General features: G+C 44.5%; 3 protein-coding genes across 3 annotated transcripts; 2 read left to right on the forward strand and 1 right to left on the reverse strand.

Moving 5' to 3' along the window:
• Nucleotides 1–544: 544 nt before the first annotated feature.
• On the reverse strand, nt 545–1,483 carry OR13J1B (olfactory receptor family 13 subfamily J member 1B). Its single transcript, NM_001390385.1, has one exon. It carries the CDS (start codon nt 1,481–1,483, stop codon nt 545–547), a length of 939 nt encoding a protein of 312 aa, NP_001377314.1.
• Nucleotides 1,484–27,961: 26,478 nt separating this feature from the next.
• HRCT1 (histidine rich carboxyl terminus 1) lies at nt 27,962–34,301 on the forward strand. The gene is made up of 2 exons (XM_005210149.5): nt 27,962–29,027; nt 32,586–34,301. The coding sequence occupies exon 1, from the start codon at nt 28,046–28,048 to the stop codon at nt 28,388–28,390; it is 345 nt and encodes a 114-aa protein (XP_005210206.1). The 5' UTR covers nt 27,962–28,045; the 3' UTR covers nt 28,391–29,027; nt 32,586–34,301.
• On the forward strand, nt 31,982–34,301 carry SPAAR (small regulatory polypeptide of amino acid response). The gene is made up of 2 exons (XM_024996206.2): nt 31,982–32,125; nt 32,586–34,301. Exon 2 carries the CDS (start codon nt 32,926–32,928, stop codon nt 33,151–33,153), a length of 228 nt encoding a protein of 75 aa, XP_024851974.1. The 5' UTR covers nt 31,982–32,125; nt 32,586–32,925; the 3' UTR covers nt 33,154–34,301.
• Nucleotides 34,302–71,479: the final 37,178 nt, after the last annotated feature.

Below are 71,479 nucleotides of genomic sequence, written 5' to 3' on the forward strand. Positions count from 1 at the left end.
GCTGCCTTGTGGGAAGAACCAAGAACGGCACAGAGTCGGGCATTGCAGGCACACGAGGCTCCGGCGGGTTTGGTGTGTGCGGCTGACAAGAGGGAGTCTGTGCGACACAGGGCGGGGAGGGGATTGGTCATGAGCAGCAGGGCCAGGCTACAGGGGTCTGGAATGCACCCAGCGAAGCCCTTTCATTTCATCCTGAGAGCTCTGGGAGCCATTCAGGGGTTTCAGCCAAGACAGACACATGATCAAATAGACTTTTCCGAAATATCCCTCTGGATGACCCTTGGAGGATAGATTGGCTGGAACAAGACTGAAATCTTGAGGCCAGCAGGGAGGCTGGTGTGAAGATGCGGGGACTGATGGCCCAAAGCTCTGCCTGGGGAAGGAACAAAGGTGAATTGTGAGCTCGGATCTGTGGCAGGAATAGTGGGAGGTGGTGCTGCCTTTCTGGATTGAAGATTCCAGACCCCCAACTCTGCGCCCTACCCATCCTCTCTGTAGGCGAAGGCAGACCTGAGCTGCTAACCTGCAGGAGCCCTGGCCTCCCTCACCTGGAGGTCTGTATCCTGCCCCACACCTTCCTGGCAGCCTCCTTCACCTCCTTGTTCCTCAGGCTGTAGATGACGGGGTTCAGCATGGGTGTGACCACAGCATAGAGGACCGTGAAGACCTCATCAGAGATATGAGCCTCCTTGCTCTTGGGTTTCATGTACATGAAGATGACGGTGCCATAGAAAAGCATAACCACGGCCAGGTGTGCTGAGCAAGTAGAGAAGGCTTTGCGGCGCCCGGCGGCTGAGGGTACCCTCAGGGTGGTGGCCAGGATAAGTGTGTAGGACAGGCAGATGAAGGCCAGGGGCACGGGCAGCAGCAAGATGGCACCCACCAGCAGGAAGACCTCACTGATGGACGTGTCACCACAGGCCAGCTTCAGGACTGCCAGGATCTCGCAGATGAAGTGACTGACCACACGGTGGCCACAGAAGGGCAGCCTCATGGCGATGACTGTCTCAGTCACTGACTTGCAGAGACCGAGGACCCAGGCAGCTCCGGCCAGCAACCAGCAGAGCCGGTGGCTCATCAGCACGGGGTACCTAAGGGGCCGGCAGATGGCCAGGTAGCGATCATAGGCCATGATGGCGAGCAGCAGACACTCTGTGGAGCCTGTAGACAGACTCAGACACATCTGGAGTGCACAGCCAAGAAAGGAGATGGTCTTCTGGGCTGACAGGAGGTGGACAAGCATCAGGGGGACAAAAGTGGATGTGTAGCAGATGTCCAGGATGGAGAGGTTGCCCAGGAAGAAGTACATGGGTGTGTGCAGGCGGGCATCCAGCACGCTGACCACCACGATGCCTGTGTTCCCCAGCAGGGTCACCAGGTACATGGCTGAGCACAGAGGGAAGAACAGGTGCTCCAGGGCAGGGTAACCTGAAAATCCTTTCAGGAAGAACTCAGACACCTCTGTGCTGTTGACTGGCTCCATATCACAGAGCTCTGGAGGGATGCATGGCTGTGAGGCAGGGTAAGAGGGTGCAGGGTTTATGGGTGAAGCATATTGCTAGGGCCTTTTTGAGCCCTGACACACTTTCTCTCTGAGACTTTGGGTAGGCCCAATACTTCTTCCAGTTATCAATAGATCCACATGGAAAACGAGGAATGAGGTGGGTCAGAATTTCTCTAAGAGAGTGTTAATGGAAATGTGGGCAATCTGAAAAAGCATTTTGAAACAACGTTGGATTAATCAAAAGCAAAGAATTTACTGTGGAACTTCTCAGAGTCGTTAACACACCACTGTGATTGGTGACTTTCTGAAAGTGATGCAGAGAGTAGGTAGTTCCCAAACTTATTTGACCATAGATCCTCCTTTTACAGAGCACCCGTTAACCTCCTGCAAATAAGTATTCTAGCAGCACAGTTTTGGGAACAATGGGCTGGATGGAAGGTCCTCAAATCTTAGAAGCACCTGTAAAGATCACATGAGAATCACCTGGAAAGTTGGTGAAAACAGAGTTTCTATCTTATTCAGTCTGAGTGATGCTGTTCTGTTGGTCAGGGGACCACACTTTGAGAATCACTGGGCTAGATGGTCTCTGAGGGTCCTCCTGGCTTTCAGGAAGTCTTGAGTTATATCACACTTCCCACTGATGAAGATGCCTGTCTCATTTATCTCCCAGCCTGCAAAACTCTGACTTGCCTCTGCAGTCAGCTCTGGTCTCCATGCATGAAGCACACGTGCTTTGTATTGGAGGGGCTCCTGGCCTCTGAGCCTATTAGGGGCTCGTCCACCTGTGAGCCCATAGGTCCTGCTTCATCAGCTACTGTGGATTGACCTTCAGAATTGATCTTCACCATATTCATTGGAAGGACTGATGCTGAAACTGAAGCACCAATACTTTGACCACCTGATGCAAAGAGCTGACTAATTAGCAAAGACCCTGATTCTGGGAAAGATTGAAGGCGGGAGGAGAAGGGGAAGACAGACGATGAGATGGTTGGATGGCACCACTGACTCAAGAGACACGAGTTTGAGCAAGCACTGGGATTGATGATAGGGAACCCTAGCATGCTGCAGTTCATGGGGTCACAAAGATTTGGACACGTCTGAGCAACTGAACTGACTACTGATATGTTTTTGAGTGAAACTTTGATGGGCCTTCAGCCTGCCTCCTATTTTCTCTTAAACTTTGCCAGGGCTTCTTGGGCTTCATGAACTCCTAGGCATCAAATTGCAATAAGCTCTGAGAGATTAATCCACTGGAGCTCCCACTGTGCAGGTAGGGAAACTGAGGCTGCACAGCAGGTTCTTGGCAAGATGAGTCTAGAATCCTGTTCTCCTAACAGCATGACAGCTACACTGAGCTCACAGCAGATGTTTGCTTCTGTTAAACCCCAAATATTGGTTGTTCTTTCATCACCCTAGATGGACATCTTTTTCCTAAGTGTTTCTCCCTACTCCCAATCTTCTCACCAGCTAAGGAGCAGGACTTAAACTTTCCCTCGTGTTTCGGGCTCTTGGAACCCGTGGGACACACTGTCCAAGCCTGGTCTGGGCACCAGTCCTCTCAATGCCACCCTTGCGGGAGACAGTTTCCTTCTGTTAGTTCTACCATGTTTATTGCTTTCAGAATCGAGAAGGGATTGAGTTCCTCTCACACCCCAGACAGGGTGCTAGGCATTAGGGGAAGGAATGAGAACACATGTGCCTCCAGGCCAGGAAGCCTCAACCATTCCCTGATAAAAATCCTCTCCAGTTCCTAGCTGAGCCTCATCCTGCTTCTGTTGGCATGCCTCTAGTGACAGAAAGGTTACTCCCTTAGACACACTTTTCTTTTTGCTGTCAGGCCACTCGACGCGTCACAAAATCCTTCCTGATGTGGACTCTCTGTGGGTCTCCCTGGGCCTCCAGCACCCAGTCAGGCCCAGACTGGGGCCACTGTGGACTATACTCTCACATGCACAGACGCGGGGTCCTGACTTTGCGTGCTGCCTCGGGGGCGGAGGGGCCTTTCTGCAGCAAAGAAAGCACTGGCCTTGCCCTGGGATCTCAGATAGAAGGTCTTGCCTCGCTTTGACTGTGTCTAGAGACACACCTGCCTGCCTGTGTGCACAAACACTTGACTGGCAGCCAGGTGCACACCTTCACCTGTGAGTATACACACCACATCAGGCTCATGTCTGTGCATGTACAGTCCTTTGCTTGAGTGTATGTGCAGCAGGCACTCACTCTTGTTCTCTTTCACACACATACAAGCACACACACACACATACACACACACACAACCAGTAAAGCAGGCCCTTGAACCTGTGGCCAGAGCTTCAGAGGACCAGGCTGGACAGAGGAGGTGCATGGAGACCAGGCAGGGGCCCTGACGTATCACGGGAGAAGCAGCAGCCCTGCAGTTGGGGAGCAATCTCTGCCTGGGATGAACCATGAGCACAAAGAAAGCTCAGACCTGGGACATGGTGAGCAGACCTGCTCAGTGCTTAATCTGCCTTCCGGCCCGAGTGCTGAGAACCTGAGAATCTGAGCCGCTCAGCCTTCTCTCCTGTACTGGGGGCCAAGAAGAGCCAGGAGGAGGGATGTGGCTGCAGGCTATGGGACTCTGCTTCCCAGAGCTGGGCCAGGGAGCTTTGTTTGCAGAGCCCACAGTGTTGTCTTTCAGCGTATCTTCTGGCCAAACGCTATGTGAAAACCAGTCCAAGTGCCACTTCCCCTGGGGAGCCTCCCTTTATCCTCTCCTAGCCCACCTGAACCCTCTGTCCTGTATGCATCATGGCTGTGTGTGTGCACCTGGAGGATGGTGCTCAGCTTTCTCACTGGCTTCCAGCCTGTTGCTTAGCCCCACCAGCCCATAGGGAGGTCTCCCTCTCCCCTCCTCACTCAGATTCTGAAGGCCAAGCTGAAGCCCCCAGCCTGGCCACAGCCAACTTCTTCCTGTCCCATTGCCACTTCCTGAGGCTAAGACACATTGGGAGTGAGCAGCTGGCTGCTCAATCCGAGCGGTTCCTAGTCTGGATGACACCTGTCTGAACTAGGAGGGGGCTTGCAGATCAGCAAGACCACCCCTTGTTATGTATGGGAGAAATGAAACTCAAAGAAGGAAGGGGCTTGCCCAGTGCTGCACAGTGAGTTAGAGGGGAAACCAGGGCTGCAGGAGTTCCCTGGGGCTCCTGATCCCAGCCCTTTCCTCTGCCCCATGTCACCATTTTTTTACTTACCTTCAGCCTCTTCCAGATCCATGTGCCTTGTTTCCTGGAAGATGTTTCTGAGACCAGGAACCTTCACTGGCTGTAATCAGGAGAAAACAGGTCCAAGAAGCAGGTCTGAGCCTCCTCTAGCCAGGGAACCTCAGTGGACAGGACCCGGAGTTTCACATTACTGGAGCTTTCCAAACTAAGGAGACACACCTAGGCTGTCGTAGAGTTTAGTGAAGTGTTTGCAATATGATACAGTGAAGTGGAGCTCTTAGAATTTGGGAGAAGTAGACCAAGCACTTAGAATGCAGCGCATTCTCTGCAGTGTGTCAGGTTTGGTAGAACTAGGAGATTCTGGTGGGCTCAAGGCTGAGCAGGGTGCCCGGTGGTTCACTGTCAGCAGCCAGGGACTGCCCGCCCGATCAGCTCCCAGCCCCATGCTGGCTGACAGCCTCCTGGGGAGCAGGGACCTTTCAAAGCTCCCTGCACCAGGCGACCGCACCATCCCCAAGGCAATTTAGAGGCAGAAGGGGAAATTCACCCAGCTTAGAAACTTTGGGGTACTTCAGGGATGATGTCCCAAAGACCCAATTACACAGAGTCTACTTAGAGATCTTAATTGGTGTACAAAAGTTGGAGGAGGTGACTCAGGGCCAGGAATCCACCCTCACAGGTCAGTCCTCAGTGTGGGCCATGAACGTGTACAGGATCAATAAATGAATCGATGGATGGATGCAGAATTAAGTCAATGTATAGGCCACTCTTGGTGAATACATTTAAAGACATTGGAGTGACTGAATGAACAATTGATAGGCAGTTTCACCTTTAAGGGAAACTCTGTCCCCATTAACAGTCACACTGCATTTCCACTCAAGTTTCTTCTGGCCCTCAGTTCAGTTCAGTCACTCAGTCGTGTCTGACTCTGCGACCCCATGAATCACAGCACGCCAGGCCTCCCTGTCCATTACCAACCCCTGGAGTTCACTCAAACTCACGTCCATCGAGTTGGTGATGCCATCCAGCCATCTCATCCTCTGTCGTCCCCTTCTCCTGCCCTCAATCCCTCCCAGCATCAGAGTCTTTTCCAATGAATCAACTCTTCGCATGAGGTGGCCAAAGTACTGGAGTTTCAGCTTTAGCATCATTCCTTCCAGAGAACACCCAAGACTGATCTGCTTTTGAATGGACTGGTTGAATCTCCTTGTAGTCCAAGGGACTCTCAAGAGTCTTCTCCAACACCACAGTTCAAAAGCATCAATTCTTCGGTGCTCAGCTTGGCCCAGGCCACCACTAATCTACTTTCTCTATATATAATTCTATTCTGGTCATTTTATATCAATGAAATTATATGATATGTGTTCCTTTGTGACTAATTCTTTCATATATTAACAGCGTAATGCTTTTAAGTTTGAGCTATATTGTATAGCATGGATCAGTACTTAATTTGTCAATTAAATTCCATGGTGTTTATGTATCTTCCTCTATGTGGGCTGCTAGAACAGAATACCATAGATTGGGCAGCTTATAAGCAACAGAAATTTATTTTTCATAGTTGTGGAGGCTTGGCTATTGTAAATTATGCTGCAATGAACATTGGAATCTTTTCAAATTATATATAGTTTTGTCTAGATATGTGCCCCAGAGTGGGATTGTTGGATTATGTGGCAACTCTAGTTTTTTGAGGAACCCCCATACTGTTTTCCATAGTGACTGCATCAATTTACATTTCTGGGTCTATTTTATAGAAGCACTAATCCCATTCATGTTGCTTTTGAACTGTGGTGTTGGAGAAGACTCTTGAGGGTCCCTTGAACTGCAAGGAGACCCAACCAGTCTATCCTAAAAGAGATCAGTCCTGAGTGTTCATTGAAAGGACTGATGTTGAAGCTGAAACTCCAATACTTTGGCCACCTGATGCGAAGAGCTGACTCACTGGAAAAGACCCTGATGCTGGGAAAGATTGGGGGCAGGAGAAGAAGGGGATGACAGAGGATGAGATGGTTGGATGGCATCACCAACTCAGTGGACATGGGTTTGGGTGGACTCCAGGAGTTGGTGGTGGACAGGGAGGCCTGGTGTGCTGCAGTTCATGGGGTTGCAAAGAGTCGGACACGACTGAGTGACTGAGCTGAACTGAACTGAATCCCATTCATGAGGGCTTAACCCTTTTGACTTAATCATCTCCCAAAGGCCCCACCTCCTATGATCACATTAGGGTTAGGATCACAACATGTGAATATTTGGAGGATACAGTATTGTCTACGACAATGGCTGTTTTCATTCATGTATTCATCAGTTGAAGGACATTGAGTTCCCACTTTTTGACTGTTATGGATATTATCGCTATGAACATTCATATAATACAAGTTTTTGTATGGATATATGTTTTCATTTCCTTGGGTACATACCTAAGAGTGGGATTGCTGGGTCATATGATAACTCTCCTTAATCTTCTGAGGAATTATCAGACTGTTTTCCAAAATGACTGTACCATTTTACATCCCATCAGCAATCTATTGGGGTTCTAATTTCTCCAGAACCTCACGAACACTTGTTATTATCTGCCTTTTTAGTTATAACCATCCTAGTGGGTGTGATCTCATAGTGGTTTGCATTTCCTTTATGATAAGTGACGTAGAGCATTTCTCACATGCATATTGGCCATTTATATATCTTTTCTGGAGAAACAGTTATTCAGATCCTTTGCCCTTTTTAAAATTGGGTTATTTGTCTTTGCATTACTGTACACTGTTTCCTGGGGCATGTTTAGGATTAACTTCTACTCACTCTGTTTCAGATGGAGTCAGTTCCTTTGAAGGAGAGCTTTGGAATTTTCCCTTCTTATAGACTTCCTCTTCCCCTGGATGAAGTCTCTGAGCCACTGCTCTGGGTGCTGGGTGAAGAGTAGTAGGTAGTAGCCTCTTGTCATTTTAGCTTGTCTCTCCCAGCACCCTGAAAGCTGGGGTGAGTGAGATTGGGGCCCAAGTATCCTCTGCTGCTCCATCTGGTGTAGAGCCTCCACCCTACAAGAGGGGACTCTGGGGAGAAAGGGAACCCCTAACTTCTCAGCTGCACTGACCATAAATTTATCCTCTGCGACTCAGAGTTGGAGGGGATGAGAAATATTGGTGGCCTGCCCCGCCTCATGATAAATGTTTTCTATGCATTTTGAAAAAAAGTGTGTATCCTGCTGTTACTGGATAAAGTGTTTTATAAATATCAAGTTAGAGGAGAATGTTGTTCAAATCTTCTCTGTCCTTCCTCACTTTCTATTTTTTTTCAATTATTGAAGGAGAGGTCATGAAATCTACAGCTCCAGTGATAGATTTGTCTATTTCTCTGTCTGTTCTGTCAGTATTTGCTTCATTTACTATGAAGTTCTACCATTAGATCCATGAACTGTTAGGATTGTTATGTGTGCTTGATGAATTGATCCCTTTGTCATTTTCAAATGATTCTGTTTATCACTGTTGTTTAGTCACTAAGTTATGTCCAGCTCTTTTGTGATCCCATGGACTGTAGCTCGCCAGGCTCCTCTGTCCATGGGATTCTTGTCCATGGCAAGTATACTGGGGTTGGTTGCCATTTCCTTCTCCAGGGGATCTTCTCAACCCAGGAATCGAACGCAGGTGCCCTCCACTGGCAGGCAGGTTCTTTACCACTGAGCCACCAGGAAAGCCCTTTATCATTGTTAATATTCTTTAAAATCGACTTTATACACCATTAGGATAGATTTGGGTCTTTAAAAATTCAATCTGACAACCTCTGCTTTTTAATTGGGATGTTTAGGCCATTTATATTTTAAATGATTATGAATATGGTTGGGTTTAAATCTTCCATCTTGCTTTTTATTATCTATTGTCCCATCTGTTATTTTCTCCCTTTTAAATTGTATTCTGTATTCTTCTGGATTAACTGAGTATTCACTATGATTTCATTTTATCTCGTGTATTGGCAGGTGGTGTGTGTGTGTGTGCTTAGTCACTCAGTCGTGTCTGACTCTTTGCAATCCCATGGAATGTAACCCACAAGGCTTCTCTGTCAATGAAATTTCCCAGGCAAGAATACTGGAGCAGGTTGTCATTTCCTACTCCAGGGGATCTTCTCAACCCAAGCTTTGAGTCTGCATCTCTTTTATCTCCTGCATTGGCAGATGAGGTCTTTACCACTGTGCCACCTGGGAAGCCCCGTAGCAGCATACTAGTGATCATTTATTTTTAGTGGTTGCTTTAAGTATAACCTATCAGTTTAGCTTTAATTAATACTGTATCACTTCACCAATAGTGTATAAACCTTTTAACAATGCACTTTTATTTCCCCTCTCTTGGGCTTTGAGCTATTGTTGTCATATATTTTCATTTCACATATGTTACGTATCCTGCAGTATTGTACTACTTTTGCTTCAAATAGTCAACTAGTTTTAAAAGAAGTTTAAAAATTAGAGGAAAAAACTGCTATATGTATTTGTATATAATATTAAAATCTTTTATATGTATTTATATATAATATAAAAATCTTTTATATTATATGTATTTACACTTCCAGGTCTAATTGCTTTGTATAGATCTAGGTTTCCTTCTGGTATCACTTTTCTTTTACTTGAAGGAATTCTTTTAACATTCTTATGGATATGGTCTACTAATGATAAAGTATTTCAGCGTCTGTGTATCTGAAAATATTTTTATTTTGCCTTCATTTTTGAGAAGTAGTCTTGCTTGGTACATAATTCTGATGGTATTATCTCCCTAACCCCTCCACCCCCATATTTTAAAGATGTTTCACAACTGTCTGGCTTACATGGTTTCTAGAAGGAAGTCTACTGCCATCCTTATGTCTGTGCCTTTGCATAATGTGCCTTTTTCTCTGGCTGCTTTTAATATTTTTTTTATCATTGGTTGTAAGCAATTTGATTGTGATGTGCCTTGGTGTAGGTGTTTTCATGTTTCTTCTGCTTGAGGCTTGTTGAGATTTTTGGATCTGTGGGTTGGTAGTTTTCATCATATTTGGAAAAATGTCAACCGTTATTTTTTTACACTATTTATTCTGTCACCCTTTTCCCAGTTGTACTTATCTTAGGGCACTTGAGGTTGTCCCAAAGATCACTGATACTCTACTCTTTCTTTTCTTTTTCAGTTTTTTCCTCTCTATGTTTTATTTTAGATAGTTTATATTGCTATGTCATCAAGTTAACCAAATATTTTGTTCTGCAGGTTTTGGTCTGCCATTAATCCCACTCAATATATTTAAAAGAAACCTATAAAATGTTTTAGGTTGGCAGAAGAATTCCAGAACAGTACCTAGGTTTCCTATATACCCTTCACCAAGCTTTCTCTAATGTTAATACCTTATATAAACATAGTACATCTATCAAAACTAAGAAATTAACACTAATACAATACAATTAATCTACAGGCTTTACTCAAATTTCACCAATTTCCCACCAATGTCATTTTTATTTTCTGGAGCCAGTCAAGGGTACCATGTTGCACTGAGTCATCTAATATAATTTTTATCTCAGAAATAATATTTTTCATCTTTAAAATTCTATTTGGGTCTTTAAAAAAAATCCTGTCTTTCCTTAACATGCGAAGCTTGCTTTGTAACAAATCACAATATAGGCATTTACAATGTAGACATTTCCATATACTTACTTGTTTCTTGATAATATGGTGCTTAATAATTTATTGTATAAATATACTAAATCTTACTCGACCATTTCCTGTTTTTATCTCCAGCGTTTTTCTTTTTGCCATGCAAAACAATCTGCACAGAATGATTCTATGTGGCTCTTTAACACACACATCTGTTTCTCTAGGATAGATATCTTGGTAGGAAATTATTATGTCAAAAGTATAATTATTTAAATTTTTGAAAGATGCAACCAAATTGCCCTCAAAAATGCTGTCTTAATTTAGATCTCCAAGTGTGCAATAGTACTCATTTCTGCATACCCTGACAGATATTGTGTGTTATCAGCCTTTTATATTTTGCATTATGATGGATGTAAATGGATATCATTGTTTTACTTTGCATTTTTCTTATTACTAATCCTGTTAAACATAATTTTATACATCAGTTTTTGCTGTTAAATACTTTCCTTTTGTTAATTGTCTTCATATTTTATGCCCATTCTTCTAATTTTGAAGACTACTGATTTCTAAGAGTCCCTTATGTATTCTCTACGATATCCTTTGTTTATTATATGTGTGGTGAATATTTTCTGTCATTTGGCCTTTTTGTTTGTTTATGGTGCCTTTTGTTATATAGAAGTTTAATGATTTGGAGTAATTAAATTTCTTTCTCTTGCTTCATATCTCCAAACTTTTAAATACATTTCTGTTCTATATTTTATCCTAGTACTTTTAAAAAGTTTTGTTTTTCAATTTCACTCTTATTTTATCTGGGTTTATTTTCTAGTTATTTACTTGCAAGATAGGGTAAGTTTGTTTACTTGCCCCAACAGAATTTATTGTAAAGGCTATCCTTTTCTCAATATTTAAAAGTGCTATTTTTATCAATACTAATTTTTCATACATGTATGAGTCTCTTTCTAGACTCACTGTTTTGTTCTAAAGAAATATTATTGTTTTTGTTTTTGTTTTTTACTGTCCCCATACGCACTGTTCAGTTGCTATAGATTTGTAGGGTGTACTGATATCCTTTAGGGCAAATTTTCTCTTACTAGCCTATTCAATAATATATTGGCTAGCCTATTCAATAATATATTGGCTATCCTTGCAAATTTTCTTTTTCAGAAAAATTTTGCAATAAGCTTGTCAAATTTCATAAAAATCCTGAGATTTTGCCTTTCATTTATTGACTAACTTGGGGGCAAAAGTGACATTTTCGTGAAATCAAGCTTTCCCCTTTAGGAACACTGCTGCTCAGTCGCTTCAGTCGTGTCCCACTCTTTGTGACCCTAAGGGCTGTAGCTCACCAGGCTCCTCTGCCCTTGAGGATTCTCCAGACAAGAACGCTGGAGTGGGTTGCCATGCTTTCCTCCAGGGGATCTTCCCCACCCAGGAATCAACCCGCATCTCCTACATTGCAGCCGAATTCTTTATCACTGAGCCACTAGGGAAGCCCTTCAGAAACATTGTTTCTCCATTAATCCAGGTCTTTTACTGATCACACAGCTCTTTTGTAACCTGTTAATGAAGTGATTCCCATCCATATTGTTACCATATTGAACTCTCCTTGTATTTCTGAGATAAACCCATCTTCCTCATGATAATTCATTCTTGTCTGTTTAGGATTGCCTTGGGTTGAGCTGAAGGGCTCCAGCTCCTGGGCTCCACCTTGTGGACAACAGGCTATTCTTCTGGACTTCTGGGGCTGGGGAGTTGGAGTGGCTGTGAGACCTTGAATTACAGGGCTCAGGCCCAGGCAGATCTCTATGGCAGTAGAATGATGGATCTAAGAATCTGGTAGAAAGAAAATCTGTGTACCCCAGCTCTGTGGCTCTTTATCTGGCCACCGTGGGCTTTGCTAGTTTCTTACTGCTTGGAGACTCTGAGAGAAGAGAACAAATCTGTGTTAAAACAATCTATTCTCTTAGAATCCAGCCGTCTGTTCACTGACATGTTCTTTCTTTAAGCTTTATATTTATCTTTATGCCATTTTCAATGAGAATAATCCCTCAAATATAATTTCATTCTTATAAATCTGGATGGCTTTTCACATCAACAAATTCACAAATCAGAAAACTATGTCCCAACTTTGGTCCAGAAAGTAAGATCCTGAGTCTTTGGTACCAGCCTAGTGGTGACTTTGTCTGACTTTGGTATCAGGGTGATGTTAGCCTCATAACATGAGTCTCTAAGTGTTCCTGCTTCTTCTATCTTTTTCTTTTTGGAAGAGTTTTAGAAGGATTGGTTTTAATTCTTCTTCGAGTGTTTAGTAGTTATCACCTGTGAAGCCAACTAGTCCTGGGCTTTCTTGTTGGAATTTTTTGGTTACTGATTCAGTTTCCTTATTTGTTATTGGTCTATTCAGGCTTTCAAATTTCTTCTCAATTCAGTTTTGGTAGGTTTCTAGGAATGCATCCATTTCTTCTAGGTTATTAAATTTTTGTGTTCAATTGTTCATAATAATTGTTAATACTCCTTTTTATTTCTGTGTGATCACTTGCACTGTCTCCTCTTTCATTTCTGATTTGAGTCTTTTCACTACTTTTTCCTTAGTTCTATTAAGAAAAAAATTAACTTGGTTTTGTTGGCTTTTTCTATCATTTTTCTATTCACTGATTTATTTCTGCTCTACTCTCCATTATTTTCTTTCTTCTGCTAACTTTGGGCTTCTTTTTTCTCACTTTTAAAATCTCATTAAATTACAGACTTTCTTTTTTCTAATATAAATGCTCTTTTCTTTTCATGCCACAAGTTTTGATATACACTATTTTTGTTTTTGTCTGGTTCTAAATAATTTCCAACTTTTACTTATTATTTCTAGTTATTATTTTCTAGTTTCTTAATTTCCAAGCAAATGGAAGTTTTTAGGTAAATCTTTCTAATTTTTACAATTGATCTAAGCTTGATTTCTAATTTAATTTCATTATAAAAATTAATTTCATTATAGTCAGCAAATCTGTTTATTTAAAATCTGTTGTGATTTGTGTTATGACCTACTCTCTGAACGTTTTTCATAAATATTATCTGAGTGTTTGAAAATAATGTGTCTTCTCTGTGTTTCTATATATGTCCATTTTATCAAGTTTTATAATTCCTTTGTTCAAATCTAAATCCCTACTGATTGTTTTGTCAGCTTCATATCTCAGTTACTTACATATATACACTATAACCATGGTGGGCTACAGTCCACGGGTCGCAAAAAGTCAGACACGACTGAGTGACTTCACTTTCACTATATGCTATATCCATTTTCTTCGTTATGAATTTATCAATTCTGGTTACAGTTCTATAAATTTTTAATTTATATATTTTGAGACTATGTCATCAGGTACACACAAGACTGGAATTGGTATATCCTGCTGGTGAAAATAATTTTTTAACATTTATTTTTTTTTATTTGACTGTGTCGGGTCTTAATTGCAGCACTCAGGCTTAGTTGCCCATGGCATGTGGGATCTTAGTTCCTGGCCAAGGACTGAACCTGCATCCCCTGCACTGGAAGGCAGATTCTTAATCGCTGGACCACCAGGGAAGTCCCCAGAAAACAATCTTTTGTGTGTATGTAGAGATCCTTTTCAGGCTTCCCCTGTGGCTCAACAGTAAAGAATCTGCCTGCAATGCAGGAGATGCGGAGACCTGGGTTTGGAATATCCTCTGGAGGAAGAAATGGCAACCCGCTCCAGTAATTTTGGCCAGAAAACCCTGTGAACAGAGGAGCCTGGTGAGCTACAGTCTATGGTGTTGCAAAAGAGTGGGACATGACTGAGCAACCGAACAACAACAAGAAATCCTTTTAAGTAATCATTTTTGCTTGAAAATTTTATCTTGTCTGTTATTAATATTATACCATCTTTCTTTTGCTTAACATTTGATTAACATATCTTTTTCTATCCTTTTGCTTTTTTTAGACTTTTATAATACATAGCACATACCTTAAAATTAAAAAAAAAATGTGGGCAGGAAGCAAGAGGAAGCAAGCCCAAGGGGGAATCAGTTCAAGTATCTAGTTGACTGGACTCATGACATCAGACCCTGAGACCAGGACTCAATCTAAAAACATCCCACTTGATCCTATCCCTGGTCCTAATCCTTCTCTTTCTCAGGAACCTCATTTCATGAGTTACTCTTCTCCCCTAGTGACTCCTCTGAGAGCATAAAGCTTAACCTTGTTGTATCTTTAAAATAAAACCTGCTTTGACATATTGTTTTTTCCCTCCAGCTGCCACCTCATCTCTCTCTTCCCTTCACTAACAGGTTTCTTGAAGTTATTCCTGTCCGATTCACCACTCAGTAGGTCATTCCAGATACTTAAGAGATATACTTGACTCCTTAATTTTCCACATCAAAGAGTTAGAATGTCCGCTCAAAAATATACTTTACATCTGTCCATCTGTTCCTCTCCCTAATACTGCCTGAATGCAGGCACCCGTCATCTCTTGTCTGGACTTCTGCACCTTTTTCTAAGAAGGAATTTCTTTCTTTTTTACTTTTTTGGGCACAACATATGGCATGTGGGATCTTAGTTCCCCGACCAGGGGTCAAACCCATGCTCCCTGCAGTGAAAGTTAGGAGTCGTAACCCCTGGACCACCAGAAGTCCCTATAAAGGGATTTCTGAGCTTCTCAAACGCTGGCTGTGATTCTCCCTCTTCCTCTGAGTCCTTCCACATTTACCAGTTCCTCAACTAAGGCCCTCTGTGGTTTGTGGAATGTTGAGACTCCATGTCCTTCAACCTGAGTTATGTGGGACACCCCTTCACACTCCCCATCTCCCATAGGTCCAGCCCCTGAGATCAGACCAAAAAGATGACTCATTATCCCCGGGCACCACTCCAGAAATATTCTGTGCCTGTGGCATCTTAGGGCTGATGCTGGAGGTGGTGCCCTGACTCTGGAGATAGGCTCTCAGAAGGCTAATTAGGCTGGGATAATTGAACGCTGTCTATTGGCAGTCTTTATAATCAGACAGGTTTCCTGCTGGGAGCCAAGCCCTTGGGCTTCCCTGACTATCCCTGGGTGTTTTCCCTACCCTTAAGGAGACAGGAATTGGATTATGTGATTCAGGAGCCCAGGAAGTTCCTTGTTCTTGCCACCACAGAAATAATGGCGCTGCCCTCTGTGGTTTGGAGAACAGGCCTCAGAGTCCTTATCCAGAGGGCAGGAACAGATGTGTTACTCTTTCTTTACTTCTGGGTTTCTCAGCAGGTACCCTACTGGTGTTTTGGATAGAAAAATTCTTCCTGGACTATCTCTGTCACTGCGGTAATTACTATACTACACCCTACATGTGAGATGCTGACCACCACCCCGGTCAACCTGACAACTGCTCATACCCCAACATATTTCCAAATGTTCTCTTGGAAGATTCAAATGGACACCTACAAGCAGGGAAGTCACTGAGATTCCTAAGGTGCTGAAATTGTGAAATTATCTGATGTTTTCCAGTCTGTGTTGGCTTGTCCCCAGGACTACGACCTTCAGCTCTCTGTGACTGTTTGATTCAGCTCCCCTGGCACAAGGCTTGGTCCAGAGCAGGTGTGAGTAACAAAGGACCGGGACCGGCGGTGACTGGACGCTCTAGACGGCTCTGTCCATTAGAAATGTAACACGAGCTGCATATGTAATTTTTGTTGTGGGATTAAGTATGTAAAAATAAATAGGTGAAATTAATTCCAATAACATTTTATTTAACCCAATATATCAAAATGATCATTTCAACATATAAAAAAGATAAAAATTAATCATGAGCTAGTTTCCATTCTTTTCTGTATTAAGTTTTTGACGTTTAAATTACTTATATAGAAGCTCTCAACTCAGACTAGCCATAGTTTATGTTATGTGCTCATAGCCATGTGGCTAGTAGCTACCATATGGGACAGTGCTAGGAAAATCTATTCTCCTACTGCCCCCTCAACTATTGCTTAATTTCCCCTGCCTCCAACATTTGTGTGTGTGTGAAAATATTCAAACACATAGAATTGAAAAAATTGTAAACAGCCATATATTTAAAGTCTAGTCTCCACAGTTGTTAACCGTCTGCTAACATTTGCTCGATCCATCTATCCAACCATCTAATTTTTTTTTAATTGCCTACTTTTTTCTTCCATTTTTTGGCCATGGTACATGGCATGCAGGATCTTAGCTCCCTGACTAGGGATCGAACCTGTACTCCCTGCAGTGGAAGCATGGTATCTCAACCACTGGACCACCAGGCAAGTCCCTATTATTGTTTACTTATTTACTTATTATAGCTATCCTGGGTCTTCACTGCTCTGCATGGGCTTTCTGTAGTTGTGGCGAGTGGGGGCTGCTCTCTGTTGCAGGGTGCAGGCTTCTGTTTTGGTAGCTTTTCTTGTTGCAGAGCACAGGCTCTAGACTACAGTCTCAGTAGTTCTGGTGCACATGTTTAGTTGCTTTGTGGCATGTTTTTCAAATTTTTAGAGCAAAAGTCCTTGAAAGAGTCTTCCTTTTTCCTTTCTGTCACCCCCTCATTTCCTCCTTTTCCCTTTCTGTGGATCGTCAGAGGCACAATTTCTATTTCCAAGGGAGGCATCATGCCTTAATGGGTTCCATCTCTCAGTCTAGCACAGTGCCGCCAGGGATTCAATGTAGGCTTTGGGGTCAGGCAGGCCTGGACTTGATTCTGGCTCTGCCATTTCCTAGCTGTGTGACCCAGAGCAAGTGCGTTAATTCTGTAAGCCTGATATGTGACATGGGGATAATGGAATTGTGAGGATTAAGTGAGATAAGTTTAAATGTGTATTAAAATAGTGGGTTGGAGAGGAAAAGGAAAGGAGTTTATTGCTTATAAATGACCCTCTCCTTTGCACTTTCCTGGGGCCTTGAAAACACTCGGGTTCCAGAATTTACCTAGCATCTTGTAATCATTTGTATTTCTGTCTCCCATTCAAGGTAACAAGCTCCTAGAGGGCAAGGGCTGTGTCTGTCTTCTCCCTAGCCTCAGCACCAAACACAGGGCCTGGCTACATGAATGTTAATTAAATAAATGAATAGAATTCTAAGTCACAATTACACTATTATAATTACAGTATTAGAAGGTATACAGTATATACCTTATCTGTGTTGTTGCTTTCTATGGTTTCAGTTACATGTGATCAAATGAGGTCCAAAACTATTAGATGAAAAATTCCAGAAATAAACAATTCATGTTTTAAATTGAATGCTGCTCTCAGTAAGAGGATAAAATCTTGCCAGGGTCATAAGGCCCTTAGTAGCTATCTAGGTTATTCAGATTGACTGTCTGGGACAGCAGTACTTATGATCAAGTAACTCTTATTTTACTTAATAATGGCTCTGGAGCGCAATAGTAGTGATGTTGGCAATTCAGATGCACCAAAGAGAGGCCATAAATGCTTCCTTGAAGTGAAAAGATAAAAGTTATTCTTAGTAAAGAAAGAAAAAAATCGTATGCTGAGGTTGCAGAGATCTACAACACACAGAAGAATCTTCTATCTGTGAGATTGTGAGGAAAGAAACAGAAATCACCTGGAGCAGTCAGGTCATGGTAGCCTAACACCGTATCACAGTGCCTCCATCATTCCCCTCACTTCATCTCATCAAAGGCATTGTGTCATCTCCTGTCATCACAAGAAGACGGGTGAGTACAGAACGCTAAGACATATTGTGTGTGTGTGTGTGTGTGAGACAGAGAGAGAGAGGAGTACATTCACATAATTTTTTATATTTATATATTTAGTATATATTAGTATATTGTTGCTGCTGCTGCTGCTAAGTCACTTCAGTCGTGTCCGACTCTGTGTGACCCCATAGACGGCAGCCCACCAGGCTCCCCCTTCCCTGGGATTCTCCAGGCAAGAACACTGGAGTGGGTTGTAATTTCCTTCTCCAATGCATGAAAGTGAAAAGTGAAAGTGAAGTCGCTCAGTCGTATCCGACTCTCAGCGACCCCATGGACTGCAGCCTACCAGGCTCCTCCGTCCACGGGATTTTCCAGGCAAGAGTATTGGAGTGGGGTGCCACCGCTTTCTCCGAGTATATTGTTAGAATCATTCTATTTTATTATTCAGTTCAGTCGCTCAGTCGTGTCCGACTCTTTGCGACCCCATGAATCGCAGCACACCAGGCCTCCCTGTCCTTCACCAACTCCCGGAGTTCATTCATACTCACATCCATCGAGTCAGTGATGCCATCCAGCCATCTCATCCTCTGTCATCCCCTTCTCCTCCTGCCCCCAATCCCTCCCAGCATCAGAGTCTTTTCCAATGAGTCAACTCTTCGCATGAGGTGGCCAAAGTACTGGAGTTTCAGCTTTAGCATCATTCTTTCCAAAGAAATCCCAGGGCTAATCTCCTTTAGAATGGACTGGTTGGATATCCTTGTAGTCCAAGGGACTCTCAAGAGTCTTCTCCAACACCACAGTTCAAAAGCATCAATTCTTCAGTGCTCACTTTCTTCACGGTCCAACTCTCACATCCATACATGACCACTGGAAAAACCATAGCCTTGACTAGATGGACCTTTGTTGGCAAAGTAATGTCTCTGCTTTTGAATATGCTATCTAGGTTGGTCATAACTTTTCTTCCAAGGAGTAAGCGTCTTTTAATTTCATGGCTGCAATCACCATCTGCAGTGATTTTGGAGCCCCCCAAAATAAAGTCTGACACTGTTTCCACTGTTTCCCCATCTATTTCCCATGAAGTGATGGGACCAGATGCCATGATCTTAGTTTTCTGAATGTTGAGCTTTAAGCCAACTTTTTCACTCTCCACTTTCACTTTCACCAAGAGGATTTTTGGTTCCTCTTCACTTTCTGCCATAAGGGTGGTGTCATCTGCATATCTGAGGTTATAGATATTTCTCCCGGCAATCTTGATTCCAGCTTGTGCTTCTTCCAGCCCAGTGTAATGATAATAATATTTTATTATTAGCTATTGTTAATCTCTTACTGTGCCTAATTTATGAGTTAAACTTTATCATAGGTACAAATATACAGGAAAAGATATAGTGTATATAGAGTTCAGTACTATCCATAGTTTCAGGCATCTGCTGGAGGAGGGTATTTTAGAACCATATCCTCCTCCTGGATGTGGGGGCAGGAACTCCTGAAAGCCCGGATCTTATCAGTCAAATCCATTCCACCTGCCTTCAATAAGCAAGGTTATTTTAAGACTGGTAAACAGAAAGTAGCCCAAACAAGATGTTTGCTCGAGTTGTTTTCCAGGAACTTGAAGTCAGCTGTGTCTAGTTCAAGCTGAGCCAGTTAAGACTGGGGCGGACCATTGAGCCTCCAACTGGGTGTCTGCTTGGTAACCTCTTGATATCAGAGGGCCGAAAACTCCACCCTTAGATCATGCTAAGCCTCTCCATTTGTGAATGTTTAGAACCTGTAGCTTAGTTATACCTGCGAGGAATGATGGTGACCACAGCTTTTCCCAATCACCTTACCCCACACTCCCCACGCTCCCCAAGCCTCAGACCACCCTGTTGCTGTATTCTTTATCCCATAATTATCCCAAACCCCTTGCCTTTGGGAGGCACACCTGAGACTTGTTCTCCACACTTGGCTGCCTTGTAAATAAACCTCTTTGCTGCAAATCTCATCATTTTCTCATCTCAGCATTTTCACTGGGCTTCTGAGGTGGCTCTAGTAGTAAAGAACCTGCCTGCCAATGCCGGAGACTTAAGAGATGAGGGTTTGATCTCTGGGTTGGAAAAATCTCCTGGAGGAGGGCATGGCAATCCATTCCAGTATTCTGGCCTGGAGAATCCCCATGGACAGAGGAGCCTGGCAGGGCTCCAGTCCATAGGGTTGCAGAGTCGGACTCGACTGAAGCGACTTAACACACACGTTGGACAAAACATTGTGTATGTTTTTCTAAAGAATAGAAATGTATTCTCTCACGTTCAAAAGGCTACCGGTTCAAAATTAAAGTGACAGCAGGGCCGAGCTCCCTCTGAAACCTGTAGAGGAGAATCCATCTTCCCTCTCCGCAGCTTCTGGCGGCTGGTGGGGGACCCCAGCTCACAGTGCAGCACTCCAGTTGCTGCCTCCGTGGTCACAGGGCATAGTTGTCTGTATCTCGGTGTAAGGACACAACTCATATTGGATTAACAGCCCACCCTTCTCCAGGATAATCTAACCTTTGCTGATTATACCTGCCATGAAGCACTGCTTTTTTATTTTTTGGCAGAGCCATGTGGCTTATGGGATTTTAGTTCCCAGATAGGGGACTGAACCCTGGCCCTTGGCAGTGAGAGCACAATGTCCAAACCACTGGACCACCAGGGAATTCCTGACCCTATTTCCAAATAAGGTTACATTCTGAGGTTCTGGTTCAATGTATCATCCTTGGGGAAGCCAGTTCAAACCATAACACTTGGGGTTGTTTTCTAGTCCTCTGTCAGTTCCCTGAGCCCTGCCCCTAGCTCTTTAAAGTATCATTTCATGGAAACTTCTTTAATTACCCCCTTTGTATATGCTCTGAAGTCAATCCTTGCTCTGACCCTTATGAGCTGTGTGACCTTGGGCAAGATAGCTAACCTCTCTGAGCCATGGTCGCTTCACCTCTAAAGTGGAAATAATTGTCATACCCACTCTATGTACTTTTCCGTGTTGCTGAAAGTGCTTGATAAACCAAAAAGGCCCATAGCAATGACTGGGGTCACAATTATCCCGTGTGTGTTGCAAGGTACAGTTGGAAAAGGGCTGTGTCTATACTTCCCTCGTGGTCCAGTGGTTAACACTCTGACCTCACAATGCAAGTGGCCTGGGTTCGATCCCTGGTCAGGAAACTAGATCCCACATGCTGCAACTGAGTTCTCACACCGAAAGTAAAGAACCCTCCATAACTGAAAAAAAAAAAAAAGAGGAGGCAAGTCTTCCCCTGGCCCTGGGTAGCATGGCCTTCATCTTCCTTAGAGTTTCACACCTCTGCTACTTGGCTGTCATTTGTGGGACGGGGTGGTTTCTGCATTATCAGGGAACATCATGGGCTTGTCCTCAGCTTGTTTCTTCATTCAGTATATTGAAAGGGGGAGGAAAAAGGATTTAGATCCTCTCAGGAAAATGGCTTGACCTGAAAGACAAAGCCCTACTTTAAATGTCAGAGATTGCATGTTAACCCCTCTTTATATACTTTCTGTAATAATTAAAATCTCTCTCCAGATGGATGCCCTGATGAAGGAGGAAGAAGTTCACATGTTTGCTGCTGCTGCTGCTGCTGCTAAGTCGCGTCAGTCGTGTCCAACTCTTTGCAACCCCATAGACAGAAGCCCACCAGGCTCCTCTGTCCCTGAGATTCTCCAGGCAAGAACACTGGAGTGGGTTGCCATTTCCTTCTCCAATGTTTAGAAAGGCAAAATAAAGCAGCACATTAATATGTTGCAAAAAATCACCTTTATCACATGTAACAACTAATCCAACAGATGCCAGTGAATGTTGACCACATGACTGGTTTTCCCCCCGCTTAGCGTGGACTTATAACAGGGGTCATGCTTGTTAGACACATGTGTGTTGTTCCGGTTCCTCACGTTTTCCTTCACAGCCCTCAGGAATACGGTGTCTTTTTTTCCTGCCCATTAGTAAGTACTCTTGTTAATTTTATTGTAAGACATTTTTTAATTTTTGTTGCTGATTTATTTATTCTCTGAAATTTTGAATTAGTTATTCCTGTTATACAGGAAAGCACTGCTCTTTGTATTTTTATTTAAAACTTTTCTTCACTAAACTCTTGTTAGTGTGAATAGTTTTCCAGCATATTCTTTAAAATTTTCTACCTTTTATTTTATGCTCTTATTTAACTATACTAAGCTAAGTAAAAGTGGTGATAGGTAGCATGCTTGCTTGTTCCTGATTTTAATGGGAATGCCTGTTTATATACCATTAATCATGATATTGGCTATTGGTCTGAGATATTTTTCTTTTTAGTCACGTTAAGAAAGTATCCTATTTTTCTGTTCATTTGCAAAATTTATCAGGAATGCTTAGTGAACTTTATCAAATGTGTTTTTGCCATCTGTTGAGATGATTATATGGTTTTACTTTTTTCTTCTCTTTATTTAAGTAATTACAATAGATTTCTAAAATTATCAAACCACCTGACTTTCCTGGAACAAACTTTACCTGTTTATGGAGTATTAGTCTCTCAATATTCTGCTAGGCATATAAATATGTTATTTATTTTTTAGGATTTTGAGGTTTGTTTGCAGTGTTTTTGTACTGTGGTGAGGGTGTCTCAGGGTTATGCTAGTTGTATAAAGCAAATTATATACATTAAAAAAATTTTTTAAGATTTCTTTCTTTCTCTAATCTTTGACACAGTTTAAACAGTTCCTGCTGTTTCTAGAATTATTCCCTTAATTCTTTTTTTTTTTTTTTTAAATTGTGTTTGTTTATTTAAGGCTGTGCTGGGTAGTCACTGCTGCACGCTGACTTTCTCTTGCAGCGAGTGGGGCCACTCTCTAGTTGAGGCGCGTGGGTGACTCATGACTGGTTTCTGTTGTTCAGAGCGCAGGTCTTAGGTGCAGATCTTCAGTAGTTGTGGCACGTGGCCTCAGTAGTTGTGGTCCACAGGTTTAGTGGCTTCATGGCATGTAGGATCTTTCTGGGGCTGAACCCGTGTCCCCCGCATTGGCAGGTGGATTCTCAACCACTGGACCACCAGGGAAGTTTCCCCTTATTCTTTTTTAAAGTAGACTTTATTTTTTAGAGCAGCTTATATTCACAGCAAAATTGAATGGAAGGTAGAGAGAGTTTCCGTATACTTCCTGCCCCACATACAGATAGACTTCCCCACGATTAACATCTCTGTTTGTTACAATTGATGCACCGACACTGACAGAGCCCCAGAGTCCCTAGTTAACTTTAGGGTTCACTGTTGCTGCCGTACATTCTAACGGTTTACCAATGTATGATGACATATATCCACATTGTGATGACCTACAGAATAGTTTCTTTGACCTAAAAATCCTTTATGTTCTACTTATTCATCCTTTCCTCCTCACTCCCTCCTGGCAACCACTGATTCTTTGTCTCCATAGTTATGCCTTTTCCAGAATGTTATATAGTTGGAGTCACATAGTATGTAGCTTTTTCAGATTGTCTTCTTTCACTTAGTAATATATATTTAAGATTCCTCCGTGTCTATTCATGACTTGACAGCTCATTTTTCCTAGTGCTGAATAGTGTTCCATTGTTTGAATATACGTAGCTTTTCAATCCATTCACCTACTGAAGGGTATCTTGGTTGCTTTCAAGTTTTGGAAGTTATGAATAAAGCAGCTACAAACATCCATGTATAGGTGTTCGTGTGGACATACGTTTTACCTTTGGGTAAATACCAAGGAATGTGATTACTGGATCAGCTGATAGAGTGTGTTTAGTCTTGTAAGAAACTGCTAAACTCTTTCCAGAGTGGCCTACCGTTTTGCTTTGTTATATATTTTTTTCACATACACTTCTACTATTCAAATTTCACCTGGATATACCTTGCTGGTTTGGCTTGGCCTGGCCTCTTCAAATAGTTTGCCTAGTACTCAGGGCAACTTTTGATCAAAAGACAATGCTTCAGATAGGAAATTTTCTTTATTTCTTTAACAATTGTTTCTCCACAGGCTCTGTTCTCTACTTCTGGAATGTCTATTATACAAGAATGCAGTTGACCCTTAGACAACATGTATTTGAACTGCATGAATCCATTACACGTGTTTTTTTTTTTCAGTACTAAATACTACAATACTACACAATGCATGGTTGCTTGACTCACAGGTAGAGAACCCCAGATATGGAGGGCCACCTACAAAGTTGATTTTCAACTGCCTGGGGGTTGGTGCCCCTGTCCCCCCACTGTTGTTTAAGGGCCAGCTGTGTTTCATTTCCTAGGCATTTCTTGCTTTAGTCTTTTTCAGAGTTATAGGGAAGGTTCTCAAAGCAGTCTTTCTTGATTTGGTTTTTAATTTGAAAGTAAGATTTTGCATATTTTTCCAAACTTGTATATGAATTGACTTTTTGAATATTATTTAGAACATAAATTTGGAAATTTTACTAAGTCTCTGTTTTCAAGATTTTAGCAACTCTTGTAATAAGGATACAATACCTTATATCTTTTTTTCATGTGTCTAGTAATTTTTCTTTATTTGTTCACTTTACAGAGGGACCTACCTAGATCTATGTTTGGGATTGGAATTTGAAGTGGTTCTAGAAAAGATTATGCAGATTATTTTCAAGCATATTGGTTCCAGGCCCACTTTTTAATGGTTTAGTTTTCTAGGTGGGGGCATCCAGTTGGCCATGATTAATGCATGGGAGGGCTCTTGAGAGAAGTTTGCTGCTGTGTTGGGCAACTTTGCTTTCAGGATTTATGGAGGCAGCTCAAGTTTAGCTGGAGGAGTGTCTCCTTTCTCTAAGTGAGCGTACAGGTTAGGAATCTTCTGACCAGTGTGTCTGCTTTTATGTGCAAACCAAATGTTGGGCTAAGTCTTGGCCAACTTATTTGCAAGCAGACACTTGTGCAGTTCCCAGCATCACCAAAATTACTTCCTGCCTGTGCCAACCTCACCCTAATGCATAGCCCTGGCATCTATCATGGGGCTTAGAGTGGCTCTGCTGGGGCAGCACCCCCGTCGGGCTTCCCAGGGATGCCCTTCCATAGTCAATACATCCACTGATCTGCTTCCATCTGCACTGTGTATTGCAGAGATTCCTTACACATTCTTGACCAGAATTTGGAACAGAGGAGAGTTAAGTGGATGGTTTCAAATTATGATCTATAAGCAAAGATCAGGGAACTATAGTTTTTGACAAGTCTGAATACAAAACTGGCTTATTTACAGTGTCACCACTAGGTGGTGCCACCAATTGGTGAAAACAATGGTTACTGTTGTGGGCCGACCAAAATCCACTTGCAGCTGGTACCAGCACAAGTTTGTGAGCTTTTAGGGAGCTTGTGTGTACTTGTGCATAAGTATGTGTACACATAGTTCTTGGTGCATGAATTTGCTTCAGTGCAATGTTGGTTTACAAGTGTTCACACGCATGCAAGTATATGCAGAGATTAGGGTTAGGGTGCACCTTCATATCATATCAAGAAGCTAATGATGTGAACTCCAAAAGGCTGCCCCATCAGCCATATGTATTGTCTGGAACTCTGTTCCCTCAGCTTGAAAGGCTGCTAGTGGAGTGTGCAGAAGCCCCAACCTTAAGGGAGAAATACAGTGACAACGCCACAGGAAAGTTTTTTCGGGGCAGGGAACCCACAGTCACATATCCTCTAAGGTCATCTGTCCTGCAGCCCCTCCAAGAAAGTCTCAGTCACTTGTAATATCCTGGAGGACCATGGTCTCAATATCTCCCTGAGTACCCAAAGCTTCAAATCAAATGCCCACATTAGGACTGCATCTTCTGTCCAGATAGTGAGTGACTCTGCACTTGAGAAAATAAATGTGGGGGTGGGGGTGGGGAAGGCCCCAAATCCCTTCCCCACCAGAGTCATCCATATCAGCACATCCTTTCCCTGTTATCACTATGGGCAGTCCCCAGCTGATCTCAGACTCTCACTCAGGAGACTGGCCCCCACTCCAGGAATCTTGCTGCCTTGATTACATGCTGTACAGAATAGCCCATGAGGCTGGGAAACTTAGACAAGCCTCTTCCCTTCTCTGGCATCAATTTCTCTAGCTCTCAGTGAGGGCTGAAGCTGTATGATTCCAAGGGGCCCTTTGTGCTGATGGGAGTTCTGCCAGTTGCAGGGCCTTGCCCTCCTCCCATGGCTGGTATGCAGTGGGAGTCTCCTTGGAGAAGCTCCCAAGTAGAAGAAAGTTCTGCTTGCCTTCCTCCTCCTTCCAGCAGACTTCCCTCCTTAACAGGCCCCCAGGGGAGGCAGTTGGCCTCCCAGGCCTCCAGAAGATGCAGGAGGGAGTGCTCACTTGAGCATCATTAAAAGTTCAAGTGGCTTCCTCCCTCCACCCTGCACCCCATGGGGTGCATTAAACCCCAGGACTCATTAAACCCTCTGCCCCCAGAGCCCAATTTGGTTGAAGGGAATGTTTGATCTTTTCATCCAGAGGAGGTCTGAACTAAGGGTTTGGGGCCTCCCTGAGACAGCTCATTTTAGATCCAGGTCAGAGAGGGAGGGTCCCCAGAGGTCACCTCTTGCCCTGGCACTTTTCCAGAGGAGGAAACAGGCTGCAGGGAAGGGATGTGTCCAAGGTCACACAGGAGGCTTGCTGCTGGAAGCATTCCTCTGGGTGGCAGAGAGTTGAGCGGGGGCGGGGTGGGGGCTCTCTGTGGAGTGTCCCCAGGGAACTCATGGTCTCAGGATCGAGGTGCAGAGCTGTGGCTTTGGGAGAGACCCTGAAGCATGTGAGGAAGGCCTGTAAGAACAGCCTGACAAGCCCACAGTGGGAGGGGCTGCCTGGAAAGATAGCGAGCAACTGTCCCTGGCCCCCTGGCCATGTGGTGGGGTGGATAAGTGCTTATCTAGATGAACAGAGGGTTCTGGACTGGATGGGCAAAGGGATCTGCAACTGTTCAGGTCCTGCCTGCTCTGTGAATTTTCCCCCAGGCAGGAATGGTGTGTCTTGACTGTTGAGCGGGGAGGCTCGGATGGAGTGGAGAGCCTGCTGTGTATGGGCAGTTGAGCCTGTTGACTGGGAGCCAGGAAGCTGACCCTGGGGCCTGACCTCAGCGGCCACCTTCCTGCCTCCTGCAGCCCTACACTGACACCCGGCTCCCAGACCCAGCAGTACTGGGGATGCAGAGACAGTTGTTCAGCTTTCCTGCCTGCTGGGCTGGCCTGAGCTTCTGAAGTGTGAGGCAACTGCAGGACAGAACGTAACTCAGTCCCCGCGGCCTCTGTGGGCTGCAGGACAGGGAGCCGCAGTCTCTCAGATGACGCTCGGTCCCCCCAAGTCAGCCGGTCCAAACTCCACGGCCTTAATATCAGTGGCTTCCCTGGTGGCTCAGGTGGTAAAGAATCTGCCCGCAATGCAGGAGACCCAGGTTTGATCCCTGGGTTGGGAAGATCCCCTGGAGAAGGGAATGGAAACCCACTCCAGGATTCTTGCCTGGAAGATTCCATGAACAGAGGAGACTGGTGGGCCACAGTCCATGGGGTCGCAGCGTCCGATACGACTGAGTGACTTTCACTCACTGACTCAATATCAGTGGCAAACGTGTGTCAAGACCTGGTTTAAGTGCCTTATAAACACTAATTCCTTAAATCCTTAGAAAACCCTACTAGGAAATATACTCTAATGGGCCCTTTTACACATGAGGAAACTGAGGCAGAGGGTATAGGAAACTTGTGCACAATCACAAGCCTGGAGAGTCATGTGGTTCTAGAACCCACGATCTTAGCCGCTGTGCTGTACTGTCTCTAAGAGAGCAGGGCCCTGAGGCCCAGGGAGGGGACCGGGCTGGCCCAGTCACTTGGCTAGGTGGCAGGGATGCGGGCCCAGACTCTGATCTCTAGCCTCTGGGCTCTCCCCCTGCCCCGAGTCCCCTCCTTCCAGCTCCTCTCTCCCCACCTAGCCTCACTTGGGCCTCCCCAGAGTTAACAGTCGCTGGGCCTCCCCTCAGCTGGCAGCTCCAACCCAAAGAGGCTGCACCCACATTCCCTGGCTGCTCTCCAACCCACAGGAGCTGAGAAAACAAAGTCCAGTGACTGCGAGGGCCGAGCAGAGGCTGCTGAAGGGGAGGAAGCAGCGAGAAGCCACCAAGCGGAGGCCACTGTCAGCTCCCAGATGCTGGACCTCCTGGAGAGCACGACCCTCGTGGGCTTGATCATAGGCACTGCGGCGGCCTTTCTACTGCTGTTGCTGCTGCTGGCTGCCTGCTTGTACTCCAGACAGGAGGAGCCTGACGTGGAAAGGAACCGCCCCGCCGCAAGGAGAAACAGAATCAGGTGGGCCCAGCCTTGGATCTCCTCAGGCCGGGGCCATCTAGGACACTTGCACCATTTCCGTCATGCTGGCCATGTGTCTCACATGCCCCATGCGAACCTCCACCACCACCACCACCTCGCCCACCACCATGCCCACCATCATGCCGCCCACCACGCTGCTCGTGCCCACCGAGGCCACCATTGATGCCCGTGCAGGGCAACCACTGCCTTCCCTGCCATCACCAGACGAGTGGACCTGCCAATGCTCCCATGCAGAAGGGCACCTCCCTGCAGTGAACACCGGGTCCTGCTTGGGCTTCATCTACCTACTACGCCCAGTGTGCTGTGGAGGAGAACTGAGGAGCGCCAGGGCTGGCCCTGCACACACAGGAGGGTGCCAGGGCTGAGCACAGGGGGTGCTGGTGGTCCTTTGGGGGAAGACACCACCCTGTGACCTTAACTCCAAAGGGCACCAGAATGGACAGCCAGTCCGGTCGGTGCAGGTGTGCTGGTATGTGCAGATGTGCAGGTGTACCCTGCTCTCTCTCAATGACCAGGCCTCTGGCTGGCAAGGTAGCTGGGAGGGGCCCTGGCAATGCCCCTTTGTTTGAAGGAAGTCGTGAGGCTGCACAGTCAAGTCAGTGGTGCCTTAATCCAAGAAAATAAAAACCATTAAGAAGCTTTGTGAAGAGGCTCTTGATTGTAACTCAAGTGGGAGGGAGGGAATGGCCAGGACTATTTCTGCCTTTCCCTGGACCTTCCTCTCTGACGGGAAGTGAATGTCTGAGTGGGCCCTGCCGTGGGGGAGACTGGACGGCTGTGCTGGGCTCCATGGACAATAGGTGAGAAGGCCTGGGGCCTGAGCTCTGACGGTGGGGCATGGTTAGGGTTTGCAGGCAGCCCTACACAGACAGGGCTCTCTGTGTACCGGTGGGGCTCAGAGAGAAGGAGCGAGGCCATCCAGGCTCGCCCCCAGGGCTCTTTCCGGTCCACCTCTAGGGCAGACTATGCTCTGGGCCTGAAGAAGCCCCCTGCGTGGCTGTGCTGAATGAATGTTTCTTTGGTAAACTGGTCAGGGTTTCTGATCCAGATGTTGCGTCTCAGCCAGACTGACGCCACCAATGCGTGCGTGTGTGTGTGTGTGGCTGGCTGGAGTCTGTGTGTATGGCTGTGAGGTTAGGAGGGACGATGTGGTGCTGGGTGGCCCTGGGAGAGGGCTTGCCTCCTCGGAGTCTCAGTTTCCCCTTCCCTAAGATGAGATAGGTGACAGACACTTCTTGCCAAAGCCTGCTCCCAGCTACCCCAGAGCAGCTGATGGAATTCTGCAGCCAGGACGGAAATCTAGTTCTGAGGCCTTCAGTGAGGAAGGAAGTCCTGTGAACTGGGGTGGGGAGTGTGGGGGAGAGGCTTGAGGGCCAGGCGAGGTGGTGGGGAGGGGCCGGAGAACAGGCCATAAAGTCAGGGGCCTCCTGACTGACTCACTGGAACAGAATGTCCTGTTTCTTTTCTATTTCCCGGTGGATTCTCTATGAGGCCTGGGGTGGGAGGCAGGGAGAGGGAGGCAAATTCACTGATAGCAGGGCCAGATTTCAGGCTTGGGAAAGAGGATCCAGGGTCTATAGCACTCTTTGAATCTGCCTCCCCTCCCTTACCCCTATGGTTGCCCTTAGTTCATCCCTTATCTGGATTTCTGCCACAACCCCTCCAAGTCTGCGCGCCTCCAGCCCTGCCACTTTGCGAAGCCTCTGCACACTGCAGCCTCCTCATTGCCCTTGGGACCAAGTCTCTGCCTCTTGGCTGGCCACCCAAGGCCCCCGTTCTGATTCCTGCCTACTCCTGTTCCTTTTTTCCTGTCCACGCTGCTCCAGTCCTCAGGCTCAGAAAACACCTTGCACGTTCCCCTCTCTGTGTCTTTGCCCAAGAAGAATTTGTCATTCACTCCTATGGGTTTCTAATTTATTATTATTGTTGTTGTTGTTGTCATTTCTGCTGGTGCACTCAAATCTCTTTCCCTAGAGATTCAAAGGCCCCTGTCCTCCTAGATTAGAGAACTCTTGAGGGCCACCCCATGCCCAAGTGTGGAACCAGCCCACATGACAGATGCTCGAGAAAGGTTTCCAGAGCTTCATGCTCTCTGGAAAAGTAAATGTACTTGGAATCATCACTGCCCAAAACTTAGGGCTTGAGGGCTTCCAAGTATAGTAGTGGGGCATTGCAGGGATTAGTCCTTTAAGCTTCTAGGGCCTTGCTGAGAGAGCTCCTGCCTTAGTACCCCATCTGCTCAGTGTTGAGGTGTGTGGAGGTCAATAGCCTGCTGGCCTGGACCTCCCTCATCCCTCTGCAGAGCCCGATGTGAGCCTTGGATGGCCTGCCTTTCCTATGTGCGGCCTCGAGCATCCTCTGGGAGGACCAGGATGCTTGCCATCACCTTCCCCTTCTTAATGTAAATGGAATCTATGAAGGACTTCTCTGGTGGTTCAGAGGTTAAAACTCCGTGCTTCCACTGTAGAGGGTGATGGTTCGACCCCTAATGGGTAACTAATATCCCACATGCCATGTGATAAGGCCAATATCACATATATATATATGTAATATGAATATATATATTTATATGTGTGTGTGCATGTATATGTATATGGAATATGGAATGTATGGGCCACAGTCTTTTCTCTTACCAGTTGACAGTGATGGATGCTGGGAGGACAGATCTATGTTTAAGTGGTAGACATCTTTCGGAGCCCCATTGTGTCTGGGGCTCATGGATAGGGGCTGTTTGTCATAAGATTACAAAATCCACAAGAAAAGAAAATATCTGGAGAAACCCTTAGGACAAGAAGTCCCCCTGGTGCCCTCCACCTCCCAAACTGACTGACATTGATAATTCAATCTGAAACCATAGGCCCCACAGAGTGGTTCATCATTTTCCTGACCCCTGCTTCTGGTCACTCCAGTTAATACAAGTAATTCAAGATGTCCAGCTTTCTGTTGCAGCCCCAGCTGGCTCTGGGCTCCTCCTCTGTGTGGGTTGTCCAGTTATCTTAGAAAGGGGAAGAGAGAGAATTTGGCAGAGTATCGTTTACTCCAAATAATCACTCTCCCATTCTGGGCATAAGCAGTTTCCTAACGCTAGTACCAAAGAAAGTTCACTGGGCCCTGAAGAAACTGAAAAGGATCCAGGCTGTGTGGCCCTGGGCTAGCCCTTGGCCCTCTCTGGGTCTTCACACTCTGATCAGTAAATCTATAGAAGGAGACAATTGCCCTGTGGAGTGGTGGTACCTGGAGAGAGCTCTGAACTAGGAGAAAAAGAAGGGAAGCCCCTCCTTGGCTACTTGGTGCTCTAGTTATCACTGCTAATAGCAATAGGCCATGGGCTAGGACTATCCCTAAAATGGGGACAATGCTACTTCACAGTGTTGCTGGAACCATTATATAAGATAGTGCCTGGCTGTGTCTGATACCTGAAATTATTGTCTGTTATGACACCCTTTCTCAGGGTTTGGATGAAGTATGGTTAATAATTCAGCCTCCTTTCTGGAAGTGGTGGTGGTCTTAGGAGGTGCTGGCTGTGGAAAGGCTGAGATCAAGTGAGGATGGGAGACAGAGTGGCCCGGATCTGGCTCACCCCTGCTCCCCTGACCCAGTGAAGCAGAGAGCTGGCAGGGGGCAGGGCTGGAGTGGCAGGGGTGTACATGGGGGGTGGGGTGAGTGCAGTCACCAAGGGGGCCGGCAGCTGTGCAGGTCCTGGGCCCTCACTCACAATTGGAGGAAGGAATTCAGGAAGTGCTCACAGCTGCTCAGACATCTCAGAGCTTCGTCCCAGGCAGCACCAAGGCTGAGGCACCCAGGGATGAGCGTTCCATGGCCTGGGCCCTGGGGTAGCCATCAGGTCAGGAGACCCCGGCACTGCATACAGCCACAGCTGCCCCTCTGGAAGCCCGGGGTAAGTTTTCACAGCACCTGAGTGTGAGCAGCAGGCACGAGAAGGCAGCAAGTTGGGGGTGGGGGGGGCAGAGAATGGGACTAAGGAGCCCTCAGGAGTTACTGAAGGGCTCAGGTATCCCACCCGGAGAGTGACCTGCCCCATCTAAACAGCACTCTCCCAGTATGTGCAGAAAAGGAGGCCAATGAGACGGGCGCTCGTGGTGACCCTGTGTCTGGTTCAGAGCTGACATTGCCTCCTCCCCTCCTTCGGGGGAGAGGTTCGAGAGTCAGCAGTGGGGCTGATTCAAGGACTGATCTAAGGTTCCTCCAAGGGAGGAGCCTGGGCTCATCCCGGATCCACAGGAGGAGGAGTGTTGTGTCTTTCGTCCGAGTGTACAAACACTCCTGAAATCCGTAGGCGTCACCAGAGGGCTGAGCGGGGCTCCCTCTGAACAAAGACTTCTGCGCTCTCCTTCCAGCTTCCGCATCCAAGAAGTCTTGAGCTTACGTCTTTCAGGACAGCGCTTCTTCCAGAGCTGCCAGTGGAGTTGCCCACGGCTCTTGGAAGCCTGGCCCAAGGCTGAGAAAACAGTGACAGAGACCCAGTGAGGTCGAAATAGAGCCGTGTGGGGTGCCCAACAGCCCAGAGTGGGTACCAGCCAGGGCCTCAGACCAGTATCTCCTTAGAAGACCACAGGGAGAGCAGCCGGAGGAGCAAGGGTACCTGCCATCACCAGCAGCTCCTCGCTTCAGATGGGGAGCGAATGAGGTCCAAAACACACCCTGGGTTGCTCAGTGGGTTAGTGGCCATACGGGGCCATGGAAACAGCAGTGATTGGAGTGGTGGCTGTGCTATTCGTGGTCACCGTGGCCATCACCTGTGTCCTCTGCTGCTTCAGCTGTGACTCAAGGAGCCAGGATCCTCAGGGGGCCCCGAGCCCCAGCTTCACAGTAGCCACGTTTCGCAAGGAGGCTTCTCTCTTCACTGGGCCAGATCACAATGCTCAGCCAGTGGCAGGTGCCTGGGACTTCTGGACCTTCATGTGAAATATACCAGCCCCCCAGGATTTGCTCTTGTTGTTTAGTCGCTCAGTCGTGTCCAACTCTTTGTGACCCCATGGATTGTAGCCTGCCAGATTCTGCTGTCCGTGGAATTCTCCAGGCAAGAATACTGGACTGGGTAGCCATTCTCTTCTGCAGGGGATCTTCTTGACCCAGGGACTGAACCCAAGTCTCCTGTATTAGCAGGCGGATTCTTTACCATGAAGCCACCAGGAAAGCCCAAGATTTCCTCTGCTGCTGGTCAGACTCCTCTTCCCCCAGCAAGCCTTCTCTGGTGACCCACTCCTCCAGCCTGGCATTTCTGTCCCATCCAGCCTGTATCCAGCAGACTCCTGGCCCATCCTATCCTGGTTTGCCATGCCCTCCAGCCTGGGAGATCTATGGTGATGGGACCAGGTAGGAGTTAGCTCTGACCCCTGAGAGTTCAGCTGGACCCTACCCACAGGGTGGGGCTTATGAGAGGTTGAGAGTGAGTGACCAGGCAATATTGGATGGCATGGTGGGCCAGCTCTTCTGATCTACAAGGTGCAGTGAAATATCACTGGACTTTATTGTGAAAAGAGTGTTGATTATCTCAAGTTGTCCCTGTGAAACTGGTTCTATTGCCACCAGAGGAAGCAGCGCCCTCAAGTGGACAGTTTTAGAAACCACTTTTTATCTCTCAAGTGAGTCATTTTGCTATTTGCCTGCGCATGTACTGCAGAGCCCACTTCTGAGACCTGCCTCCTACCTGTTACCTGAAATCCACCCTGAAATTCTGAAACCAAAGGGCTGCTTCCTGGGAACTGGCGATTCATTTTATAATTGAAAATGCATATCCTTTTATGGGTCTCCCAAGAATAAGGGCTGGGAAACCACAAAAGGAAACAAAGAAAAAAAGTCACAGAAAGTACCAGATGTTTTATTAATAGGAAAGCCAGAAAGAAGACTTTGAAACATATTTGCATGAGACTTTGTTTCTATATTCTTATGGGTCACTTCTATTCTTAGAGACTGTGACTTGCATCACTCAAGAATGATGGAAAAATCACCAACTGAAAGGTAATTTCGAATAAGTTAAAATGTTATATTATATTGACAGTATGTAACAAAGCTCTTGTTTGCATCACAAATAAAGAGATGTTCTGCTTTTATTTATGGAAGAGCCGTTTTCTCTGTACCCATGAAATGCATGCCAGACCATATTTAGCAAATTGTTTGAAGGATGCAGAATTGAGTCTCCTGACTCATGTCTCCATCCAGCACTGAAGGAATGACTCTCCCAGGACCTGCCATTGAAGGGAGCAGGACTGACCTAGAGAGGAGGTCTGGTCCCTAAGGGTGCCTGGATGGGCCACCCTGGCCATGTGGCTGCCATAGAAGGACTCGCAGAGAGAGATGCTTGGGGCTGTGAAGGTGCAGAGGTGTAAGGAGCCAGGGAGAGAGTCAGGCTGGTGGAGAGGGGTGAGTATGGCAAGGGGAGAGGCACAACACAGGGAGGGCCCGGAGCGCCTAAGGACCCTGTATCGGTCTCTCTGGACCCTAGAGCCCGCAAGCAGAGCCTTCACAGATGCATGTGGAGCGCTACAGGGAGGACCCGGAGGGCCTCAGCGGAGTGGAGTGAACGGTTCGGTTCACGTTCTCTGAAAGCGAAGCCCAGACAGAGTTTGGGGTGTGAGATGTTTGTAGGGATCAACAGCTGTGAGGGGAAGGAGGGGGAAGCAGGATTAGATAGAGGAAGGAGTCAAAGATGATGCAGGCCCTTAATATCCCCCCATCTTTGCTCTTCTCTGGGTGCCCCCACCCCCTGAGGTTTGACCTCAGGCAAAGTGGCTCTGGAGCAGAAGCTGGCCCTGAAGTCCTTCCTTGGAGGGGTCCTGTGTGGCACGTCTCCACAGGAGCTCAGCAGTGGCCTGTTCTCAGAGTTGGGTGAGGGTGTCCAGGCAGAGAGAAACACCGGGCACAGGAGCTCCAGGTGGGCAGAGCTGGTGGTACAAGGCCTGGGAGGAGACAAGAGTGGGCCTCAGCCTCTCTCTGTCCTCAAGCAGAGTTAGCTCTACTGGAGGTCCAGCACCTTCCGCTGGACCCAAGTGTCAGGACCCTGGGTCCAGGGCTTTGCCTCTGTGTGGTGTGGTCACATTCTTCCCTGAGTCCATGGAGGAAGGGTCTGTAGGCTGGACTCAGCTCTGAGAACAAGCAATGGTGAGGGGACAGCCTCGCTCTGTGGGTGGGCAGTCTGTCAAGCCCCAGGTTCTCATGTGCTCACTCACTCATCCACCCACCTACCCACCCATCTGTCCATCTGTCCACTGACTCCACCTACTTGCTGAGCCTTACTTCCTTACCTACTCATGCATGCATTCATTCATTCCATCACTCATTCACTCCTCCATTTAATAAACACTGGCTGAGCACCGACTGTGCACCAGGCCCCACCCAGGGAATGTGAAAGTCACCAAGACCCAGTCCCAGCAATCGATGAACACCCAGTTTAGTCATCTGGACAAGGGTGCTCAGGGGAGAGAGAGCTGGGAGTCCCCGGGGAACCCGGGAGGAGGTGATCTTTGAGTTGGACTTGAAGAAAAGTAGGCACTTCAACAAGAAGAGTTTGGGGGAGGGCCCCCCAGAGGGACTGGCAGGATTGGAGATTCAGAGAATGTGTGCGGCAGGGCGTAGGGGGTCAGACTGAGTGGGGGCCAGGAGACGAAACACAGCCAGCTCCTGTGGGAACCCCTTATTGCCACACTTGTCCAGTATGTTTCTGGGCAAGCGAAGGCAACGAAGAGGCAGCCTGGCTTGTTAGTCTGGGCAGGAGAAGTCTTTCCCAGCACACACACAGGGGCACTGCAACCTGCCGTTGCTACAGGGGAGTGGTGGCTTCTGCAGTAAGAGCTGGAGGAAAGGTCCCGGGAGACTCAGAGGGTGGCCAGCACTGCGCGCAGGTGGAGCTGAGGGCTAGGGAGAGGATGTCCCAGGAAAGCAGGGCATTTGAGAAAGGCAGGCAGTCAGGCCAGCACCCTGGAGCTGGCTGACAAGAGGGAGAGGGGACCAGGAGGAGAAGCTAGAGAAGGGGCAGGAAGGTTGGGAGTAGGGTTCCAGATTTAGCAAATAAAAATACAGGGCATCTGGTTAATTTTAATTTCAGGTAGACAACAAATAATTTTTAGTATACACACGTCCCAGGCAGTACTGGGGATATACTTACACTAAAACATTACTCGTTGTCTATCTGAGGCTCAGATTGAACTGGGGTGTCCATATTTTGTCTGGCAATCCTACGAAGGAGGGAGTGGTTCTCAGAGAGGGGGATTAACTGGCTGAAGCTTCAGGGAGGTGAAGGTGAGCATCCGGAAGAGGCCTCAAATTTTGCAATGGACTGTCGACAATGACCTTGGTGAGAACAGCTTGAGTGGAGTGAAGGGAGCAGCCCTATGGGCAGTGTGCAAGTGTACACGTGTCTGCAGTGTGTGTGTGTGTTCAGGTGAGTGTGTGTGTTCACATGTGTGTGTGTGTGCTCAGGGGCAGTGGAGTCAGTGGGAGCTGAGTCAGCAGAGGATAAGGACTGAAGATAATCTGAAGGGAAGAAGGGCGATGTATTGTGGCCCGAGGGGCATGGCCTTGAAGGAGAGTTTATTATTGGTGTTTTTAAGCAGGGGAGGGAGGTTGAGCATGCGGAAGACCTGAAGGAGAAGGATTGCAGAGGGAGACAGTGACAATTTTCAGCAAGGAGGAGCCCCACGGAAGGGGTGGGGTGGGAGTCAAGGAGTCAGGCAAGTGGGGGCAAGGGAATGCTGCTGGAAAAGATGCTCAAGAGTACGGGTAAACGCTCATGTTGTGTGTGTGGTGGGGGAGGAGGGAGATGAGGGCATCATGCCAGATGGTTTGTTTACTCGGTGAAGCAGGAGCATCTGCTCAGAGATGGGTTTGGGGACCTGAGGTCAAGGAGAGCCTGGACTGATGACCCAGAGCAGAGAGGAGCAGCCGTCCTGCTGTTCTCACGTGAGGAGTATGTGTGTGGCATCTCTGTGTGTATGCTGTATGGTGTGAGTGTACATGTTGTGTGGTATGTATGTTGTGCATGTGTGCATGTTGTGTGGTGTGTATTTATGTTGTGGTGTGTGTTGGCCTGAAGTGCTCTGCCCTTTCACCCAGGGCAGCCCATCATGTAAAAAGGGGGTGGGGAACTCTGTAACAGGCCAGCATGAAGCACCTCTGGAGACGGAGGAGACGGCAATGTAAGGACAGAAGCTAAAGCTGGTACCAAGAGGCTGGCAAGACTGGGAGTGTTCACTTGGTGGCAGCAAGGGAAGGGGCTGCTCAAGGTCACCTGGAAACCTGGGCAGAGCTGCATTTGAACCCCCGTCTCTTAGTCTCCAAATGCAGCATTCTCTCTGTTCATTCAGTTACTTATTGTTGTTCAGTCGCTCAGTCGTGTCTGACATTTTGCAACCTCATGCACTGCAGCACTCCAGGCTTCCCTGTCCTTCACTATCTCCTGGCACTTGATCAAACTCACGTTCATTGAGTCGATGATGTCATCCAACCATCTCATCCTCTGTTGCCCCCTTCTCCTTTTGCCTTCAATCTTTCCCTGCATCAGGGTCTTTTCCAATGAGTTGGCTCTTTGTATCAGGTGCACTTCAGCATCAGTCCGTCCAGTGAACATTCAGGGTTGATTTCCTTTAGGATTGACTGGTTTGATCTCCTTGAAGTCCAAGGGACTCTCAAGAGTCTTCTCCAACACCACAATTCAAAAGCATCAGTTCTTCAGTGCTCAGCCTTCTTTATGGCCCAACTCTCACATCCATACATGATTAGTGGAAAAACCATAGCTTTGACTCTATGGGCTTTTGTCGGCAACGTGATGTCTCTACTTTTTTAATATGGTGTCTGGGTTTGTCTTAGCTTTCCTTCCAAGGAGCAAGTGTCTTTTAATTTCATGGCTGCAGTCACTGTCTACAGTGACTTTTTTCCTATTTATTGGACTCTTACTGGGTACCAGGCATTATGCTTTTTATCCAACCTCTCTTCGATGCTCACTGTGATCCTATCATAGTAAACGCTGTGATGAGCATCTTTTCCAGCAGCAGATCAGATCAGGTCAGATCAGTTGCTCAGTCATGTCCGACTCTTTGCGACCCCATGAATCGCAGCACGCCAGGCCTCCCTGTCCCTCACCAACTCCCGGAGTTCACTGAGACTCAACGTCCATCGAGTCAGTGATGCCATCCAGCCATCTCATCCTCTGTCGTCCCCTTCTCCTCTTGCCCCCAATCCCTCCCAGCATCAGAGTCTTTTCCAATGAGTCAACTCTTCGCATGAGGTAGCCAAAGTACTGGAGTTTCAGCTTTAGCATCATTCCTTCCAAAGAAATCCCAGGGCTGATCCCACCATTTCCATTTTATAGTTGAGAGACCTGAGTCCCCACTGCGGGGTGCTCTCGAACAGTGCCTCCCAGTGCTGCTGGAACCTGCAGGCACAAAGCTAACCCGCCCTCTCCGTAAACGGGGCTGGAACTCTCCCCCGACCCATTTCATATCTTTAGGATGAAGGGAAGGCAGGAACACCAGGGGTTGGATTTACCCTGGGTTTTCCTGGACAAAAGCCTTGCACGCACATGCCCCACCTGGATCTGTCTTTGAAGAGGATGCGGTCTTTGCCATATACACTTTAAAGGGGCAGCCCATGAAACCTCACCCCAGATAACTCTGCTGAAGGTTGCACTTCCGGGTTAACCGACCTGAGCCCCGGGCTGCCCCGCCACGGCCTCCCTGCTGTATGGACTATGTCTCTCCGTGCCCAGGTCTGCCCCAGGACAAAGGGCCAGAGAACCCTGCTCTGCTCCACCCAGCTCTGTCTCCCCTCTGCCCCCACCACTCGCTAGCTGGGCTCCAGCCAGGTGTAGAGGAGGTGAGAGTCTTATCCCCTTGTCTAGAGGTTGTACCAGAGAGGGAAGAGCCTGGAAACCCAGCTGTCAGGAGCCCCTGCCCCCACCCCCCGACCCGACCCCCCGCCCTTCCTCCACAGTCCTGGCCCGCCACCAGCCTGGTGTTTCTCTCTGGAACACACTGGATTCTGGAATCAGGAGTCCCTGAAATAACATGTTTTCCGGAAAAGTACCTTCCTTAAAGGAAACCACTTGTTCAAAGGAATTGAAAAGGGTCATTGTGCGCTGCCAATTCCTGCCCTCCTCAGGACATGACACTTGAAAAGACAGACACGGCTACACACACACACACACACAGACACTCTCTCAGATGCATTCATCCAGTGCGTTTGTAAGAGTGAAAGTTAGGAGTGGGCTCAAATACCAATCAGAGGAGGCTGGTGGGGCAAATCCTAGCAGAGACACATCAGACACTAGGCAGGTATAAAAACAATGAGGTAAATTGAAACCCATTACCATGAAAGGGTGTTTATCATACATCAGTAAGTAAAAAGTAGAGGGGATTAAAGAACTATAAATGTGCCCTGTGGCAAAATTCAATTTCTGTTAAAATACACTTGGATGCAAAGAAGAATGCATGGATAGTGACATGCCCAGGTGCTAACTAGTGATTGTCTCCAGTTGGTGGGGCTGCTTATGTGTTTCAGGTTTTTCCTTTTTGTCTATCTGTATTTCCTGTGAGCAGTGGTTTGCTTTTGAATAAGAAAAAGCAAGAAACCAACAAAGGAAAAGAACAAAATTAATTTTTCTAAGTTAAAAAGTGAACCAACTTCAATCTGAGAAGGAGATATAAAAACCCAATCAAACACAGACATATAATGGTGACAAATTCTCAGGACAGACAGACACACAGACACATTCTGCCTAATTCACATGGTTGAGGTAGATAAGGCAGAGGAGTAGGGAGATGGTTGCTAAGTTTCTAGAAAACTCTGGGATCTGGATGTGAGGGTGACTGCAGGAACTTCAGGGACTCAGAGGGGCGTTTAGGTGGGTTTGGGAGGGTAGAGGGAGCATCCTGGGACTCAGCCGAGCCTTGGCTACATACCTACCTACCTTCTGCCTCCTGAGATAGCACATGGATCCTGATCCCAGGTCTCCAGTTCAGGCAAGGCTGTGAACTTGCCAAGGCAGCTCCCCACCCCTGCCCCCTCCTGGGTCCTCCCCACCTTGCTGTATAGGGAGATAAGAGGGCCCACTGCTGGGAAGGGCTGCCCCAGTTGTTCAATTGCTCAGTCGAGTCTGACTCTTTGTGACCCCGTGGACTGTAGCACTCCAGGCTTCCCTGTCCTTCACCATCTCCTGGAGTTTGCTCAAACTCACGTCCATTGAGTCAACGATGCCATCCAGCCATCTCATCCTCTGTTGCCCCCTTCTCCTCCTGCCCTCAAGCTTTCCCAGCATCAGAGTCTTTCCCAAAGAGTTGGCTCTTTGCATCAGGTGGCCAAAGCATTGGAGCTTCAGCTTCAGCATCAGTCCTTCCAATGAATATTCAGGGTTGATATCCTTTAGGATTGACTGGTTTGATCTCCTTGCTCATATACCTGGAAAAGGGAATTACAGTTGCTGGTGGAATTACAGTTGCTAATTAGTTGCCCTTAAAATAAGATTATTCTGGGTTATCCACATGGGCCCAGTGAAATCAAAATGGTCCTTAACTGTGGAAGAGGGAAGTCTGAAAAGCAGGTCAGAGTGATGTGATATGAAAAAGACCCCAAGATGGAAGGGGGCCACCAGCTAAGGAATGAGGACAGCCTCTAGAAGTTGGAAAGGAAAAGACAAGGAAACAGACTCCCTCCTAGAGTCCCAAGTGTTTCAGGAATGAGAGTGGGGCGAGAGAAGATGGTCACATCCCAGGTCACGTCCGACCAAGTCCCTGGGATGGCTGTCAAATGTGGGTTCTTGGTTCACACAGGAAAGCATTCAAGAGCAAGCCATAGTAATGAGAAAGAAGATTTATTGAGGGAAGAAACACACTCCATAGACAGAGTGTGGGCCACCTAGGAAGGCAAGAGAGGCACCCGGGTATCGGGTTGTCATTTTTTATAGGGGTGGGTAATTATATAGGCTGGGCTTCCCAGGTGGCGCTACTGGTAAAGAACACGCTGGCCAAGGCAGGAGACATAAGAGACTCAGGTTTGATCCCTGGGTCAGGAAGATCCCCTGGAGAAAGGCATGGCAACCCACTCCAGTATTCTTGCCTAGAGAATCCTTTGGACATAAGAGCCTGGTGGGCTGCTGTCCATAGGGTCACACAGAGTTGGACAGGATTGAAGCGACTTAGCATGCATGCGTGCATTGGAAAAGGAAATGACAACCCACTCCAGTATTCTTGCCTTGAGAATCCCAGGGACAGAGGAGCCTGGTGGGCTGCTGTCTATGGGGTCACACAGAGTCGGACACGACTGAAGCAACTTAGCAGCAGCAGCGGCAGAAGCAACTGAGTATGCAGGCAATTGTATAGGCTAATGAGTGGGAGGAATATTCCAGCTATCTTGGGGAAGGGGTGGGGATTTCCAGGAATTGGGTCAGTGCCCACTTTCTGACCTTGTGTAGTCGTCCTTGGAACCATCATGGTGTCTGGGGTGTGCCGATATGCTACAGCGAGTGTACTGAGGCTCAAGCTCAGATCCACCATCTTGGAGCTAGTTGAGGTCATTCTTTTGCCCTGCTGCCTTCCTCCCTCACAGGTATTAGAGCTGAAGAAGGCTGTTGGGCTCCAGGCATAGATGGGATGGACTACTTTAGAGAAAAGGATGAGAAGACAGAAATCATACTTCTCAAATGAGCGGGGTGAGAGGGACAGCGTGGTGACTGCCAGGTTGTGCTAGGTATTATGTGATGTGCACCCCCAGGAATCCCACTCCTATCCTATGGAAACAGTGAAGCATGCTAACAAGGACAATCAACAGAGAAATATATGAATATAAGTGAGGGATTGAAAGTCACTCAGTCATGTCTGTCTCTTTGCAACCCTATGGATTGTAGCCCACCAGATTCCTCTGTCCAAGGAATTCTCCAGGCAAGAATAGTGGAGTGGGTTGCTATTCCCTTCTCCAGGGGATCTTCCCAACCCAGGGATTGAACCCGGGTCTCCTGCATTGCAGGCAGATTCTTTACCACCTGAGCCACCAGGTAAGCCTATATTAATATAAACAAAGCCACAAAATGGGATAAAGTCCTTGCAAAATGTACTGACTTGGAAACTGCCTATTATAAATAGAGAAACAAAAGTAAGTTATAGAAGGTTCTTATAAGAAGAAAAGGGGAGCAAATAAACAAATATCCTTTCTTCCTAAGGGAAAAAAACCAAAAAACTCCTAAATTACACATATATTTGTATGTTTGTATAAACACAGAGAAAAGTCTGGAAGGATATGATTACCACTGGGGATAGGCTTGGAGGGAGCAGGAAACAGTGTTTACTTTATAATATTCTGGGTTGTTTGAACTTGTTTTAACAAGCCTGTCTTGTTTTTCATTCCATGTAACATTATTTTTTTAAAAGATAGTACAAAGGTTAAGGAAAGCACACTTTACTCTGATTCTTATTATTTGCAAAAAAGAGCTCTCTGGGCAGAGGAATGGTGGGGCTCCACTTAGCAGGAACACTCTGGACATGCATGAACAAAATTGATTTCTTTTTCTATGTGAGCATAGCTGGGGAACAAGGCAGCACGAATCCTGTGAGTGGAAAAGTGAAGTCACCCGAGCCCTCCCGGCCTTTTAGAGACTTGTGATCTGAGGTTCTGTGAGGGAACTGACATTTCTCTACATTGCATGGCAATTCCAGGCTGAAATATTGAGTTGGACAAAAAGTCCATTCAGGTTTCCATCCCATGTTACAGAAAACCCTGGACAGATTTTTTGGCCAACCCCGTACAATATTCTGCCCCCATTTTGGTGAACTTAGAAATTCTTCAAAATTCAAACTCCCCTTTTTATAATTCATAGTTTTTATGTGAGGAATAAACACTTCTGTGTTTCGCTGCTTGATCCCACACTAAGGTCTGGTTTACATCTTGAAGTTGCAGTCCTTAAAAGGGAGGGACACCAGCAGAGACAGTCCTAGGAAAGCAGCCGAGGGGAGGCAGGGGTGGGGGGAGCGTATGGCATTTGGGGTCCTTGCTCTCCCCTTGGGCTCGCAACACAAGGACTGGATCAGTTGCGTGCAAGTCCTCTATCTGTCCAGCATCTGATGCTCTGCAAGGTGTCCCTGGATTGCAGAGCTCTTCTGCAGCACTGTCGCAACTGTCTCCAACAACATGCCCGGGGACCTAGTGGAGCAGTATCAACTGCAGTTTACAGATGAGGAAACAAAGACCTCGAGACACTAAAGCGATGAATCCCAAGTCTTTCAGCCATTTGGTTGTAGAGTTTAGGACAGAATCAGATCTCCTTATTCTTCCGTCTCTTTCAGCCAGTTTCATTTTTATCTCCTTTATACTTTTGGTTTCCAAGATAAATTTTGCTTGATTAAAAAAAAGCAAAAGTTCTGCTGCTTCAAAAAGTTTGAAAGTCAATGATCCAGGATAATGTTTCCAAATCCCCAGCTGACACTAATGCTCAACGGTCAGTGACAAACTGGAATTTTCAGGAATCCTTGAGAATTTCTGAAATCATGAGTTATTATGCATTATTCATAACAATTACTTACCTGCTTTTAAATAATGAGTGACCATGATAATAAATACTGAATAATTTTCTGTGATAGAATGATGCTGAAAGTTTCAGAAGTTTTCAGTAAATAACATGGTTTTATAGTTTCTTAAGATTATGAATCAATATATTATGACAAGATTATTTCAATAACATGGGAAAATGTTCTCTACCTAATACAGACACTGGCTATATAATGAAGAGGAACTAAAAAGCCTCTTGATGCAAGTGAAAGAGGAGAGTGAAAAAGTTGGCTTAAAGCTAATGTTAAAATGAACAGAAAAGGAAGATCATGGCATCCGGTCCCATCACTTCATGGGAAATAGATAGGGAAACAGTGGAAACAGTGTCAGACTTTATTTTTGGGGGCTCGAAAATCACTGCAGATGGTGACTGCAACCATTAAATTAAAAGACGCTTACTCCTTGGAAGAAAAGTTATGACCAACCTAGATAGCATATTGAAAAGCAGAGACATTACTTTGCTAACAAAGGTCCGTCTAGTCAAGGCTATGGTTTTTCCAGTGGTCATGTATGGATGTGAAAGTTGGACTGTGAAGAAAGCTGAGCGCTGAAGAATTGATGCTTTTGAACTGTGGTGTTGGAGAAGACTCTTGAGAGTCCCTTGGACTGCAAGGAGATCCAACCAGTCTGTTCTAAAGGAGATCAGCCCTGGGTGTTCTTTGGAAGGAATGATGCTAAAGCTGGAACTCCAGTACTTTGGCTACCTCATGCAAAGAGTTGACTCATTGGAAAAGACTCTGATGCTGGGAGGGATTGGGGGCAGGAGGAAAAGGGGACGACAGAGGATGAGATGGCTGGATGGCATCACTGACTCGATGGACGTGAGTCTGAGTGAACTCCGGGAGTTGGTGATGGACAGGGAGGCCTGGCGTGCTGCAGTTCGTGGGGTCGCAAAGAGTCAGACACGACTGAGAGACTGAACTGAACTGAAGAGGAAAGGAGTGTTAACCCCCAATAAAGGCCAAATAAAGTCACTTGAAATTGAAATAGAATACTGTAAATATTTGATATTTAAAAGTTATCATTTGAAAAATGAACTATAGGGTCTTTCCTGGTGGTCCAGTGGATAAGACTCCAAATTTCCAATGCAGGGTTGGTTACTGGGTTCCATCTCGAGTTGGGGAAGTAAGGATTCCCATGACACAATTAAAAGATCCTGCATGCCATAACTAAGACCTGGCACAGCCAAATAAATAAATATTTTAAAAAGGAAGAAAATAGAATGTAGAAAAAAATGAATCAATTGTTTCAACTTAAAAAAAAAAGAGTTAAAGATAGTCTTGACCATTGCTTTGTGACAAATATTCCAGATGTAGGAAACTTTCATTTTGCATTGATGTTGGCTGAATTAAGAAGATGTCCCAAACATCTTCCCTTCTACACTAGTGACCATAGCTCAGACAGTAAAGCATCTGCGTGCAATGCAGAAGACCTGGGTCAGGAAGATTCCCTGGAGAAGGAAATGGCAACCCACTCCAGCATTCTGGCCTGGAGAATTTCATGGACAGAGGAGCCTGATGGGCTATAGTCCATGAAGTTGCAAAGAGTCAGACACGACTGAGCGACTAACACTCACTGAGCATGCAAACATCTTCAAGGTGGGTGTCCCAGAGGGTACATGTTGCTTCACAGAAGCTCATTTCCTTTATATATAAATGGACTATATATATATATTGGTTTGCTTGCCCTAGTCTTGATTTTGCCATTGAATTCAATATTTCTCTTGCTGGTGGCTGCTATCTGGGCCTGATTGGAGATCCCCTGTCTGGTTGTCCTTACTTTACTGAAAGTAAAACGCATACTGAGCAAATAAATCCAGTCCTTAGTTTTCCAAAAAAAATATCGCTCTTGCCAATTCAGATTTTGGAGCAGTTTCTGATTTCGTGTTTGTGTGTCCTATAGCAACAATCACATCTTTTTCTTTTTGCAGCTCATCTGTTAAGTATTTACAAGGAACTGTAGCCTATGGTGAATACTGCAATATTTGGAAAAGACAGCAGTCGTTACTGGAAAGTTTTCAAATGGCATGAGTGTTCAGAACTGCTAGCAACTTTAATAGAACCACACAGAATCACTTGTTGAAACTGCCAATATGAGGCAAATGCCAACAAACTGCTTCCAAAGTTTGTTGTTTTTCCTGACACCACTCATAGGATTTGTTTAAGTATCCTATGTGTATGAACTTACCAGTATTTATTTTATTTATAGAAATGACTTACTGTTAGAAACAGACCAGGCTACAAACATACACTTGTAACCAGTGTGTGCTGGTAAGTCGACCCTCTGCAGGGCAGGGAGGGACGTCCTGATATGTAGCTTTTGCCAGTTTCTGAGGAGGGGAGGTATAAATATTCCCACCAGGGTCAATTTTGAGCTATTGATGTGACGCCGCTAAAAGTCAGAAAAAGATGCTCTTAACTGGCTGCCACACTCTCTCTCTCCTTTGTGCGCCTGCTCCTCAACATCACTGCTTCTAAGGTGGCAGCAGCTACAGGCCAGGCCGATTAGACTGTGACCACTTCCCTCCTTCCTGCTCCCCTTCTGTTCAGGAGCTGTCAACCTGACTTTTCCAATCCATGTTTCAGTGTTTTCTACTCTTGCTTATGATATGTTATCAGTGGATTCCTTTGAACTAGTGACAGCTCTATGTTGATCATTAAGTTTTAATTCTCACAGGGGAATAGTTTCCCAGGCTTCTAGATTTCTTAACTTATTTTTATTAGGGTTTTCAGGCTCTGGAAACACATTACATGTCTGAGAAATGCTGGGAAGGAATTCCTGCAGAGAAGCACTAAACCAGTAGGTCTGAGTTAAAACAGTCCATTTGCTTGAATGATCATGATTCTCCTGGATGTATTTTCATTGGTCCCAATTTTGCCCACTGGTCACTGTCAGCCATCTTATTTTAGGGGATTTTAGGTGTGGAGTCCTATACAATGTGATGTTAAGTATAGTGATTTTACAGAATGGCTGACCACTAGGATTGATTTGTGATCATTTGACCTCTGTCTGGTCTTGCACATGTGGCACAAGCTAGCTGTCAACATAGCTGGTTGTCTCCAACCTCCGTTTTCCCCTTCATTCTTATTATTAGAACAACAGCAACAACAACACAGCCTCCCTCAGAGCTAGAAATGGCCAACAGAAGTGGGGTGCAATGTCTGGAAAATGTCCTTAAATAGGCAGGGCGTACTAGTCTTCTCTTTGATCACTCATAGCTAGAACAAATTAAACGGCAGACTAACCCATCTGTTCCTAGTGAAAGCACAGACCACTGGCAAGAAGCTTAGGAAGGTCAGTAATGGCGTGTGATCCATGAAAGAACTCAGCATTATTCAGTGATTCAGAAGGTGTGGGGGAGGAGAGTTGACCTCCACCTACAAATGATACACTTTGTAATATAAGATACTGTAGCCCCAGGTGCCTACTGCCTGTCTGCCAAGAAGGTTGGTGAATAAGTAGACTTCTCTACAGCTCTGAATTGGTTAGCCTTCTGATTTCTAATTTCCCGGGATCTTTTCTGGAATGTCTGTAATCTTCACTTTGTAGGAACCATACTCCTAGAAGGCTTAGAATGTACTTTATTGCTCTGCCAGCTTAGGGTGTAAATACTGGCTGAGGGAACAAGGGGATTCAGCCTAGGAACGAGATCATGGGAGGTGAACACTGGGGATCAGAGAGCCACTTTCACACATCAAAATAAAAAACGGTTTAGGCTTTTTCATGGAGACTGCCCGGGACCAAAATCAGGACCTATGTGTTAAGGCTGCCAATTTAACTCTTACCTAAAGAGAAATCTCCTACCTACTAGGGCTGGAAGGAGGTAGTGGAGGGGGCACGTCTCCAGTGCTGGGAATACTGAAGCAGAGGATGTTGAAGAAAGAATTTATCAACTGAGCAGCAGTTCCCAATTACCAAGCTGTACATTGGTACCTGTCCATAAAGTTTTCCAGGTCTCATTTTCCTATTAAGAAAGAAAAGACAATGTGGTACATTTTAAATTTGCAATTTGAAGTACATTTCATTTATTCTGAGACTATGTTTGATCTATCTTCTTGTTGTTAAATAGTAGATAATAGTTGTTATTGTTGTTGTTTAACATCATAACTCAACAAAAAATAGAAAACCTCAACAACTCCATGTAAGTCGCCATTAAAAATAAATAAAATTTCTGTGAAATCTGGAAATCTGGTAACCCGCAAGATGGATGAAATGACTCTCAAACTTTCTCCGACTTGACCTTTCAAGGAGCTGTAGTTCATCCTAGTGGCCACTAGATGGCACTCTTGTGTATTTACAGCAGCTACAACCGCTGCTGCTAAGTCGCATCAATGGTGTCCGACTCTTCGCGACCCCACGGACTGCAGCCCACCAGGCTCCTCCTTCCATGGGATTCCCCAGGCAAGAGTACTGGAGTGAGTTGCCATTGCCCTCTCCGGTACTTACAGCAGATAAATAATTTCCGTGCAAATAGAGAATCCAGAAATGGGATCTACTTTCTTTCAGTTCTGTGCAGTCTCTCAGTCGTGTCTGACTCTTTTGCGACCCCATGGACTGCAGCACGCCAGGCCTCCCTGTCCATCGCCAAATCCTGGAGTTTACTCAAATTCATATCCACTGAGTCGGTAATGCCATCCAACCATCTCATCCTCTGTCGTCCCCTTCTCCTCCTGCCTTCAATCTTTCCCAGCATCAGGGTCTTTTCAAATGAGTTAGTTCTTCACATCAGGTGGCCAAAGTATTGCAATTTCAGCTTCAGCATCAGTCCCTCCAATGAATATTCAGGACTGATTTCCTTTAGGATGGACTGGTTTGATCTCCTTGCAGTCCAAGGGACTTTCAAGAGTCTTCTCCAACACCACAGTTCAAAAGCATCAATTCTTCGGCGCTAAGCTTTCTTTATAGGCCAACTCTCACATCCATACATGACTACTGGAAAAACCATAGCTTTACCTAGCTTTGTTGGCAAACTAATGTCTCTGCTTTTTAATATGCGGTCTAGATTTTTTCTTTTTTTAACTTTTCTTCCAAGGAGCAAGCATCTTTTAATTTCATGGCTGCAGTCACCATCTGCAATGATTTTGGAGCCCCCCCCAAAATAAAGTCTCTCACTGTTTCCACTGTTTCTCCATCTATTTGCCATGAAGTGATGGGACTGGATGCCATGATCTTAGTTTTCTGAATGTTGAGCTTTAAGTCAGCTTTTTCACTCTCCTCTTTCACTTTTATCAAGAGGCTCTTTAGTTCTTCACTTTCTGCCATAAGGGTGGTGTTATCTGCATATCTGAAGTTATTGATATTTCTCCTGGCAATCTTGATTCCAACTTGTGCTTCCTCCAGCCCAGCATTTCTCATGATGTACTCTGCATAGAAGTTAAATAAGCAGGGTGACAGTATACAGCCTTGACATACTCCTTTCCTATTTGGAACCAGTCTGTTGTTCTATGTCCAGTTCTAACTGTTGCTTCCTGACCTGCATACAGATTTCTCAAGAGGAAGGTCAGGTGGTCTGGTATTCCCAGCTCTTTAAGAATTTTCCACAGTTTGTTGTGATCCACACAGTCAAAGGCTTTGGTATAGTCAATAAAGCAGAAGTAGATGTTTTTCTGGAACTCTCTTGCTTTTTCCATGATCCAGCAGACGTTGGCAATTTGATCTCTGGTTCCTCTGCCTTTTCTAAATCCAGCTTGAACATCTGGAAGTTCGTGGTTCATGTACTGTTGAAGCCTGGCTTGGAGAATTTTGAGCATTACTTTACTAGCATGTGAGATGTGTGCAGTTGTGCGGTAGTTTGAGCATTCTTTGGCATTGGAATGAAAACTGACCTTCTACAGTCCTGTGGCCACTGCTAAGTCGGTACATTAAACTTTACTGGGGCTTCCCTGTTGGCTCAAACGGAGAAGAATCTGCCTGCAATGCAGGAGACCCATGTTCAATCCCTGGGTTGCCCCTGGAAAAGAGAATGGTTACCCACCCCAGTATTCTTGCCTGGAGAATTCCATGGATGGAGAAGCCTGGCAGACTACAGTCCAGGGGGTCACAAAGAGTCGGACACAACTGAGCAACTCTACTGACAAAGTACTCATTTTTTCCATGTAAAGCAACGTTTTAATAAATACTAATTTTTATTATTGTTTGAAAACAACATTAACTTTCAAAGTTCTAAAAACAGAAATGGTTACTACCTTAAATGCATTCTCTAAATAAAGGTCTCCAGTATCCTCATAAGTTTAGTGTACCTGCAATAAAGTGTTCCTCTTGGTCAAGAGCTTTCCGTGAGCATCTCAGCTGGCTGATGACTTTATTCACATGAGCAGGGACTACGTCCTGCCCATTTTACAGAGCACACAGCATCTAGCACGACGTCACATTAGTGATCATAATCTGCATTTGTTTGGTGGTTTACACTTTACGGAGTCCTTATAGTTCATTCCCTCTCAATGGTAGTTCAAGTTGCAGAGAATGACCTTTCCTTTGTCCTTCTCTGTAATAAGTCAAAGTGAATGTAAAACAGGTTCTTCACACTGAAAGCTTTCTACCTCATTCATTCATTCAACAAACATTTATTGAGCCCTACTATGTATTAAGTGCTCTACTGTGCCCTGTGTTAGTAATAAACACTTTCATCTGTGGGAGCAATAAATCACGTTCTGTGTCTTCCAGGAGCCTGGTTGCTACAAAGTTAAGATTACAGACATTCCTAAAAAGATCCTGTGAAGCTGTCATATAAAACCAACATGTTTCAAGACATACAAAGCATATTTTGAAAAGCTAAAAATTACGCTTTTCTGCTGAATTTTACTTATTTAGAAGTTACTTCGCTTCTGAATGACAGTTGTATTGACTGGAGAGGGCTTTCCTTCAGCACTTCCTGCTGGTGACAGCATCAGATATCAGATGATAGCTGCTGAACCAGCAGTCCCCTTCTAGAACTCAGTCCTAAGGAAATCATTTAAAAAAGTGGATCAGGGGACTTTCCGGGTGGTCCAGGGATTAAAACTCTGTGCTGCCAATAGAGGGGATGTGGATTTGCTCCCTGGTCAGGAGCTAGATCCTACATGCCCTGCAGTGCGGCCAAAAAAATTATTTTAAAAAAAGTGGATCAAGTTTCCTCAACAAAGATTTTCATCTTAGAGTTATTTACAAGAGAAACATTGTTAGCAAAGTCATTATCTACTAATAAATGGCATCCTCAATAACTGTGGTATATTCATGGAAACAGAAAGTGGACAATTACTCATATTTAAGCATGTCAACAAAGCATTTGCGGTAACATAGTAGAGACGGTTTTGATATAAAATTCAGTGAATTGTAAGATATAAATGTGTACATACAATATAATCTCAATCATAAAAATATTTATGTGTAAGAATGACTGAACAGAAGGAAATTATTTCAAACTTTTTAGAACAGTTAACTATAAGGAGATCAAATTCCTTCTTATACTGCTTTGATTTCAGCTAAACTTGCTAAAAAGGCCACGTGTCATTTTGTGCTCTGGAAAAAAAAAAAAAAACCATCTTTGGATTGAAAATAATGAAAAAGAAATAGGATAAATGAAAAGAACTAACTTTGGCCTGAGGATCAGAGCTAAGGATTTGGGTCACTTCTGAGCTCACCTTTTTTTTTTTTTTTAATTAATTTTATTCTATTCTCAAACTTTACATAATTGTATTAGTTCTGCCAAACATCAAAATGAATCCACCACGGGTATACATGTGTTCCCCATCCTGAACCCCCCTCCCACCTCCCTCCCCACACCATCCCTCTGGGTCGTCCCAGTGCACCAGCCCCAAGCATCCAGTATCGTGCATTGAACCTGGACTGGCATCTCGTTTCATACATGATATTTTACATGTTTCAATGCCATTCTCCCAAATCTTCCCACCCTCTCCCTCTCCCACAGAGTCCATAAGACTGTTCTATACGTCAGTGTCTCTTTTGCTGTCTCGTATACAGGGTTATCGTTACCATCTTTCTAAATTCCATATATATGCGTTAGTATACTGTATTGGTGTTTTTCCTTCTGGCTTACTTCACTCTGTATAATAGGCTCCAGTTTCATCCACCTCATTAGAACTGATTCAAATGTATTCTTTTTAATGGCTGAGTAATACTCCATTGTGTATATGTACCATAGCTTTCTTATCCATTCATCTGCTGATGGACATCTAGGTTGCTTCCATGTCCTGGCTATTATAAACAGTGCTGCGATGAACATTGAGGTACACGTGTCTCTTTCCCTTCTGGTTTCCTCAGTGTGTATGCCCAGCAGTGGGATTGCTGGATCATAAGGCAGTTCTATTTCCAGTTTTTGAAGGAATCTCCACACTGTTCTCCATAGTGGCTGTACTAGTTTGCATTCCCACCAACAGTGTAAGAGGGTTCCCTTTTCTCCACACCCTCTCCAGCATTTATTATTTGTAGACTTTTGGATCGCAGCCATTCTGACTGGTGTGAAATGGTACCTCATAGTGGTTCTGAGCTCACCTTTTAAGCAGGAAGGCTTCTTCCTCTGAGCCTCAGGTTTCTTACCTTCAGAATGTGGGTAAGAATTCAGCCTGTCTCCCTCTTGGAGTGAATGTGAAGATATAACTATTATGCCAGCAAAGGGGCTGATTCCAGAGGCAATTCAAAGACTGGAATGTGAGATGGGAACCCCAAGGCTCTAGGGAAGATGTCCTGCCTTCCCACGAGTGCAGAGTTAGTGGGAGAAGGTAACTGAAGAGGGACGGGTTTCATGAGTACAGCATCTCCTCTGGGTACCCTGTTTTGTGCCCCAAGGAAGTGGGCTCAGTCGTCCGCCGGGTGTGGGCCCAATCCTGACTCATTCATGCCTTAGTGCTTTGGTAGTTAGATGGGAGAGATCTCAGCACATATCTGATACTAATACTTATTGTATAGTTGTAGTTATTGAAAATTCACAATTCCTCAGGCACTGAGCTTGGTGCCTTTTTACTAATTTTGTTCATCAGTTCCACCCAACAAATATTTATTGTGCACCTTCTATCTGTCCTACCTGTGCAGTTGGCATTAACTCCATTTTTATGTGGCAGGATTTCCCCTCTCCTTACTCCTTTAGTAGGGCTCATCACACACCAAGTCTCCCTTTTGGCATGAGTTAGACTCACCATACCAAGCTGGGATAACAGGAGTTCGCCTTTTGCAACACAAGTTGAAGCACAGAAAGAGACAGAGACTTTGTGGCATAATAATACATACATGATATACTAAGGGAATATCAGCTACATGGTAGTGAAGCAACTTGCATTCATTTCTGCAGTTAAGTGATAGAGCTGAAGACGGAACCCAGGACTGTTTGTCTCTATAGCCTGTGCTCTTTATGACAATGTTACTTCACCTGTTTCCAGCCCATCCAGGGTTGGGGCCATTCTCCACAGCATCTTCCACTCAAGCTCTGCTGTCTACATACCTCCCAAGTCAGGGCATCCCATTGGAAGGTTCTTTTCCAGGAGGAGCTATAACTTCGATTCCTTCATCCTGTCTCTTGCTAGAGGAGTCTTCCCTGTCCACTATCACCCCAGGCTAGGTTAGGCAGCCTGTCCTGGATTACCGTCCTTCATGGCACTCACCATACTTACACTGGCTCCTTCAGTGTTCATCTTCTCCTCTTGGCCCTAGCCCCACGGAGGCAGGGTCTTCCTTGCTACATTCACTGCAGTGTTGCTTGTCACTCAGGCTGTTTGCTTGATGTGGAGGAGGTGACCAGATCACTAAATAAGGATGAGTTCCCTGGAGGGCTGGCATCCTGGAAGACCCCAGTCAGAGGACCCATAAAGTCCTCAGCTCGAAGCCCGTGGTGCTTTCTTTGGATTAGAGACACATGTGGTGGGATTGGTACCTAGGGAACCCTGCAAGAATTAGATTATTTCCATGGGGGCTGACATTTTAGAGGTAATTGAGTATTGGCAGTTATCTTTAAAGGCAATAGAATATGAAAACCAGTGAAGGCAAGGAGGAGATGTTTAATCTTATGAACAAAATTGCAACCTCCATCCTAGATCATAATGGGATATTCTTAGAGTTGCTAATGAATTGCTGCTTTATCATTTTATCTGCTTTTTTTTCAACGTTGAAAAGCTCCTGAGATTTGGCCAAAGGGATTGGAATTCTAGGTAATGAGCACTAGGATGGAAGATGACTGTAGAAGAGCAATTGGAGTGTGGGTGGAGGGTGCCCAGCACAGGGATTTCAGCCATATGGAATGGCTCTCACCTGATGTTTATGGTCTGGTTCTTAGGGAAGGTGATGACATAGGGGCTTATGGAACTTGTCCTACTTAACTGTTTGGGTAAAAGCTATCTCATGGCAAGGCTTGTTTTCTATGATAATTTTTATTGATTTGTTATTTTTATTTTGTAAATCTAAAGATAAAAGGAAATCTAAATTTGCTATCTGAGGAGACTAAAAGGATAGATTTTTTTCTTCCATCTTGAAAAGAATGTGTGTTTATTCTTCAAGAATAAAAGTTAGTTTCTAATTCCCTTATTTATATTTTAATGTTATTTTCCATTTTTATTTGCATTACCTATTATGAAAGTCTCAATTTTCACTTATGAAACTACACTGATATTTTTTACCATGGTAAAATATACACAACATAATTTTTATGATTTCAAAGTGTACAGTTCAGTAGCATTAAGTACCTTCCCATTGTCCTGAAACCATGATTACTATCCACCCCTAGAACTGTTTGCATTTTCCCACACTGTAACTCTGTACCAGTTAACCACTACGTTCCCATCCCCATCCCCCAGTCCCTGGCAACCACCACTGTATTTGCTGTCTCTATGAACTTCAATACTCTAAGTACCTCATATAAGTGGAATCATACACTATTTGTCTTTTGGTGACTGGCTTATTTCACTTAGAATGTCTTCAGGGGTCATCAGTGTTGCAGCATGCATCAGGATTTTTTTCCTTTTTAAGAATAATATTCTGTTGGATGGATAATTTTTATTTTAAAAATTCTACTATGGCAAATTTCAAACATATATAAAAGCACAGAGAATAGTATATTGTGCTCCCAGTTACCCATTATCCAGCTTCAATAAGCTTGTTTATTCCATTTATATTTCCAGTCCACATCCTACCTTTGGAAGCTAATTCCAGAAATATCACTTAATCTGCAAACATTCAAGGATATATATAAAGGATAAGAACTTTTACTAAAAATGTAACCACAACACCATTATCATATCCTGAAACATTGAACAATGATTCCTTAAATCATCAAATATCAAGTCAGTATCCAAATTTCTGTGTAATTGAAAATGTTTCAGTTGATTATATTCTCTTATATTTGTAACTGGTCATTTTAGTCCTCTAAAGATCTGGATGGTAGTAGAGGGGATTTAGTTCTAAATCAAGACAAGTGGGATTTGAACTAATCAGGTTCCAGGTAAACCTCATGTACAGGTACTTTAAAGAATCTTTGCCTGGCCTGTCTGTTCCAGGATGTTTGCTTTCTTCTAATAGCACAAAGAGTAGTGAAACAACTGTGTCTTTGCAGTTGAGCACCCACCCCCCCAAATTTAACCTTTCCTTTATTTGTGCTCTCCAATTTGCATTTGGCCTCTTATATCCTTCCCTAGGGCAATTTAGTAGTTTCTAGTTTTGAAGCAGGTAAGAGGATGGACTCTGGAATGTACCTGGTTCTGTTAACTGCAACTCGAAACTGAAAAGACTTATGAATTAAAAAGAAAAAAAAGAGAAATGAATGGCTGCTATTGGAGGCTATTTGTAAGACAGACTCAAGGATAAGGGTAAAATAAAGGGACTAGCTGAGCAACTCCTATGATAAACGGTTGGCAGGGATAGTCCCTGGAGGAAGGGACAACATAAAAGAGGAGACTGAAGGCAGGGTTTTTAACCACAATCCAAGGTAAATCTTTCCTTTCTTCTCAGGGTTTTATATTAAATTTGGGCTGCTAGATAAAACATAGGTTGCTGGGAAAATTGCAATTTCAGATAAACAGAGAATGCTTTCCAAAGTTTAAGTATGTCCCAAAGATCCTTTTTCGTGAAGCAGTTCTGCTGTAGATATCTTTGCTGCAAGCATTTTCACTGCGATATTTTTGCCACATAACTAATTGGCTCTAAAGCAATTTTGCATGAAAGAGGAAATAATGGGTTGACAGTTTTTGGTTTAACTGGTTGAAATGTGTTAGCATTGCAGTCAGTGACATTATTGATGGCTTTGTGGAGCTGACAGATAAGGATGATCTGCGGCCATAGTCGGCTTCCTGTTTTGAAACATACTGGGATGGCAGGGAAAGAGGCCTGGGACAGCCTTAAAGGCATAGAGTTGAACCCACATTTCCCACAGAACTTTGGAAGGTCTATCAACAGATGTGACGATGTGCCAAGAACAAACAACAATGGAGAGGCTTTCATAATGCAATACAAAGCTTGTTTACAAATATGCCTCATAGTATTTGCAAACTGATACCTCTCTTAAATTTATTCTTATTGAAGTATAGTTGATTTACAATGTTATGTTAGCTTCCAGTGTACAGTGAAGTGATTCAGATACATGTATAGATAGATATTCCTAATCTTTTCCACTATGGTTTATTAAAAGATATTGAAATATAGTTCTCTGGGCTATACGAAGGACCTTATTGTTCATTTATTGTATATATAATAGTTTGCATCTGCTAATCCCAAATTTCCAATCCAACCCTCCCTATACCCTTGACAACCACAAGTCTGTTTTTTATCCGTGAGTCTGTTTCTGGGAACTGACCTTCTCTTAACAAAAGAAGAAATCTTAGCAAAAAATTAAAAGCATGATGTTGAACAAGAAGAGGAATCAACAAGCAAAACAAAGGGAGACGGGGGCAGCGGCGGCGGCGGCCAGTGGGCAGGGGTGGGGGGGGTGCCATAAAATACTATGAACGAAAGATTCTGAGGACAAGGGCTTAGGTATGATGTGCAAATAAAATCAGTTATTTGAGCATTATTGCCATGAAATCTACACACATTTTAAGTATATTCAAATATTTTGTAATAAAGTCCTTTTAATTTTGCTATTCATTCCTCATGTTTCATTATGTCCTTTTAAATGTTCGTTCCCCTTTTATTTTTCGTTATTTTATCCTTTACTGCCAAACTGCCTTACGGCCAATGCGGGAGGTGGGGGTAACGCTTGCGGCAAAGGTGATTCTAGTGGACAAACCAGACGCAGTCCAGGGTATGTTGATATCTGTACACTAAAAAATGTGTTCATTGTTTATCTGAAATTCAAATTCAATTGACCATTCTGTACCTTTGGGCTTCCCTGATAGCTCAGTTGGTAAAGAATCTGCCTACAATGCAGGAGACCCAGGTTGGATTCCTGGGTCTGTAAGACCCCCTGGAGAAGGGATAGGCTACCCACTCCAGTACTCTTGGGTTTCCCTTGTGGCTTAGCTGGTAAGGAATCTGCCTGCAATGCAGGAGACCTGGGTTTGATCCTTGGGTTGGGAAGATCCCCTGGAGAAGGGAAAGACTACCCACTCCAGTATTCTGGCCTGGAGAATTCCATGGATTGTATAGTCCATGGGGTCACAAAGAGTCTGACACAACTGAGTGACTTTGACTTTCATTCTGTACTTTTATTTGCTAAATCTGGTAACTCGCATCAATAGGTAAGCACTCCACCAGTCAAACAGGGTGTTTGACCTTTAGGCCTCTCAAGGTTTTCTTCCTTGGAGGATGGTTGGATTTTCGTTTCTTTATTCTTTCTTCTTGTTCTCCTGTCTACTTAATACTATAGCTTTATATAAAAAATTGATCTAATTTACATTAGCACCAATAGAATATGAGTATTTATTTTGCTCTATCCACATCAATATCTAAAGCTATTATTAGTCTTAATTTCTGCTAACCTTCCAGACAAAATGTTGGAGAATTGCTGGTTTAGAGCACTTCTTAAATGAGACGAACTTTTCTTTTGTGATGCCTAGCATCAAGATTTTGCTTAAAAATAAGTTTAAATTTTCTTCTATATTGTGAACAATTTTACAATGAGAGATAATGACTTACAACACATTAGCTGGTTTAAATTCCAACACTGGATTTCCCAGCAACTACCACCAAAACTGATATTTTCTGTGCGTACTCAAGGCAACGCTCAAGAATTTCAAATTAGTTTTCACAAAAGCAAATATTTATATTTAAAAAAGAAAACATTTGAACTCAGAACTCGTTAAGATAAAGTTAAAAAGCTGAAGATGTCTTGTGAGTTAATACCCCTAATGGCAAAGTCAGGGTCAGATAAATTGTAGTGACTTAAAACAGCATTCCTGCTGGCTTTGTGTAACCATATTTGTAAATGTTGCAATAAGGGATTTAAAAAGTCCCCTAGTCTCTCTACATTTCCACAAAAAGCTATTGAAAGAACAAATTTCTGCTCAGTTGTTTTTTCCTTTGCTTAAAAAAAAAAGGTACCAGGAATCCCACCCCACCTTGCTGCTGGGTAACAGTAAATCATTTATTATTCCTGGATCAAACACAGGCATTCATGTCTAGGAAAACATTTTGCAATGAATGGGATCTTGGTCTCTACTAAAAACAAAAAATGGCTAAAAAGAGACTTCAATTTATTTTCAAATTCTATGGCTAAATTCCTATAATTCCTAACTGGTGAAAATATTCGCAAGCTACTAGATTTTTACTTAGAGTCAGATTTACTTCTTTGGTGTCTGCCCAGAGGAGCTATTGAGAGCTATTTGTAGCTAGCTTTTAAGAGACCAAATGGACCTCAGATGGAATGAGTGTTGACACGAATGTCCAGTGCACAAGGAAAAGCAGGAGAGAGAATTGAATACTTTTATTTTTTGAATAAGTATAACCAATTTTCACTTTAGAGTTTTAAAATTTGGCAAACCAAAAAGATTACTTCTCACAATGACCAAATATAACTTTGCATTTTGGTATTAAACTGGGAGTTATATATCTTATCAAAATTCTTATCTAATCAACTAATTTAGTCTCACCAAATACAGTCACTGTCAATCCAGACATACTCAACAGTCTTCTTTTCCTCAAGCCTAATTAGGCCTAAAGCTAATAACTTCCCCTAAAGTAACCAATTCCCCTCAAAGTGATCAAATTCCTTCCCCTAGCATTCCCAGTCCGGAGAAGGTGATGGCACCCCACTCCAGTGTTCTTGCCTGGAAAATCCCATGGACAGAGGAGCCTGATAGGCTGCAGTCCATGGGGTTGCTAGAGTCGGACACGACTGAGCGACTTCACTTTCACTTTTCACTTTTATGCATTGGAGAAGGAAGTGGCAACCCACTCCAGTGTTCTTGCCTGGAGAATCCCAGGGATGGGGGAGCCTGGTGGGCTGCTGTCTACGGGGTCGCACAGAGTCGGACATGACTGAAGTGACTTAGTAGCTTATCAGCAGCTTTCCCAGTCATCTAGTCAACCACTAGTCATGCTCTTGCAGTCATTAAATAAATGTCATTGCAGCAGAGACCAATAATCTTTCAATATACATTTTTCATTTCCCCTTTCAATAAATAGAAACTCCTAAATTTTAACTAAGCTCTGACTTCCTGGCTGGACACTCTATTTCCTACCATTCTTTGTATCTGGGTGGCCACGTGGGATTGAGTGGAAATGTTTTCAAGTTCCAGGTCAAGTCCTTGAGAAAGAAACTGTCCATGCCCTCTCTGTCCCCGTTTATTTTGGCTGGAACGTTTGAATTGAAGAGATAAACCAGCTTTGATCAGTTGGGTGACGATAACAACATGGGGAGAGTGGAGCAAAAAGAAAGAAGTGGGTTCCTGGATCACCTGGTGGAGCAACATGACAGAAATACCGGTGAAGTCTCGTGGGCATCCTTTCCAGATGCATGTAGGCCAAGGGCCATTTCTTTACACCTACAGTCAAAATACAGCATCTTCCTATCTGACAGGTCAGATCCCAGTGTGGGCAACCTCAGCCAGGTTTTGAAGGGCTTGGTACTTTCCAAGTCCATGTTACTCAGATGCTGAAGCCTGTGATTAACCAACAGGATCAGAAGTTGGCCCCCAAGTACTCCCCGCTTGTAGTCTAGGAAGATGAAGTCACCTAAGACTTCTGATGAGAACTTTATGTTCCCTTAGAGGTGAGCATTTGTGAGAAACTAGTGAGATCCTTTAGAGTTATAGGCTAAACTAAATCTGGACTGTAAATCTGCGTAGAGTAGGAGCCTTTAGCAAGATCTATAGGTCGTAACTATAGGCATTTAACACCTGTGGATGGGTCAAAATGTTATCAGTTCTCAGTATTTTCAAATGGATGGTGAACCAGCCTCAGACACCTCTCTGTAGTCCCTGCAGCCTCCTTGTATGCCCTTGAGTTTGGTGAAATTGGTTTGATTATATCATTAGGCCCAGATATCTCTTGCGACTGGGGATTTTCTGCCAGAACATTCAGTTGTGCACTTTGAGGACTGTTTGCAAGAGTCTGTGAAGTAGAACAGTGAAGTGTTTCATTAGTGGGAGAATCAATTCTGTTCTAAAGTGGTCTTTATGCTCTTACACAGGAAAATTATTAGAGAATCAGAGTGTATGCAGAGACATTTAGTTAGAGTGCAGTATAGGGAGAAGGGAAACTTTGCATAGATTGTCTCCTTGGACAGAGATGAAGGTGAGGTTTATAAAAACAAAACCTGCAGATGATCTTTGTTTGGGGGTAAACTGAATGGCTCCAAGGAAGGAAATTTGTCCTTGAAAAGGGCTGACAGAGTTATGAGGAAAGGCAATTCTTAGTTGTGGGTGGGTTTTTCTGAGAATCCTTATGGTTTCAGCTATAGTGAGTTTGCTCCGTGTCCCTGTCTGTATCATAGCAGCCAGTGTCCTTCCATTGGTACCTGCATGATTTTTCTCATTGGAATTTCTTTGGGGGATTAATAATATGGGAATTCCATGATGGTCCTTTTGGACCCAAATTGAAACATAAACATACATATGTCTGTCATTGCTGTTGATCTCTAGTTTACAAATAAGGGTATGAAGCGAGCATGCTGCCTTTGTTATAAGACTGTAGGTCATCTGGCTGTATGCTTGATGTGGTACAACACATGATGAGCTCTTAGGCAGCCTAGATGCTGGGAGAGAGAATTGTGATAACTATTATAAATACATTTCATATTCTCCAAGAAACACAAAGTGAAGCTTTACTATCATACTTGTTGGGAGCATGTCCCAAAAGGTAAAAGACATTTTAATTATCTGGATCCACTCAAAGGACCTGACTCCACATCCAAACGTATTATTTATTATTTTAGATGTACACATAATCCGAATCATAGTTATGCTACCCAGGTCCATCTCTGATGAAACTGAGTGAGAATTAAAAGTGAAGAATGTGTTGATCACTTGATGAAGAAATTTGTAATGCCATATTAGCTAAACTTGATGTGTATTGCCCGTAGTTCAAAGACGTATAATAGCTAATTTATCATGATCTGGCATTGTCCTGATGATTGTGAGACAGGCTGGGAAACAGATACATATGGAGATTTAATTTTTAAGAAACTATTTTGTTAACTCTTATTTTTTTCCCAATGCAACTAAGTTTCGATTGACAAAGAGCTTTCTGGGAGTAAATGGCAGCTTTTACGTTTAAAGCAATACAGTGCAGAATTAGAATTATGAGGACTTTGTGGTCAAAACTGTTTAGAAGGAGAAAAAGTGGAAGCAGTAACAGATTTTTACTTTTGAGGGGGCTCCAAAATCACCGTGGATGGTAACTGCAGCCATGAAAAGCAAAAGATGCTTGCTCCTTGGAAGGAAAGCTATGATAAACCTGCTGCTGCTGTTGCTAAGTCACTTCAGTCGTGTCCGACTCTGTGCGACCCCATAGACGGCAGCCCACTAGGCTCCTATGTCCCTGGGATTCTCCAGGCAAGAGTACTGGAGTGGGTTGCCATTTCCTTCTCCAATGCATGAAAGTGAAAAGTGAAAGTGAAGTCGCTCAGTTATGTCCGACTCTTCACGACCCTATGGACTGCAGCCTACCAGGCTCCTCCATCCATGGGATTTTCCAGGCAAGAGTATTGGAGTGGGTTGCCATTGCCTTCTCCAATGCATGAAAGTGAAAAGTGAAAGTGAAGTCGCTCAGTTGTGTCTGACTCTTCACGACCCTATGGACTGCAGCCTACCAGCCTCCTCCATCCATGGGATTTTCCAGGCAAGAGTATTGGAGTGGGTTGCCATTGCCTTCTCCATGATAAACCTAGACAGCGTATTATTAATAAAAATCAAAGATGTTACTTTGCAGACAAAAGTCCGTGCAGTTAAAGCTATTGGCTTCTCCAGTACTCATGTATGGATGTGAGAGTTGGGCCATAAAGAAGGCTGAGCACTGAAGAACTGATGCTTTTGAATTGTGGTGCTAGAGAAGACTCTTCAGAGTCCTTTGGACTACACAGAGATCAAACCAGTCGATCCTGAAGGAAATCAACCCTGAATATTCATTGGAAAGACTTATGCTGAAGCTCCAGTACTTTGGCCATCTGATGTGGAGAGCTGACTTATTGGAAAAGACCCTGATGCTGGGAAAGATTGAAGGTAGGAGGAGAAAGGGGCAGCAGAGGATGAGATGATTCCTCAGCTTAGTGGACGTGAATTGAGCAAACTCTGGGAGATAGTGGAGGACAGAGGAACCTGGTGTGCTGTAGCCCATGGGGTCACAAAGAGTCAGACATGACTTAATGACCGAACAACAACAATGACATTCCTTCTTTCAAAAATCAAAGAATCCCCCATTTTTAACTAGGTCAGATGTTTGCCCAGAATTGAGGATGTATTTCTCAGCATCTCCTGCAGTTAACTACAGCCACATGACTAAGTTATGGTTAATGGGTTGCAAATAGAATTGAAGCATGACAGTCTCTAGAGACCTTTCTTTTTTAATATAATTTTATTTATTTATATATGTCTGGCTGTGCTGGGTCTAGGTTGCTGTGTGGTCTTTTCTCTAGTTTCAGAGAGCGGGGGGAGCTAGTCTTTAGCTGTGGTATGCAGGCTTCTCAGTGCAGTGGTGTCTCTTGTTGCAGAGCATGGATTCTGGGGTGCACGGGCTTCAGTAGTTGTGGCTCCTGGGCTCTAGAGTACAGGCTTAATAGTTGTGGTGCACGGGCTTAGTTGCTCCAAGGCATGTGGAATCTTCCCAGACTAGGGATTGAACCCATGTCTCCCACACTGGCAGGCGGATTCTTTACTACTGAGCCACCAGGGAAGCCCTAGAAACGTTTCTTATAGGACAGCTGGCATGTGCCCTTGCACCCTGTATTATTCAGAATTCTCCAGAGAAGCAGAATTTATTATGAGGAATTGGCTTACACAAGTATGGAGTCTGGGAAGTCCCACAATATGCTGTATGCAGATCTTGGAGACTCGGTCTATATCCAAAGACCTGAGATCCAGGGAAACTGATACCGAAAATCCCAGTTTGAGGCAGGAGATGAGATGAGACATCTCAGTGAATTCCTCCTTCCTCCACCTTCTGTTCTAGTCACACCCTCAACATAGTCAATGATGCTGACCCTCATTGGGAAGGGTCGTCTGCTTTATCAAGTTCACAAACGGAAATGCTAATCTCATTGGGAAACACTCTCACAGACACATATAGAAACAGTATTTAATTTGAGCATTCCAGGGCCAGTCAAGTTGACACAAAAAATTAACCATCACCCTCCCTTCTTCTTTGTCATTCTTTCCGTCCCACCACTGTGTGGTGTGGTGTGAGAGCTGGAGCTCTAGCTGCCTTCTTGGACTATGAGGACAACACCACTGGGATAGGAAAGCAGTAAACTAGAAGGAGGTCAAGTCCCTGAAATCTTTGAGGAATAGAGATCCCACAGTATCCCTGGGTTACCTGCCCTGCAGGTCTTTTCACAGGACAGAAAGGAACTGCCGCCTTGTGTGAGCATTGCTAATGTGATGCTCTGCTATATTTGATTAAACCTAATCCTCATTGATCAATAACCTCAGATATGCAGATGACACCACCCTTATGGCAGAAAGTGAAGAGGAACTAAAAAGCCTCTTGATGAAAGTGAAAGGGGAGAGTGAAAAAGTTGGCTTAAAGCTCAACATTCAGAAAACTAAGATCATGGCATCTGGTCCCATCACTTCATGGGAAATAGATGGGGAAACAGTGAAAACAGTGTCAGACTTTATTTTTCTGGGCTCCAAAATCACTGCAGGTGGTGACTGCAGCCATGAAATTAAAAGACACTTACTCCTTGGAAGGAAAGTTATGACCAACCTAGATAGCATGTTCAAAAGCAGAGACATTACTTTGCCAACAAAGGTCCATCTAGTCAAGGCTATGGTTTTTCCAGTGGTCATGTATGGATGTGAGAGTTGGACTGTGAAGAAAGCTGAGCGCTGAAGAATTGATGCTTTTGAACTGTGGTGTTGGAGAAGACTCTTGAGAGTCCCTTGGACTTGCAAGGAGATCCAACCAGTCCATTCTGAAGGAGATCAGCTCTGGGATTTCTTTGGAAGGAATGATGCTAAAGCTGAAACTCCAGTACTTTGGCCACCTCATGCAAAGAGTTGACTCATTGGAAAAGACTCTGATGCTGGGAGGGATTGGGGACAGGAAGAGAAGGGGACGACAGAGGATGAGATGGCTGGATGGCATCACCGACTCGATGGATGAAAGTCTGAGTGAACTCCGGGAGTTGGTGATGGACAGGGAGGCCTGGCGTGCTGCGATTCATGGGGTTGCAAAGAGTCGGACATGACTGAGTGACTGAACTGAACTGAATCCTCATTGATACAAAACCTTATCTTGATGTTCACTTGATTCTTCATGGGCCTTATTCAGCAGGTCTCTAGCCATTTCCTCTCAGGGGTAAGAGGCCAAACCTTGGTCCTTAGGATAACAAACCCAACAGGATAAGAACAGGGACAGGTCCAGTGAATGTCTCAAGAATTTAAATTTTCTGGCTGTTTCAGTTGGTTCCGAAGAGAATAGTCATGGGCTCTGTGAGGTAATATGACTATAGTTTTTTTCTTCAGAGAGCATTGCTGATGTAAAATATATACCTATCCTTTGCTTAAAGATGTCAATTTGTTTCTGAAAAACACTGCTAAGGGAAAAAGGCCAATAGATAGAATTTTTTCCTATTGATATTATTCTGTTGTTGTTGTTACTTTGACTTGTTTAGCCACTAAGTCATGCCCAACTCTTTTGTGGCCCATGGACTATAGTCCACCAGGCTCCTTTGTCCATGGGATTTCCCAGGCAAGAATACTGGAGTGGGTTGCCATTTTCTTCTCCATCTATTCATTTTAATATGAAAAATTAGGATATGTTTCATCCTGACCCAGGATACCCTAACAATATTCACAGATAGAAGAATATATTAGTTTAACAGTGAAAGCAGTTTTATGCAATAAACAGCAGTTAGAAAGCAAATAGAGTTTGTATGTAAAAGGTAGTATAATGAAGTTTACAGTACTTTCCAAGGGAGGAAGAAAGACTTGATGGTGGTGGGGCTAGGGTGAGAAGGGATTCTTTGGAAGGTGCAGTCTTCTTCCTGCCCTATTCAACAATATTTCAACATTTTGGAAGTTCATAGTAATTGTGCATTCAAACTGTACTATAAAGTCATATCACAAAATATATGTCTAGGGCAAAATAAAAATAAATACACCAGCGCTTCAAAACAAAAAGAACAATGCGTGTGCCCAGCCCACTGGGGTCTCAGGAGGTACTGCCTCTTCATCGGTCTCACTTGGCGATGCATTTCAGGTTCACCCCTATGTGTCAGGCAGTTCCTAGCTGTTCCATCTGATATTCTCCAGCTAGATACCACTGTGCTGAGTTATAAGTTACTCATCACAGTAATAAGAAGTTGATGACACTTGATGGCAAGTGTCTTTGCCTGAAACCAAAACCTCAAAATATTACTTCCTGTAGTATACTTCTCTGGGTAAAAACATGGTTATTCTGAAAAAAAAAATTTTTTTTTTTAATTAAAGGAGTCACTGTCTGTAAAGTGGTATAACCTTCAAAGCCATAATCAGATCAGATCAGTCGCTCAGTTGTTTCCGACTCTTTGCAACCCCATGAATCGCAGCACGCCAGGCCTCCCTGTCCATCACCAACTCCCGGAGTTCACTCAGACTTTCATCCATCGAGTCGGTGATGCCATCCAGCCATCTCATCCTCTGTCGTCCCCTTCTCTTCCTGTCCCCAATCCCTCCCAGCATCAGAGTCTTTTCCAATGAGTCAACTCTTTGCATGAGGTGGCCAAAGTACTGGAGTTTCAGCTTTAGCATCATTCCTTCCAAAGAAATCCCAGAGCTGATCTCCTTCAGAATGGACTGGTTGGATCTCCTTGCAAGTCCAAGGGACTCTCAAGAGTCTTCTCCAACACCACAGTTCAAAAGCATCAATTCTTCAGCGCTCAGCTTTCTTCACAGTCCAACTCTCACATCCATACATGACCACTGGAAAAACCATAGCCTTGACTAGATGGACCTTTGTTGGCAAAGTAATGTCTCTGCTTTTGAACATGCTATCTAGGTTGGTCATAACTTTCCTTCCAAGGAGTAAGTGTCTTTTAATTTCATGGCTGCAGTCACCACCTGCAGTGATTTTGGAGCCCAGAAAAATAAAGTCTGACACTGTTTTCACTGTTTCCCCATCTATTTCCCATGAAGTGATGGGACCAGATGCCATGATCTTAGTTTTTTGAATGTTGAGCTTTAAGCCAACTTTTTCACTCTCCACTTTCACTTTCATCAAGAGGCTTTTTAGTTCCTCTTCACTTTCTGCCATAAGGGTGCTGTCATCTGCATATCTGAGGTTATTGATATTTCTCCCGGCAATCTTGATTCCAGTTTGTGTTTCTTCCAGTCCAGCGTTTCTCATGATGTACTCTGCATATAAGTTAAATAAACACGGTGACAATACACAGCCTTGATGAACTCCTTTTCCTATTTGGAACCAGTCTGTTGTTCCATGTCCAGTTCTAACTGCTGCTGCCTGACCTGCATACAAATTTCTCAAGAGGCAGATCAGGTGTTCTGGTATTCCCATCTCTTTCAGAATTTTCCACAGTTTATTGTGATCCACACAGTCAAAGGCTTTGGCATAGTCAATAAAGCAGAAATAGATGTTTTTCTGGAACTCTCTTGCTTTTTCTATGATCCAGCGGATGTTGGCAATTTGATCTCTGGTTCCTCTGCCTTTTCTAAAACCAGCTTGAATATCAGGAAGTTCACGGTTCACATATTGCTGAAGCCTGGCTTGGAGAATTTTGAGCATTACTTCACTAGCATGTGAGATGAGTGCAATTGTGTGGTAGTTTGAGCATTCTTTGGCATTGCCTTCCTTTGGGATTGGAATGAAAACTGACCTTTTCCAGTCCTGTGGCCACTGCTGAGTTTTCCAAATTTGCTGGCATATTGAGTGCAGCACTTTCACAGCATCATCTTTCAGGATTTGGAATAGTTGAACTGGAATTCCATCACCTCCACTAGCTTTGTTCATAGTGATGCTTTCTAAGGCCCACTTGACTTCACATTCCAGGATGTCTGGCTCTAGGTCAGTGATCACACCATTGTGATTATCTGGGTCATGAAGATCTTTTTTGTACAGTTCTTCTGTGTATTCTTGCCATCTCTTCTTAATATCTTCTGCTTGTTAGGTCCATACCATTTCTGTCCTTTATCGAGCTCATCTTTGCATGAAATGTTCCTTTGGTATCTCTGATTTTCTTGAAGAGATCCCTAGTCTTTCCCATTCTGTTGTTTTCCTCTATTTCTTTGCATTGATTGCTGAAGAAGGCTTTCTTATCTCTTCTTGCTATTCTTTGGAACTCTGCATTCAGATGCTTATATCTTTCCTTTTCTCCTTTGCTTTTCCTTTCTCTTCTTTTCACAGCTATTTGTAAGTCCTCCCCAGACAGCCATTTTGCTTTTTTGCATTTCTTTTCTATGGGAATGGTCTTGATCCCTGTCTCCTGTACAATGTCACGAACCTCATTCCATAGTTCATCCGGCACTCTATCTATCAGATCTAGGCCCTTAAATCTATTTCTCACTTCCACTGTATAATCATAAGGGATTTGATTTAGGTCATAGCTGAATGGTCTAGTGGTTTTCCCTACTTTCTTCAATTTAAGTCTGAATTTGGCAATAAGGAGTTCATGGTCTGAGCCACAGTCAGCTCCTGGTCTTGTTTTTGCTGACTGAATAGAGCTTCTCCATCTTTGGCTGCAAAGAATATAATCAATCTGATTTCGGTGTTGACCATCTGGTGATGTTCATGTATAGAGTCTTCTCTTGTGTTGTTGGAAGAGGGTGTTTGTTATGACCAGTGCATTTTCTTGGCAAAACTCTATTAGTCTTTGCCCTGCTTCATTCCGTATTCCAAGGCCAAATTGCCTGTTACTCCAGGTGTTTCTTGACTTCCTACTTTTGCATTCCAGTCCCCTATAATGAAAAGGACATCTTTTTTGGGTGTTAGTTCTAAAGGGTCTTGTAGGTCTTCATAGAACCGTTCAACCTCAGCTTCTTCAGCATTACTGGCTGGGGCATAGACTTGGATTACTGTGATATTGAATGGTTTGCCTTGGAAACAAACAGAGATCATTCTGTTATTTTCGAGATTGCATCCAAGTACTGCATTTCGGACTCTTTTGTTGACCATAATGGCCACTCCATTTCTTCTGAGGGATTCCTGCCCGCATTAGTAGATATAATGGTCATCTGAGTTAAATTCACCAGCAAGTTATTACTGACCTGTCATTGTTGGGGTAAGTGTGTGGCTGAGAAGGGAGAGATCAGGGAGTGGCAGCAACTCAAATCTCTTTACAGGGGTCTCATACTTGGTAACAGTGAGCTGAGTCTTTATGAAGTGTGGTATAGACCCAAAACTGCCACACCTAGTCTTTTTGCCAGGGTTCTGGGCCTAAAATCTCTCCCATTTTCTTTCAGCCAGACTTGAGAGATATGAGGTGTGTGTTTCCCCTTCTGGGAGAAAGACCAGGATAATTCATGGGTACCTGCTTGCTCACCTCTCCGTCTCCCTGAAACCTCTTGAACGTTAGCAGGGTCTATGCTGGCCTCGGTAAGTGCTGCTGGAGCCAAAAGGCATGGACTTTGGAGTTAGACAAAGTTGGATTCAAATCCTGGCATTTCCTACTCTGAACATTTTTAAGTCTTTCTTATTCAGCACCTCCCTCTTCCTTCCCCTCCAAACCTTCCTCTGACCTTGCATTCTCCTCAAATTGCATCATATCGTGTTTTTCCTTCTCTAACTTCACCGTGTTACAAGTGTTCAATCTGCCATCTTATCAGAAAGACTTTTTGTGCTGGAGTTGACCCCCTAGAGTGCTCTTGGAATGTTTTTGTTCCTCTGGCAGTTCACTTACATCAGGAATCTTGTTTCTCTAGGTTCTGTGTGCGCCTCTGTCTGCCTGCTGGGTGCCCTGCTGCTGGCACTCTTTAGGCAGCCACATCCTGGGAGTGGGGCAGACACTGTAGTCCTCATGTGTGTATTAGAGTGTGAGACACTGGCCACTGTGAGTACTTTAATAGGCCCCTATTACTCACCCCTGCGGAGGTGAGTAAAACCTGGGGCATTCTCTGCTCTGGGCCAGAAAAACCCCTGGGCTCCCTTGGGCTCTTGCAGAGACCCTGACATGGAAGCCATAGCCCTGCCCCTGTGTGGTCCAAGAATCGCCCAGCCTGACTCTCTTAAGACAACCACGGAGTTTCGTCCCTTTCTGCCCCAACACCCTGATGCTTGTCTCCAGGATCTCCTTATACAGAGGAGTAAAATTCCTGCACCACTTCCAACTTTTAGGATCCTAATATAGCCTTAGAATTTCCCACAGCTTTTGAGCCTCAGCAGCTGCTTGTTCTCATAAAGTAGAGCAGATGGATTAGGATTTGATTGTGAAGCATGGGGTTGAACAAGAAGACCTATTATGCGACTCCCCAAGTATCTGAAGTTTGCTTGTATGGCCGCTAGATGTCGCTCTTGTATGTTCGCAATAGCAAGGTTTTTTTTTGTTTTGTTTTGTTTTTCGCTGGGACATAGCAGAAATCAGAAACTTGACAGACTAACAAGATAGTGAAATTTTATTCACAAAATGTGCATCCCTATTTTATACAATTCAATTTTAATAAATATAAAAAACTTAAATATCATTTGAAGTAAACATTTCCAAGATCTTCTATATATGCAAAGTTGGGTTTTCTTTCTAAATTTTCTTTTTAAGTTTTCCAATATTCTCAGAACTTTATATAACTTGTCATAAAACTGCTTCTATTCACTTACTGCCATCTTGAATGTCTCATCCATCTTCTGTGTCTGTTTTGGATAGGAACTATATCTTGCTTTGTTCCATATGGCACATTATACTGCATTCATACTTCTAACAATATCTTACATTTCTATGATGCTTACTATTTACAAAGAATTTATTTATGGTATCTTATGTATTCCATGTAAAATAAAGTGGTGATGTTTTCATGAAGAAATAAGCTGAAAGGTGTTAAGCAACCTGCCCAAGGTCATAAGTAAGAAAGTGCTTCCTGGTTTTATTGTGTTAAACTATAGAGATGTTCTTTGGAAGGAATGATGCTAAAGCTGAAACTCCAGTACTTTGGCCACCTCATGCGAAGAGTTGACTCATTGGAAAAGACTCTGATGCTGGGAGGGATTGGGGGCAGGAGGAGAAGGGGACGACAGAGGATGAGATGGCTGGATGGCATCACCGACTCGATGGACATGAGTTTGGGTGAACTCTAGGAGTTGGTGATGGACAGGGAGGCCTGGCGTGCTGCAGTTCATGGGGTCACAAAGAGTCGGACACGACTGAGCGACTGAACTGAACTGATGGAGACTCAGAGAAGGCAATGGCAACCCACTCCAGTACTCTTGCCTGGGAAATTCCATAGATGGAGGAGCCTGGTAGGCTACAGTCCATGGGGTCAGGAAGAGTCAGACACTGAGCGACTTCACTTTCACTTTTCACTTTCATTCACTGGAGAAGGAAATGGCAACCCACTCCAGTGTTCTTGCCTGGAGAATCAGAGGGACAGGGGAGCCCGGTGGGCTGCCATCTGTGGGGTTGCACAGAGTCGGACATGACTGACGTGACTTAGCAGCAGCAGCAGCAGGGAGACTCAGGAAGTGCTGTAGACTTTATATCTCTTAGACATTCACAGTATACATTAGTATATTAAAATCTCTGAGAATTCCTGGAGCAAAGAAACTTGTCAGACTTTAACCTACCATCCCAAAGTCTTCAAACATATTTAGCCACTATCTCTTTCTTTATCTATCTATCTATCTATCTGCCTATCATCTTTTTTTTTTAAGAATGTCTTATTCATTATGTAATAGAATACTACCTTTTCTATTCGGAATTACTGTAAGTGATGAAGATCAAATTCAAACCCTATACTCCTTCTTCAATTTAATTTACTATCAGTGTTTCAAAATGTGCAGTCCATCAAGAAAAAAAAAAAAGGTCTCAATTTTCTCATAGCTAAAAAGAAATTCATTTAATCAAAATAGATTATTTCCACCCAGAGGCTTTATATGTGGTGAACTTTTGTCTCTTCTGAGCACTTCAGGCAAACTGAATGTAATATACAGGAGCCCCAGATGAAATGTCCATTTCCTCCTTGTTCCTCCGACTCTCCCGATGATTCCAACAGGG

This window comes from Bos taurus, chromosome 8, assembly GCF_002263795.3.
Source record: "Bos taurus isolate L1 Dominette 01449 registration number 42190680 breed Hereford chromosome 8, ARS-UCD2.0, whole genome shotgun sequence".
Classification (NCBI taxonomy): Eukaryota; Metazoa; Chordata; class Mammalia; order Artiodactyla; family Bovidae; genus Bos; species Bos taurus.

Coding starts and splice junctions, on each gene's coding strand:
- OR13J1B (NM_001390385.1), bottom strand. CDS start 1,483: ATGGAGCCAGTCAACAGCACAGAGGTGTCTGAGTTCTTCCTGAAAGGA.
- SPAAR (XM_024996206.2), top strand. CDS start 32,926: ATGGAAACAGCAGTGATTGGAGTGGTGGCTGTGCTATTCGTGGTCACC.
- HRCT1 (XM_005210149.5), top strand. CDS start 28,046: ATGCTGGACCTCCTGGAGAGCACGACCCTCGTGGGCTTGATCATAGGC.